The sequence below is a fragment of the Wolffia australiana genome, chromosome 10 (genome assembly GCF_029677425.1).
Source record: "Wolffia australiana isolate 7733 chromosome 10, ASM2967742v1".
Taxonomy (NCBI): domain Eukaryota; kingdom Viridiplantae; phylum Streptophyta; class Magnoliopsida; order Alismatales; family Araceae; genus Wolffia; species Wolffia australiana.
In genome coordinates this window covers 94,213-164,492 of record NC_135844.1, presented here as the reverse complement: position 1 = coordinate 164,492, position 70,280 = coordinate 94,213, and the positions used below count along the sequence as shown (strand labels likewise).

Here is a 70,280-nt window from a genome sequence, read left to right as displayed (position 1 = left end):
ATACTCTAACCGCTGAGTCAAGTAGGTCAAGCTGAGTCAAGTCAGATGAAATAGACCTATAAGAGAAAGCCAACCAAAGCGCAACCAGAGTTCAGAGCGGGGCGGAACGCGAAGAAAGAGAAAGCGTTATCGCTATACGAAATGAAGCAGCGGCTAGCACGCTAAGATCAACCACTTGGATGGAGAAGGCGTCGCCTTTCTTTCTCGGTTGTCTGTCTTAATAAATAAGTGTTGTTGATGGAGATTCATGCGGTCGTTCTCTACTGCATTCACTCCCCACAACCATAACATAATTCTTATCCAATATAAGAGGCGCGGAAGCGGTGAATATATGAGGCACGAGGAGCGTGAAGATGAAGACGAGCGGAGCAGAAGCGACGGAGCGGGAGCGGGTTCCGATTTAAGGAACGATGAAGAAACTAAGAAGCATACAATAATGGATCAATGAATTCAACAAGATGAAGATGCTATATTTATGCATCCAACCATATGCATGGAAGGAAGTGGGAAAAATAAAGCTACGCTCAAAATTACAGCCCGAAAATTGTTTTGTATTATTAGATATGGAGATTTGAATTTGGATCATTCTAAGCCCTCTGATTTTCTCTCTCCTCCAATTTCAAAACACCAGAAATTCAAAGAATGATTAAATAATTCCAAAATTAGATATTAATTCATTAAATTTTTATAAATACATATTTTGAATTTAAAAATTTTAATTTCTTCAAATTTAAAAATCTTATTCACATTATTAATTTGTTCCCTATTTTCAGGGAATGCTTGATGTTTGGGATTTCCTGTCTCTTTATTTGGAAGTTTTGTTATATTTATCTTTTCTAATGGCAGGGAATGATGATTTTGTCCTCAGTATAGGGTTTTAGCAAAAATCCAAACCTATACGTAAACTTCAGTATGCTCTCGTTTTGGCCAAATATCAGTTCTGATGTAGTAAAACCTATCAGTTTGTTCACACGTATAAGTAAAAATCGAAGTCAAACTTTAGCTAAAATATTAATTTTAAGCAGTAAAGAAACAACTTTAGTACAAAAGAAAATCCATTTTTGTCATGGATTCAACACATAATCAAAGACAAATATATAGTTACCCATATTTTATTTTTTAATACACAATTATTTTTTTCCTACTAAAGTTGACATAGTTTTACTTTTTTATAAGTATATTCTTTATTTACGTCCATATTTACCTATTTGTGAGTTTAAATATTTATATAGGTAATTATGCAATTACATACTTATGTATTTAGTTATTTACAAAAATAAAATTTTATGTATGTACATGTTTACATATTTAGAAATTTATGTATTTAGATAATTCAGTATGTAGGTGTTTACACATTCAAGTATTTAGATACTTACATGTTTAGGTGCTTAGTTATTTACATTATGTATTTAGGTATTTCATGCATATGTATTTAGGTATACGCATATTTATTTATTTCAGCATTTAAAATTTTATGTACTTACACATCTCCATATTAGACTTTAACAAATTCATTTCTACACTATGCATTTACATATTCATTTCAGTACCTAGTACCTGTGCATTTACACATTCATTATTTGTTACACATTTACATACACATTACACATTTACATATTTATGAACTTACACATTTTGTATTTGATAATTAAGTTTTCGCTTTTATATTGCACATTTACTTATTCATTTACCTAGTTATGTACTTATCAACTTACATATTTATTTACACATTACACATTTACATATTCATTTATGTACCATGCATTTGCATATTTCGGTCTGTGTTTTACTTTGGTTTGCTCAGGGAACTGAATCTGATACCTGAATTTCTGTATAACTATGATTCTTGAACCAATGGTATTGGTTCAATCCGATTTGAAAAAAGTTATGGAAAAAAGATGAACCCTATCTAAGAGTCTATTTCGCCAGGATGATAGTGAAAAGCCTGATAAACAGGTATATATTTTATACATATCAACACAATATGTCAATCCTTTTTTTTAAATGTTTACAAGACAATATTAGAGAAAATAATAATAACAATACCGAAAATAATGAAAATGATGAAATGATTTTTTTGCTCCATTAGGATGAAACTGACAACTTGCAAATTATCAAGTTTAATTGATGAATATTACATTATCTTTATGTGTTTTAATGACTATATTTGCATATTATCATATATAAATGGAGATAAATGATATACATTTAATTTTACTGATTGTTTCTAAATTTTTAGTAATTTTTACATGATATTTGACCTCTTCGTATTGAATAAATATTTTTCACAATGCCTAAAACACTTGGCAAAAGATTAGTAAGCATATTGCTATTTTTCTATAATTTTTCCATATTTTTATATAATTTTATGACCATTCTATATAGCCAAGAAATGATTTTACGAATTTAAGGAATATACATTATTATTTATCTAGTGTTTAAAATATTTTTTTATAATTATGGCATCCACGTCATTCGCCGGAAAATTTGAGCCAATGATTGGAAGTGCCATAATGAACAAATCATTAGCTCAAAAGGATTAATGTGGCGCGGTCGGCGAGAAAATGTATGTTTTCTCCGCATGCATTTAAGACGTACTTCCTCGTACGTGCAGTCGGTTAGCCGCGTGCATTGATTGCACACGGCAACCGACCCACATGCATTTATAAAGAAATAAACCTCGTGCGCGTTATTTAATGCACGCAGAAGTCGATTCGCCACGAAATGCATGCAAAAATCAACCTGCGTGTATTAAAATAATTGCGGTAAGCTCACTGCTTTACTATTTTTTTATTTTAAAGGGCACTAACGAGGATGACGTGGCGCTTTGCTAGCCATTTAAATGAAGCATCAGTTCTCCAATGATTGCGCGCTGCGGACGCAGACAACGACGCGTCAGAACGTGATCTGAGAAGGGGGAAAATGAGAAAATAAGCACCAACCAATCAGAAAATGCCATTTATGAGATTTTTTGAAGAGAGATAAAAGATCCAACATTTGAGATTAAATGCCAGAAAAATGGCGATATCTTGAGATCTAGACGTTCGATTGAGCTGAAATTTTCAGGGCATGTTTGTCTTTTACCCTCTACGATCCATACGGTTGGATCTTTAAATAGAGGTTTGGAAAAAGGAGAAATTCACTTTTTGAAACTCTCCCCAAGGATTTGGCTAAGAAGGACACAAGAATTGCTTTGAAAGTCGACAGATCTTAATTCTGCATACAATGTTGTAAGTTTCTGATTTCTATTTCGAACTTCTTCTTGAGAGATTCTAAAACGCCTTGGCATGGGCAAAATGTACATGCCCTAGAAGTTGTTTTGAATGAAGTTAGCATTACAATTCGAGTCTAATTCAAGATCTGATTTTTAATCTTTAGTTTTTAATAGATTTGGAACAATTCTGAAATTTTATATTTTTAAATTAGGGTCGGATTTCACTTTTTCCCCAAATTCTTCATTTTCTCTTTCTAGGTTAATTCGTCTATTTCTCTCTCTATATTTCAAAATTGCTTGTTTGGAAATTTAATTCAATATATAAAAAACCTAAATATAAAAGTTCATCCAAAATTTCGTCCATCTTGAAGTCCAATTTCAAAAACCCCTTCTTGATTATTAATTCCCAATTTTAATTCATAAAAATTGTCTTAAAATTTTATAATAATTGGGAAATTAGTGATGCGAAACGCTATCGGCCGGGATCGAACGGCGCGTTTCACGTCACAGGAGATGATGATGTCGTGTTGTGAGATGATATTCAAAAATAATGCACGTATGGACGAGCGATACAAGACCTCAAAAGATAACGACGTAGATCGGGACGATCACCCAAGAAGAATGATCCGAGGATCAAACTCCCGATGACCCTCGGAATCTACTAGATGTCTAGGCGAGAGGGGCGTCCAACGGCCCTGTCAAGCTCGGAATTTAAGTGGTCAGAGGACAGTCCGTTTACCTCAAGAAAGCTCCTATTCTCGTCAATGGTGGTTAATCCTATTTTTGGCGATTTTTGAGGCACCGGGGCAGAGGACGCGATAGCGGAAGACGGCACTGCAGGTAGTAATAATACTGGTTTAAGATGGAGAGGAGAAGAGCTGACCTGAGAGCGCGTAGTCCACGGCGTGTTTCGGCAGGCGAGGCGTCGGCGAGCCGGGCGGGGGCGGGAGATCGGACAAAACGTGATGACGGACGAGTCGTCGGTAGGTTCACGGCGCTGTGAGGACGGACGATCACCGAGGGACGCTGAATCATAGGCGAGTACCGAGCGGTGGGGCGGGATCGTGGCACACTCGGCGGGGTAGCGCCGGTCGTAGTCGGCGATGGAGGTGGCGCAGGACCAGCCCGTGGCGCGGAGACAGAGCTGCGACGGGGTTGAGTCCGCGGCGTGCGGCAGGATCGCCGAGCGGCGCAAGTCTGCGTCACGAGCGGATTCGCGGCGTGAGCGAGGCCTGGGCACGACGGAGCTGGAACGTGGCGCGGGGCAATACCGCTGGACGGTATGGGCGGCGGCGCGGGGCAGACCAGCGGCGCGGGCGTCGTTCTTGACGCGGCGGGCGGAGTCGCACCGCGGGGCTTGCGACGTCCGGTGAGACTGCCGCGCGGGTGGTGCCGCGGTGCAACGCGGGCGGATGCGCGGGACGGAGCCGCGACCGGGAAGGGTTGGGCGGCGAGGTGGATGCCAAGAAGCGGGTGGGGGCAGCGGTGATCAAGGTCAGGGGAAAGATGGGGCGGTGATCAAGAAGGGTGGAATATGACCAGGGCGAAGGAGACGAGAGGGGGGAAAGGTAGCGGAGGGATGTGGGTGGTCAAGAACGGTGGAAGGATCAAGATGGGTGGCGAGGGAAGGAGAATGGATGGGGAAATGGACAATGATGTCAAGAATTCGGTTGAGGGATCAAGAATCGATGAGGAATGGATGGAGATGGTCAAGAACGGGGAGGAATGCGGGCGAGGCGAGGGTAGAGAAGGATGAAGGTGGAGGGAGAAATCAAGAACCTTTGCGGAGATGGTTCTTGATCGGTCGCGGGCGTTCCTCCTCGCTGGAGGTAGATGTCCCGATGCAGCACGGCGCCGTAGTCGTCACGAACCTTGAGGACGCCCAGAGTGATCTCGATGGGAATCCTCTCAATTCTTGATTCAACGGCTTCTTGGAAATCTTGAACGTGCCAGAGTGATCTCGATGGCACGGTTGAACACGTCCCGCCCGGAGTGATCTCGACGGACAAGACGTGGGCTCTACCCTCTCCGGAGTGATCTCGACGAAGAGACGGGGCTAGCCAAACCCCCTACGCTACAGCTACGATAAGGGGGAAGATTTCTGAAAATACTTTTCAATTCAAAAACTTCCAAGTAGTCCCTTGGGCATGCCCTCCCCTTATATAGGGAGGAGGGGTGCCAAGGAGACGTGGGGAGAGGTGGAACCGTCATGAGACGTGGTTCGACCTCTCCTTACAAAATCAAAATACAATCTTTAAAATAAAAGAAAGACGAGGATGGGCCCTACGATACTGGCCCAATCCATAATTCGGAATGCAAAGAAAATACACATAGAAAAACATAAATTGTTCGAACCTACCCGGAGTACTTAAACCCTGGGTTGCGGACGTCGGCACGAGCTGTCCGACGTGGCTGCTGGCGGGTCGTCGTCGGTTGTCCGGCAGATGTCATCGTCGTCGTCAGGTCATCGTCGGCACGATGGTCCTCCATCAATTAGTAATTCAAATTAATCTGATCTTATAATTAAAATTATTCTATCTTGAGTGTTTTGACCGAAAATATTTAAAATCAAAATTAAGTTTTACTTAATTTTGATTAATTAAAAACATAACTAAGTATAATTAAGGTTTATTAATTGCAGAATTAATTCATTCTTGAATTAATTTATTAAAGATCGGATAAAAATTGTTGCTTATTGCCTCCCTGTGGTTTGACCCCTTGCTTGCTCTATACACTGTATTTGGTGATTAAGGGTGTTTATAAATTTTATTGCATTGGTCTAAAAGCCCAATCAACGGAGTATTTATACATCATTTATAGGCTTATCAAAAACCTCTAACTAAAACTAATGAACCACTTGAGGGAGGATAAAAAAATAAAAATCATCATCATATGATGCAATCTCTTCCTAAATTTCACCTTAGTTATAGTAAAATTCAAAAGATCATTTTAATATTTAAATTATAATAAAATTCAAAAGATCATTTTAAATTGTTTAAATTCTTTTTTATTGATTTATGTAACATGACTTTCATGTCACAAATTTGGTAATCATCCTATGTAATTAAATTTTACTCTTTACTGGATCTGTTTATTTGATTTATAATTTAGAATATTTTGTTTCAGAATGTTGGAGGGAATGAGAACCTAGAAAAATATAGATGGACCTGTGGAAGGATCCCTAGGACATGGTGGACCAATATAGATTGCTATTGGGTTTAGACTTTTGACTAAGAGTGATAGTCAGTACACACCTTTTTACACCACACATGAGCCATATGTAATGTTTATATTCCCTTAGATGAAGACACAAGTAATATGATAAATTACATAGGGATATTCATGAAAATAGAGAGCAAAGTCGAAACCTCAAATTAAAATCTGAAACATAGTGCAAGAGAAACAAACTGAATCATGACCCTCCTTCATTATAGTCTTATGATTCAAGTTTCTTTAATTTGGGACAGTGGAGTCCACTCCATGCTCTCTTATTTGTGAGATGCAACTAAGTATTAATATATGATTGACGAAACATAAATTAGGGTTAAATATATATTTTAAGGCTTCTGATTTATAAAAAAAATCTATAATTTTACTCACGAGCATAGAGGAAGAAAGGGTTGAATCCATAAAGAGAAGGTATGAAACAACTGTATTTTAACTTTCAGTTTAAGCATTTAATCTTTCTGTTTATTTTATGAATTAAATATAATTCACTATCACCAACGTAATGAAATCATATTTAAAAATAATTTTTGGAAGCTCCAAAAATATTAATTTCATTTAGCTGATTTCTTTAAATTTTACAAATAATTTTCAGAAAGTTATGGAAATGTATAATTGGAAACACTAACTAATTCTAACTAAAATACCTTAGATGATGCTTTGGAATTATTGGGGAACAGATGATAGTTGTGGCTTGAGGGTGAGTAGAAAAGAAGAAAGAAATATGTTGGCCGATATGCACTGGGAAGAGACACAACATCAATACGAGGACAAATGATACTGATTTACCATTGTTGGTTCGAGGAGACAGTTCATATGTTCAAAAAATATCTGGCATTTACTTTGGCATTAATTACTTTAACTTTTCAATTATTCAACTACAATAATGGGAAATCTATATGTATGAATTATATATATTATGCATTTGATGCAAAATGTTTAAATTTAAATTAATTATGTCAAGAGATCATTATCATAATTTTCCTAATTTCGCCAGAGTTTTTGGAACTTATTTCATGTCCAAAATTATTTATTTCTAATTATTCGAGTCATATAAATGTTGTGCTTTGATATGGAATATATCAAATATTTGAACTGATAAATATTAAGTCGTCGACAAGCCAATCACAATGAGATGATTTATTTCAGTTCATTGAAATAAAATTGTATTCCGTTATTATTATCATGTGATGGTTATAATGAAGTTCCTGGATATTTTCATACTGAAATAAATATTTCTATTGTTGGATACTTGAGAGAGACATCGAGATATGTGGATATATTTTCATTATTTGGTACCATTTATAAGATAAGTTTGGCTGATCGTGTGGCCATTAGTGTGTAGATGCTATAGATGATGGAAATATATGTAGTCGACAAGCTAATCACAAATTCCATATCTAGTTTCATGTTCATTAATAGAACATATTCATTACAGTGCACGTGTTATGCTTAAATGAAGTCCATGAATACATGATCAGACTTGGTGAATTATGATGAGATTGTAGAACGGAAATCACTAGTTTTTAAGCATGTGTTCTAAATATTCCTATTTGAATGATACTTGAGAAGGACATCAAAATATCTGGATAGACTAGCACTATCTAGCCTCACTCATATGATGAGTATGGTCGTTTCCATAGCTATTAGTGTGGAGACACTAAGGATAGATAAGGGGTGCTCTTTAGTGGAAAGAGTTCACTGAATTGATCTGTACGAATTCCTGAATGGTATTAGACTGAACTATCAATCTGATTTGCGCCACAGTTGTAAGTGGTCCTTATACTTGAGACACCAACGACATCTTGTGGATGGACAAATGTACTTTGACTATGACCCATGTGTCCCTAATCATGGGATTCTCAGTCTTAGTGTGGGTTCATCAAGAATTCCATGAAGACAATTGAGTGGTCAAGATGGGATCGTCCACCCTCAGTATCAGAGGTGACAACTCAAGGAAGATGATGTGATGAAGTTCTTGGCCAAGCCAATGAATTATCAAAGAAGAGTTCTCCCATGATTTCCTAACGCATCACTACTAACTCGGATGACTGATTAGGGTTTGACAGTTGGCCATACCCTAAGTCTTCCCCGGAGTGTCAGTGGATGAGGGGCTATACATACATGATAACCGATGATGAACAAGTTTCATGAGTGAGTTGATACACACTCATTTGTATCTTCTAGAGCACGAGGTGTAGCTTGGCAACCCAAATGTTTGAGACTCAACCTATTGATTGGGTTAAACAATCCAATGTTAATTAATCTATGTGATGATATAATTGATTAATTTGGAAGGCCAATAAAGGTTAGTGAGCCCCTCGAGTTGTTAACTGGACTTATACGCGGGCCTAGAGGGTCACACGCAAACGTCCTTTTGGACATTAGAAGTTATACTTAAGTTTTGGGGTTTTTATAAAAATTACTCACTTATTATAAATAGGGGAAGGCCCTAAACAAAATTCACCCAGGCTAGAATTGTTCATGGGCCTTTTACTTCTTTCCCATATCCCCATGACTCCTCTCCATTCTTGATGCGATTGGGACATCATAAAGACGACAACGAAGATTGAACTAGACTTGTCAACGCAAAGGAGATCTAATGTGCTGAGGATCGCGTGGATACATCTAGAGGCTGCACACATGAGCAGCCCGACTCATCTCACTCCGAGATCAAAGGAATCACAGACACATTTGATGTTTTTAATGATGTCGTTATGATTATGTTTAAGTCTTATGTTTTGGATCATTTTGATTTCTTCTAACATATCAACACTTGTAGAACCCAAAAATAGACAAGTAGTTTGTGCGCTTTTGAAGAAAAATTCATGAAGTGATCCGTAGGAATCCCAGAATGGTATGCATATAAGCGTTAATGAGGTCGATTGATGACATGGTTGTCTGGTGGTCTGTTGACTCAAGAGACTGATGACATATTGTGTATGGGTGACCATGCTTTCACTAAGTCATTAGAGTCCCTAACCATGGTATTCAAACATTTGTTTCTTGAATATAATAAGAAATTAAAAAAAAGGCGATTGAGTGGTCGAGACTGGATCATCCACTCTTATAAGATGATACATCTAAATTAAGACAATGTGATGGAGTCAAGTTAAATCAAACAAACAAATAAATCAAACATATTTGACTGAGTTTGTATTATTATAATACTATTTTATTAGGGAAAATTAAATGTAGAACATCATTAATAACTGAATGATATTATACCAAACTATTACTCAGGTTGATTCACATCGCAAATGTGTAATTGGCTCTTACACCTGAGACTCCAATGACATCTTGTGGACATATGATTATAATTTGACTGGGACCTATTAGTTCCTAAATATGGAATTTGAAAATGATCTTAGTTCAAGTGCATGAAGAAGTTTATGAAGAGGATTGAGTGGTCAAGATGGGAGTGTATGTCCTCAATTTAAGATGAGACAACTCAAGGAAGATGATGAGATGAATTCTTACACCAAGGTAGTGGAATATTAGAGATGAACTCTCCAATGAATTTCAAATGCATTATTGCGAATACAATTGCCTGATTAGGGCTCGAAAATTAACTATACCCTAAGTCATCTAAGTGAAGGAGTTAACTGATGATATACTCTGCTTTATCTTTTAGATCTGGTGTATCATGGCAACAAACTGGTTGGAAACTCAACCTATTGATTGGGTCAAATAAAATTTTCAATAGAAAATCTTAATATTGATATAGTTAATAAATTTAAAAAGTCAAAGAACGTTATTGGACCCTATGAGTGATTAACCAGAATAAGACATGGACCAAGAGGGTCACACACAAATGGTCTTTTGGACGTCAAAAGGTATAGTTAAAGTTTATGAGGTTTATTACAAATTGTCTTACTATGAATAGCTGAAGGCCATAAAAAAATTCACCCAAGCCATAATTGTTCGGGTCCTCACCCTTCTTTTCTCCTTCTACCTTTTTTTCCTCTCCATTCACGACGTGACCTAGATGACATAACAAGGATGGTAGAGTAAGGACAGGGACTGTCATAATTGGGAATTGCTATTTATTGATAAAGTATTTTTTAGCATAACTTTGATATTATAGTTAGGAGAGTATTCATTATATTTTGGATACTTGATTTTTCCGAAATGGTTTTTCGATGCTTTGGATATTTTAAGAGTTTTTAAATTAAAACTTTTAAAATGCCCATTAAAAAATCTGGCCTTAGAGTCAATCTTGAGAAACTTGATAAGTTTAATCATATGGATATTGGCATGGAAATGGGATTCATAAATGATTGTAAAAATGTACATATAGTTCAATTTTTTATATTTTATATTATATTAAATTATTTTTATGGGACTGTTTTGTTATTTATAAGAGAATATGTATTCTCATATCATATCTACTTAATATGTTCTCAATCAAAAGATATGGCATGATTTTGATTATTTCAATGTAGTATAGCAATGGGTTAATTCCTCTCTATTTTGTTTTCTTACTAGGAAAAAATGTGACTAGGATGATCAAGGTAGCTTTAAAGTTTTTCTAATTTAATTAGATATGCATATCCAACAAGTACAACCCCATATTGAGAATATAGGTTGATGATATAAAAATCTGAAAGAAGTTAACAAGGATGAAAAATCAAATAAACTTTTATGAATTATAATTGGGAAATGTTTTTCCCAATCTCCATTTTATTTTCACAAATTTAGCTGCATATTTATGTACATAAACCCAAATTTTCGTTTCATTATTTCTTAACTGGCCTATTTTCATACCATTTTAAAATATAATTTAATTAATTAAAGATGATTATTCAGTAGTTCCATCTACAAAGACATCATTTGTCAGACATATATCCAGATAAAGTGTAAAATATTTAAAATATATTGTTAGGAGTTTAATAATACTATCAAAATATTATAGATAAATTACAACTAATATTTTTAATTCTGAAACATTAGGCTGATCAAATGAGAAATCTACACACCAACTTATAAGAAAAGTCAAATTATTTTATAATTTTTTATTATTTCTTTCTCAAAATATAGTAAATGAAATACTCTTGAATGTTATATTAATATCAGGTGATAATAAATAAAATATGTTAAAATTTTTATAATAGTTTATATAATATTTAATGAAATACAATTTGAAAAGTGTGAGGTCTAAGATCAAAGATAATTTCAATAAGTTCAACAACTTGAGAAAGCGGGGCGTAGAAATTCATTCAAGGAACCAAAAGTAATAGCAGATTTGATTTTGTCCAAGATGATTAGTTTACCATGTTTTTAATATACTGTTAAAGGTCTGTCGCTAATCCTTTTATTTTCGTTGTGTAATCTTGTTTAAATTGTGGATTACCGCCCTACAACCTTGCATGTCATGTGCAAAAAAATGCAGTAGGCCCAATAAGTGTTTCTAAATGCAGAATTTAAGGATGTTTTGGAGAACATTAGCAACAAATTTATTCCAAACAATTGTTTTTAAATGATGTTAAAATAGATTGAACCCAGACATAAAATACCTTAGAAGAATGAAGCACTGACTTCTCTTGTATTTTCTTATATTTTTATTACTGACTTTTCAAAATTTTGAGATCACTATGAACCTTAAGCATATGCACACAGCACACTACTATCAATGCAAATATGATTATCACACTGGTGCCTAACTTGGGAGGGCAGGATAACATTGATAGGGCGAGAGAAGAGAAATGTACACAATTGAGAGGAATATAATTAGAGAGAGAATCCCAAATATCTGTTAACGTCCATGTGCATGTAGGAGTGCAATTGGGGAAAAGTGTCAACTATGTTGCCGTGTGCCTCTCGATTAGAGAGAGAGAGAGAGGAGAGAGAAGAGACAGAAGAGAGAGAGAGGAGAGAGAAGAGACAGAAGAGAGAGAGAGAGAGGAGAGAGAAAGAGAGAAGAGGGAGATGGGAGAGAGACAAGAGTAGAGAGAGATAAGAGAGTAAGTAGAGAGAAAGACGAGAGAGGAGAAGAGAGGGAACAGAGAGAGAGGGAATAGAAGGAATAGAGAGAATAGGGAGAATATATGGAGAAGAGAGAGACAAGAGTAGAGAGAGAGGAGAGATAATAGAGTGAGAAGAGAGGGAATAGAGGGAGAAGAGAGGGAATAGAGGGAGAAGAGGGGGAGAGAGAAGAGGAAATAGAGAGAGGGAGAAGTGAGAGAATAGAGAGAGAAGGGAGAGACACAAGAGTAGAGAGAGGGGGAGAGAAGAGAGGAAATAGAGAGACGGAAAAGAGAGAGAATAGAGAGAGACACAAGAGTAGAGAGAGAGGGGAGAGGAAGAGGAAATAGAGAGAGGGAGAAGAGAGAGAATAGAGAGAGAAGGGAGAGACACAAGAGTAGAGAGAGAGGGGGAGAGCAGAGAGGAAATAGAGAGAGGGAGAAGAGAGAGAATAGAGAGAGAAGAGAGAGACATTAGAGTAGAGAGAGACATTAGAGTAGAGAGAGACATTAGAGTAGAGAGAGAGGGAATAGAGAGAGAAGAGGGGAAATAGACAGAGGAGAAGAGAGAGACATAAGAGTAGAGAGAAGGGGAGAGAGGAGAGTGAATAGAGAGAGAAGTGAGAAGAGAGGGAATAGAGAGAGAAGAGAGAGGAGGAGAGAGAGAACAAGAGAAAGAGGAGGAGAGAGAGAAAAAAGGGAACGGCGAGAGAGGAAGTGGAAGACTGTTCAGAAACTCGTCAAGGTTTGATCTTGGAACTCGTATCAGCGGAGAAGTTTTGCGGCGAGATCAGCATTCAGCGCCGCTCGTTCGCTAAAATTTCGGTCTCCGTTGCACCCGCGCCGATCTGTTCCCTCCAACGTTGTGGGGACTGCCTCGCCCGTCGACCAACCCAATTCTCCGATCGACGACGAGCACTCAAAATTCAACAAAAGGGTATCAATTGGCATCTCCCGCGTAGTCGTTAATATTCCTGCCAACCCTTCATTCCCTCTCTCGAGTTGATCTTCCGCTCTCTTCAGGTGCGATCTCGCATTCCCCTGTTTATTGCTTGCCCTCTTGGTTAATCTGCCCGAATCAATTTCCTCAAGGGTGATGTGGTGGGTTCTCTCGGCCATTTTAGCGCCTTGCTGTAACTCCCATTCTTGAATCAGTGGGGAAACCGAAAATTTTCCTTCGTAGATGCCCTTGTGTCTCCTTTCCCGTTGTTGGGTTTTGGATCGCGGATCTTCTTCCTCTCTTTTTCCATTTCTCATGCACTAAATTCTCATTTTTTTTCAATTTTTCGCGGGAATGGATGATCCATTTCCGATACAGTCGTCGCGATCTTCGACCTTTCAATGTCTCTGAATTGTGCTTTCTCCCCAGGCCCGTCACAGAACAAAAACAAGGCGATGTTTTTCCTAGAAATGGACATTCTTTCAAAGAGATCATCTTATGTCTTCGGATGAAACATTTTGGGAATGGGATCATGCCGCTGTAGAGTAGTTCCCAAATTTCCCAGGAAAATCTCAAGCAAGCAGGCCTTTCCCTGATGAATCGTATCTGCACTGTCATGAATCCTCCAGATCAACTCTGTTCGTTTGTTTATAAACATATGGGGAAGCCAAACCTGTCATGAAGACGGCGCAACTCGGTCTCAACCTCATGAGCGATACGATTAAAGGCGGTATAATGGCCTGCCAAGTTTCAGGATGGAGTTTGAAAGATTGAGAAGAATGAACTTGCAAGCTCAGATGTCGGGTCAGATACCCAGTCAAACTGGGTCGCAGCTACCTGGCATATCGCAGCCGAATGTGAACACTATGCCCGTCCAAATGCAAGGATTTGGGACGGTCAGCAATATGAACCTAGACGTTGCCATGCAGCGCAAGCTGATGCGTGAAAAAATGTAAGATGCTTTCATCACCTCTGATTTTTTTTTATTAGCATTTAAGAAAATTATTAGCATCTAAGTACCAAGCACTAGTGGCACTTTGCAGTCCATTGGGGGAGACGACTGCTAAGGGAATCTACAGAATTTTCTCTTTTGAATTCCGAAACATTTCTTGATATTTTTTTCATAAAAAAACATTTCTTGATATTTGTAATGTAATTAAAAGTTAGGTCATTTTATTTTGAAACTGTTTTTCTTAATTTGCCATGTCCAATTTTGCATGATATCTCTTCAAAATACAAGATGTACTGTCTGGTATGTTTGAGGGTTTTCTATTGAATACGTTTGTGTTTATTTTTCATGTCTATGTTCTTTATCTCTGAAACCTCTGTTAGATTCAAAAAGTTTAAAAATTGCGACATATGGACCCTGTGCGATGGGGCAACGCTCCATTGCTCCCCTTTTGACTCATCTTTAGTGTTTGAAATTGACCCCATCCGGCAGTCTTCTAGATTACCTGATTGAAGGGATCCGTCTCAGAAAATTGATCTCATTTAATATGAACGAAAAAAATCTTGATCTTGTTCAATCAGTTAATTACTTTGTTACTTCATGACATTTGGTTGGAAAAACAATTGGATGTCTCTGGAAGAAGAATCTGCCATTGTCATTGTTGAAAACACATCGAGGGCTCAATTATATTACGAAACACCAACAGCTGCAACTGTTCTTTTGAAAGAATGTAGTTTCTTGATTGATAAATTCATCCCTCTTCTGAAGTATAATTCTAAAATTTCAGCGCACAAATATTCCTCCAAAGACGTCCCAGCTCCAGTGCGGAGCATTTACAAAGTTTGCCTGATATTGTGAGGCGCTTGGAAGACGGGCTTTTCAAGACTGCGCCTTCAACGGTGAACACTTTATCAATACATTTTATTCAACTCCAGTGCCCTTATTACGTCTTCCTTTAGCTTCATACAGCCGATGAATATCATCTAAAATCCTCTGCATAAGAATTATCGTTTTACTATAAAGTCCGAAATCTCTCGATCCTTGTTTTGACATTTCTCTCTTAAAAAAACAGGAAGATTACTTGAACATGGAGACCTTGGAGAGTCGCCTGCATTCCATTCTCAGACTATATTCCAATCACAACCAGTCAATGGCCCGAAACATGTCAACTCCTGCTCCTGGCAGTACAATGATACCAACTCCGGGCATGCCCCTGAGCAATAATTCAAGCTTACCTCTGCGTAGTTCCAATGGAATAACTGGAAATTTCTTATCATCTTCAAGTGGCGGTAATTCTACTTTCGGAGGCCTCTTATGAAGTTGATTCTTTTTTCGAGCTCTTACTTTTTCATTTACAGGTATGCCAACAAACATAGGGTACCAACACCCTGTTGGATCAAGCGGAAACGGTATCATGTCAGCCATGCCAGGCCACTCGAGCCAGATGATGCCAACTCCAGGCTTAAACATTTCGAAATCAATCACTACAAACTCTGGAAATAGCAGCGGATCCAGTATTTCTAATATTGAACCAAAAATCATTCAACAGCAGCAAGAACAACATCAACAGTTGCAGCAACAGCTTTTGCAACAACAGCAGCAACAACAACTTCAGCAGCAACAGCAGCAACAACAACTTCAGCAGCAACAACAGCTTCAGCAGCAACAGCAGCAACAACAACAGCTTCAGCAGCAACAACAGCAACATCAACAGCTTCAGCAGCAACTGCAACAACAACAACATCAGCTACGGCAACAGCTGCATCAACAGCAATTTCTGCAGCAACCGCAGCAGCATCTGCAGCAGCAGCCAAAACAATATTTTGGAATGCAGATGGGTTCAAGCCTGAGGTCCAATGTACAAGCGAGGCAGTCAAATTACAGTCTCTCAAATATGGTTTCCGATGAATATGGTTTAATTGGTAACAATGCACAGCTAATGAATATGGCTGCAGCTTCTGAAGGCCCCTCGACTTCGACAATTTATGGCAATTCATCACTGGTTCCACTGAACCAACCAATCACGACAAGTAAAATATTTTTTATTTTTGCTTATATTCCTAGGCCTCGGGTTCCTTATTCTTGATAAAAACTAAAGATGTGGGCTTTGTCCATGCAGCGTCATTATCCCATGCAAGTAGTCCTGCAATTGGGGATGGATACGGTCGTAGCGGATCCGATTTATCTGGACATGGAGCATCTATGGCATCTACGCTTGGCAATCAAAGCATGAACTCTATGAACTTCCAGCCGGTGTCAAAGTTAAATCCTTCAATGTCGCATCAGGATGGTCTGCACATCACAAAAGATGCCTCGTCAAAGCCTCCAATACCTTTTGATCAGATACAGACGAGTATGCAGCCAGTTCATTCCTCACTAGAGCACTTCCAGTCCAGACGGCAAATGCAAGCATTTCAGCAGCAGCACCAGCAGCAGCAGCAGCAGCAGCAGCAGCAACAACAACAACCTATCCAAACATTTGGAGAATATCCAAATCAGTATCAGGATGCCTACCACTCTACTATTTCCAGAGACAGTAATGAGGGAAACCCAATCCCTGGTCAATTTCATCTGTCACAGGATTTCCAGCGACAACCGGGAGATGAATTCAACAGTGTTCCCGTGCCAAGCCAGTGGCATTCTCATCCGGTACAGAAACCACCGCTCAATGAATGTTTGCTCGAATCTTTTCAGGATGATTTTCACCGGAGAGTTGTCAAACAGGAAGAGGCTCAGCGTCCTCAATTCTCCATAGAAGGCGATGCTGCTGCACTTAGACAAGAAGAGCCTCCGTTGAATATCCATGCATCAACTACTGCTGCAGACGGACTTGGATGCATGCGGGAAAGGCAGTATCATAATCAACGGAGGTGGCTCTTGTTTTTGCATCATGCCCGTTGGTGTCTTTCGCCCAGTGGTCAATGTCAAGAAGTCAATTGCATGACAGTCCGGCAATTACTGACTCATATGAAAGTTTGTAAAGAGATCCAGTGCAGATATCCTCGTTGCCATCAGTCAAAAATACTCGTCAAGCATTACCGTGGATGCAAAGTCATAGCTTGTCCTGTCTGCATCCCTGTTCATGCTTATGTGACATCCCATCGTAAAACATCCACTCGCCCAGAAGCTGACCAGGTTTGTCACCAAGGAGGCTCCTCAGTGAAAATAAACACCACGAATCAAAATGATGAAGATATTACAGACATTCAAAGTCCTCAATCCAAACGCAGGAAGTCGGATTCGTCCACATGCGTCGTGACAATGGGTGAGTCAACATCAGATCTCTCTGATCTGAAACCTGAAAAACCACAAGTTGTTATTCCGACGGTGATCAATGTAAAGATTGAATCAGCGTCAGTTCCAGCGAGACAGGAAAATGATGAGAAATCCACTGATGTTAATGAAAAAAATGAGGATTTTGAGGACATGTACTCCCCAAAGCCGCCATCAGATGGACATGATGATAGCTCCCTAAAACCAGAGGACATGCAGATTGATAGAGACGCTGAGCGGCCTACATCGGAGCCAAAGCAGGAACCGGGCGGGGCCAGCGGAGTTACATCTGAAACCGTTTCAACTGTAAGTAAGTCGGGGAAGCCAAAGATAAAGGGTGTATCATTGACTGAACTGTTCACTCCTGAGCAAATTCGGGAGCATATTACTAGTCTAAGGCAATGGGTTGGTCAGGTGAACTTTGTTTTTCATTATTTTTTGCTTATTTCAAGTCATTAATCATTGCCAGTTTTCTCTAATTTCAGTCTTCTCCATTGTTTCTCCAGAGCAAAGCAAAGGCAGAGAAAAATCAGGCTATGGAACGGACGATGAATGAGAACTCGTGCCAGCTGTGTGCAGTAGAGAAGCTCACGTTTGAACCACCTCCGATATATTGCTCACTCTGCGGTGGCCGCATCAAGCGGAATGCACAGTATTACACAGTTGTCTCTGGGGAGACAAGACATTATCTTTGTGTTCCATGCTACAACGACTCTCGTGGTGACTCTGTTGAGATTGAGGGGTCTCCCTTTATAAAAGCAAGGTTTGAGAGGAAGAAGAACGATGAAGAAACTGAAGAATGGGTAAGTACATTAGATGATGCTTTCTCTTATTATATCATTCACAAGTACCCTTCATTTTTTTATATTTTATTTTTACCTTTTTTTGGCATGCAGTGGGTTCAATGTGATAAATGCGAAGCATGGCAACATCAAATTTGTGCACTATTCAATGGGCGGCGAAATGATGGGGGTCAAGCCGAGTACACGTGTCCTAATTGCTACATAGAAGAGATTCAAAGAGGAGAACGTACTCCTTTGCCGCAAAATGCTGTTCTTGGTGCCAAAGATTTACCCAGGACAGTTCTGAGCGACCACATTGAGCAGCGGCTTTTTAAACGTCTAAAGCACGAAAAAATGGAGAGAGCCAGACATTTGGGGAAGTCCGTCGATGAGGTAACTTTTGTGAATTGAACTATTCGCCCTTTTTTGCAGTTTATCTCCAATAAAAGAGTTATTTTTGATCTGGCTAATATTTTATGGTCTAAATTTTCAAGCTACCGGGGGCTGAAGCACTTGTTGTGAGAGTTGTATCATCTGTGGACAAGAAATTGGAGGTCAAGCAAAGGTTCTTGGAAATATTTCAGGAAGAGAATTATCCAAAAGAGTTTCCGTACAAATCCAAGGTACATCACTCTTCAAATCAATCTCCTACTTCAGTCAGACATAATTGTTCTTTGACGTCTTATTGCTAACCTTAATGCAGGTGGTGTTGTTGTTCCAAAAGATTGAGGGCGTGGAAGTTTGCCTCTTTGGGATGTATGTTCAGGAATTTGGCTCGGAATGTCATTTTCCGAACCAACGGCGGGTTTATCTTTCTTACTTGGACTCCGTCAAGTACTTCAGGCCTGACATAAAGACAGTCACTGGAGAAGCTCTGCGCACATTTGTCTACCATGAAATTCTGGTACTGGGGGGACATTCCTATACTCGCGCAGCTCTCTTTCCTTAGACGAATTATTATCATCATTATGATTGATTTCTTCTTCTGGTGGTCCCATGTTTTCAGATTGGATATCTCGAGTACTGTAAACTGCGTGGCTTCACAAGCTGCTACATCTGGGCCTGTCCTCCACTGAAAGGCGAAGACTATATATTATATTGTCATCCCGAAATTCAGAAGACCCCGAAATCTGACAAGCTTCGAGAATGGTATTCCTATCCTTCTTGCACCTACTCCAATTTTTTCTCCTTTCATAAAAAAGAGAAAAAATTTGCGTCCTTCTCCAGTGACAGTTATGCCTTTTTAGGTACCTGGCGATGTTGCGAAAAGCTTCCAAGGAGAACATTGTCGTTGACCTCACTAATTTATACGACCAGTTCTTCATACAAAGTGACGAATCCAAGGCCAAAGTGACTGCAGCTCGTGTGCCATATTTTGACGGTGATTACTGGCCCGGTGCTGCTGAAGATTTGATTGGACAGCTTCAGCAGGAAGAGGATGATCGGAAACAACAGAAAAAAGGGAACACTAGAAAGACAATCACAAAGAGGGCTCTCAAAGCCGCTGGCCACACTGATCTCTCAGCAAATGCTTCCAAGGATGTCTTGCTGATGCAGAAGGTTCGAGCTTCTCTGTTATTTTCTCGGGCATTCTTTTCTTTTTCTAAAAAAATTCTTAAATATGGGCATCCTTTAGAGATTCAAGATCAAATATCATCTGCTTTTAATTTCCGAAATAAGGTTGACCAAAAACTGATGGTCTCTTAGTCCCGTAAAGTTGTTCTCATGATCATTTGCATAAACTCTCTTTCTCATATTATTGAACCTGCAACAAGGATATGTCTTAATCTCCTGTGGTAACATTTCCAAATGTGTTTCCCTTTTAATCTCCACTTTGGCAGCTTGGGGAGACGATATTCCCGATGAAGGAAGACTTCATCATGGTCCATCTGCAACACTCTTGCACACATTGTTGCCTTATGATGACTAGCGGAGTGCGGTGGGTTTGTAAGCAGTGCAAGAGTTTTCAACTCTGCAACAAGTAAGTGGTTCCTTATGATCATTTTTTGACATTCTGCCATAAGAACAGCCTCCTTGACATTTATGGAATTTGAAACTATTACTACGTTTTTCATCGTGTATTCAATTGGCGATCAAGCTAAAAGAAAAAAAAACTCTATTTTCCAGGTGCCATGCTGCAGAGCAAAAGCTTGATGAAAGAGAGAGGCATCCAGTTCACGCGAGGGAAAAGCACGCTCTTTCTCCTGTAAGTATAATATTTTGTTCTATGAAAAGCTATTTCAACTCTCTTGCAATTTTCCAGAATGAGAATATTCTCTGCCTCTGTCAAGGTTGAAATCATAGGCGTGCCTGCGGATACCAAAGACAAGGACGACATACTGGAGAGTGAATTTTTCGACACGAGGCAGGCGTTTCTGAGCCTTTGCCAAGGAAATCACTACCAGTACGACACGCTACGCCGCGCAAAGCACTCGTCAATGATGGTCCTCTACCACCTTCACAATCCCACGGCACCGGCCTTCGTTATCACCTGCAACACCTGCCACCGCGACATTGAAACTGGCCAAGGCTGGCGCTGCGAAGTCTGCCCGGACTTTGACATCTGCAATGATTGTTACAAGAGAGGAGGCGCTGCCAGCCACCCTCACCCTCTGACAAATCATCCCTCTGTCGCGGAACGCAATGCTCAGAACAAGGAGGCCCGTCAGAAGAGAGTCTTGCAGGTAAACAACAAGAACCATAAGAAAGATTGGTGGTTAATGCTTTGTTGGGTGACCGCCTTAAACCATTTTTCAAAAAAAGAAAACCATAAGAAAGATCCTCTTTTTTCCTTAGAAAAGGGTAATAATTTGTTGGTGACCTTATACCGATTTGGGATGCAGCTTCGGAAGATGCTCGATCTGCTGGTGCACTCATCGCAATGCAGATTGCAGCACTGCCAGTACCCGAATTGCCGCAAGGTGAAGGGGCTCTTCCGCCATGGAATCACCTGTAAGACGCGCGCTTCAAGGGGCTGTGTTCTTTGCAAGAAAATGTGGTACCTTCTCCATCTCCATGCCAGGGCATGCAAAGAATCTGGCTGCCAGGTTCCTCGATGCAGGTAAATTGGTTAACTCAACTGAGAAGATCATTCTCTTGTCTCGTTTTGGGTTCTGCCTTGTCACAAAGTTGGAGTGTTTGAAATTTTCAGGGATTTGAGGGAGCATCTGAGGAGGGCGCAGCAGCAATCGGATTCCAGGAGAAGGGCGGCAGTCATGGAGATGATGAGAATGAGATCTGCAGAGGTTGCGGGTGGGACCTCAAATCAGCCTGCCTGATCGACCGCCTTTGACTTTGGCAAGCCACCTGTCATTCGTTGATTCTTCAATCGTGCATAAGATATATAGCATAGCATAACGTAGCAGTTACCCATACACCAATCCATTGTGTCTTCTCGATGGCTCTTGTTGTAACATAAGACACTGCTCTGGTTTGTGTTCACCATTTATATGAGAAAAGAAATGGGAGTTGGTTCTGGTTTTATCTGAGGTGAAGGGAAATCAAAGATCGAAAGAGAAAATGTTCCACAAAGAGTATACTCTCTCTCTCTCTCTCTCTCTCTCTCTCTCTCTCTCTCTCTCTCTCTCTCTCTCTCTCTCTCTCTCTCTCTCTCTCTCTCTCTCTCTCTCTCTCTCTCTCTCTCTCTCTCTCTCTCTCTCTCTCTCTCTCTCTCTCTCTCTCTCTCTCTCTCTCTCTCTCTCTCTCTCTCTACGAGTTACAGAAACAGCCATAATCCCAAAGGCAAGAGAATGACCCGATCATTCATGAATTTTTGTTGGTGGTGCTAAGTTCGAATTCCATACCCATCAATCCATTGGTGGTGCATTTTTGTTGTATTCAGATGCAATAGCGTCTTTCTCGCATAATTTCTTGCTGTCATCAATATTTCATTTCAGCAAATTAGTTAAGAGATATTTATCAACTAAGAACATTTCCTGGAATCTTCTCATTTATGCATCATTCTAGCAATCATTTAATTTATTCACCCAGTAGCACACGGGACGTTAACAAATGTTTGCTCTCGTTTTTTTGACTTTATGGACCATCCCTGTTATGATTTAGAAAGCCATGCAAAATATTTATAAAGAATAATTTTAATGATAAATGCTTAAAGGACTGTTAATTGAGGATGCGATGAACCTTGCTTTTGGCTGAAATGGGCCGATCGTTTCATGAGATTGATACGATACTGTATCGAATGGTAATATTCTAGTAAGAAGATACTCACAATTTGTCTCCACGCTCCTTGCTTCCGTCGTATAGAATACCCACGGGGCCTCCGATCTCCTCTGCACCCACGATCCTGGAAGAGCCTCTCGCTGAATGCAGCTCCCGCTCCCCCCAGAATAGCCAGCTCCAGAAGTCCCAAAAGCCCCCCCCCCCTTTCCCTTGCCACCTCCTTTATTTATAACCCCTACTTCCTTTATTTCCTTTCTAAGCTAATTCAAGAATCTGTTAGTCAGTTGGCCAGCTCAGTGCCAGCTGGCCCACTAACATCCCCCCCTTTCCTTCTTCTCCTTTCATACATTCTTATAGGAACCGTAACAGAGATATACACTTGAACGTTGACCTCAGCCCAATCAGCAAGACGACGGACTGGCTCACAACCAGGCCCTCTTAAATTGTTTAACACATGAGAGAAAGCAGCTTTGACACATCATAAGTGATTCCGTATGTCTACTGCCCTTGGTTCGATGTTCACAAGTCTCTTTTGCAGACATCCATCCCAGCAAAATATATCTTCTCTACAGGAAAGTGGCAAAGTCCACTACGCTCGCCCGCTGACGTCGTCCCCTCTGCCAGGTATTTCATCCCCCTCTCTCTTTTCCTTCTGCCTCTCCTCTTGGAATGAATACATGAATTGGAATGATACTCAGTTGGAATTAGTTTGGAAGATACACAAAGCAATATCAGAGTTGAGGTGGACAATGGGCTGAAGGGTATCTGGAGCTGAACAGGCCAAGGATGGGTTTAGGGCTGGAGCAGAGAATGTAGGCCAGAAGGTATAAATGTAATTACCTTTCCTGGATGCTGATTGTTAGAAAAGAAACACCCAGCAGGTGGTCTGAGACATGGAGGATCCAAGTACTCTCATCCGAATCTCCCCAGATACATCCCATAGACAGGAATGGCTGGTAAGAGATCCGCTGCAACAGGATGATCTGTTAGCCTGGAAAAGAAAGCGAACAGAAAGAAAAGGGCTAGAGGAATTTAGGGAGATTCCTTTGTGTTAAAACAAAATTTCTCCACCCTCTCTATCTCTCTCTCTGTTTTGCTGACTTCTGTTGCTCTCTCTATCTCATTGTCTGTCAGTGCTCCAACCCTGAATTTGGCCGAATGAAATAACACCTTGAACCTGTTTTTATCTCTGTTGATTTTTGAATGAAATTTGATTTTTATTCCCTTCAATCTTCAAGAGATAGAGAGTGGAATTCATGTGACTTGTGTGGCCCTACCAAGTGTCTATCTGTCACAGAATCATTATATGATCCACATCCCAGAAAGGTCTAAGAGAGGAATCCCTGTGGTACAGCTTATTAAAGATAAATAGAAGGGTAAGAAACACTGGATCAAGAACTCACTGGGTTTGTTCCTGTCATCTGGTTCTCTATCTCTCTCTCTCTCTCTCTCCTGCTCAACCATTTATGAATTAATATATACTCCCAGTTTACTGGTTGCTGTGACATTACGGTTCAGATTTTTTACCAGAGACATAGTTAGGGGGTTACCTTTGAGATTATGGCCTGACTTGGGACTCTGCAAAGCCACAGGGACTCCGGTTCTATTAAAAAATTGGAAGGCCTTGCTTGTCTCTGGTTGGCATCCTTTCCCAATCATGTAATAAACGCAAAACATTGACCAATTTGAAAAGCCAAACTGATGATAATACCTCCACAGAATTCCATATGGCCTTGATTTGTGGCAGAATTTAAGGCTTTTAAAACAAAATATCCAAAGCTTGAACTCCACTGAGCAGTAACCATTCATTTGAATGTGATGCAACAGGAGAAATAGAAAACAATTCTGGATCCACCAAGTTTATAGATAATAAAAACAAAATTGTGGACATCTTACACCATTGGCGGAAACATATTGGCGCCATTTTAAGCTCTAGCGGCAAAACTGAGCTGGAGGTTCCTCCTCGGGAATCTGGGGCAAAAAGAACACAAATAATTCTCCACAATGAGCCACTGGGATTCAACTAAACAGGAAACTGAGATAGAAACAGATAACTAATTATGAGAAGATATGAAGTGCAAGTTTAATACATCACAGTAGCTACAATATTTGGTCAGTGCTATGGTGTCATCCAGCTCTTAAAAACTATACAGTCATGCATCAAATATCTTTTATGGAATTGTCTCTTGACTTTAAGCCCATTGTTAAACTCCTCTTGTTGAGACAGGATCCTCATCCCCAATCAGCGTACTTAGGGTTTTGTGTTTGTACATCCCTTTAAATAGCCCTGCTCTTCTTTTAAAAGGGGATGAGTAGAAGTAGAACAGAGGAAGTAGGGATCAGCAGAGGCCAGTGAAGAAGAAGCTGAAGTGAAGTCATTTTCCTGCCTTGCCTTTCCTCTCGGACTCGTTCTCTCCCCCTCACTATGATCGCCGTCCTTCACAATCATTTCTCTACCTCGTCACATTGCCAGGCAGTTTGCCTCCGCCGATCCATTCCTCTGTCCGTCTTCTCCTCCTACCCTGATATGAACTGTAGGCGAAGAATAGTAATATGATACGTTCTTGAACGTATCTTTGCAATGGTGCGAATTGAAAGAGATCTTGAACGTTTCTTGATACTTCTTGAATATGTAACTGTCTCCAAGAATTTTTTGATATGATCGGACTGGAAGAGGGAAGGCAGAGAGGGGTATGAGCTCACAACTCCGACGTGGTTGACCGCTCCCCTTGGAGCAATAGCTTCGATTCCATGGGATAGAATTGCGATGCCTGGGAAGATGTGAAGGAACAGGGAACAAGAGGAGGTAGGGTTAGAACAAGAGAGGGCAGGGAGGAGGAAGTAAGAGAGAATCCAGAGGAAGGTAGAATGGCTTACAATTGGTTTCTTGATGCCTCTTCTTTCTTTTCCGTATGTATATATACATACGGGGAGGAAGCCCATCGGTTTGGGCCTAACTGGGGCGATAGAAGGGCTTGGATTCCATACCGGGCTGCCTTTTAGCATAACACCAGCCTGGTATCATATCAATACTCCCCCCCAATTTTACCAGCTTGTCCTCAAGCTGGAAAGACGGAAACTGACGGCATAGAGTAGAGGCTAACTCCCAAGTTACTTCGAAGTCCGGTAGGCCCTTCCAATGCGTGAGGACTTGCAGACCTTCTGGGTAGGGACGAAAGGAAGTGATCTTATCTAGAGTCACGTACCATTCCATGTCTTCAGAGAGTGACACGGGCAACGGTTGCAGCTGGGTGGCGGAGCCCATCACTTTGCAAAGTTGTGACACATGAAAGACAGAATGAATACGTACACCTGGAGGGAGTTGTGGGCGGTAAGCAACCAGTCCAATGCGTCTTTCCACAGTGTAGGGGCCGAAAAATTTTGGGCCCAGTTTCTCATTGGGCCTTCTGGCGAGTGTTTTCATGCGATAGGGCCGAAGTTTGACGTATACCTCATCCCCCACCTGAAATTCCATGTCGGTGATGCTTATCGGTTTGTTGCTTCAAATATGTTTGAGCTTTTTCCAAATTTGTCTTCCAAATATTGAGCATCTGATCTCTTTCCTTCAGCAATGTATCAAGGTTGTCAAGGGCAGATGTGGCGGATCCATAGCGAACAATAGATGGGGGTTCACGACCATAGACGACTCGAAACGGAGACGTACGGAGGCCAGAGTGAAAAGAATTATTATAACTGAGTTCTCCCCAGTGTAGCCACTCGCTCCAATGATGGGATTGGTCGCTCGCAAAACATCGTAAGTATGTTTCCATGCTGCGGTTGACGACCTCTGTTTGTCCATCCGTTTCTGGGTGATATGCCGAGCTTCGTTTGAGGACCATGCCTTGAAGACTGTGTAGTTCGGTCCAAAAGTTGCTCATAAAGACACTTCCTCGATCAGACACAATAGAGTGGGGAATACCATGGAGCCTTACAATTTCCTTGGTGAAGATGATTGCAACTTCCTTGGCCGTGAATGGGTGGCGCATCCCAATGAAGTGGCCATACTTGCTAAAGCAATCGACCACTACCATATGGAGTCAATTCCTTTTGACTTGGGAAGGCCTTCAACAAAGTCGATCGAGATATCTTCCCATATTTGCTGCAGAATGGGTAGGGTTGTAACAAACCTGCTGGCGCCAATGCTGAAGATTTGTATTGCTGACATTTAACACAGGCATTGACGTGTATTTTCATATCTTTCTTCATTCCTCTCCAATAGAAATGTTGTTTTATCCTTTGATATGTCTTGGAAAACCCTCCGCGACCTCGTAAAACGCTGTCATGGAATTCTTCCAATACTCGTTTGATGTGTGTTGACGCCTTAGGTAAAACAATGCGGCCTTGGTGAAGCAACTGACCTCCCATTACTGAGTACTTAGGTGATGGTGATTCTCCTCGTAAGACCTGTTGCTTGAGTTGATGGAGTAATGGGTCCTGCTCCACTTCCCTTTTTACCTCTTCAGAGTCTGCCCACATCTCTATGGTTACAGCGCCAAGTTTTGACTCGGAACCTGGTGGTAGACGAGATAGTGCGACCGCGACCTTGTTATGACGACCTTCTTTGTAGTGTATCACAAAATGAAACCCCATTAGCTTGGAAAGGAGCCGATGGTACTCGCCTTGAACTTCATGCTGCTCGAGGAGGTGCTTGAGGCTACGTTGGTCTGTCCGAATCACAAATAATTGGAACATCAGATAATGACACCATTTTCGTACTGCTAAGATGATTGCCAACAACTCTCTTTCATAGACGGAGCTCGTGCGTTTGGAGGATGGGAGAGCTTGACTGAAGTAAGCTATGGGTCGTTCCTGCTGCATGAGAACAGCTCCAACACCCATTCCGGAAGCATCTGTTTTGAGAACAAACTCTCGGTTGAAATCTGGAAGAATAAGCACTGGAGCGGTAGAAAGCGCTTGCTTAAGGGCATCAAAGGCACTTTGAGCTTCAACTGTCCACGAGAAAGCCCCCTTTTTAAGCAATTGAGTCAGGGGCCAGGCGATGGACGCATATCCAGCCACAAAGCGGCAACAATACCCTGCCAGCCCCAAAAATCCTCGGAGCTCACGTACGCGCTGTGGAATTGGCCAATTACGGACAGAAGAAACTTTGGCCTCATCAGTGGCCACTCCAGCTGAAGAGATCCAATGGCCTAGGTACTCCAACTGCCTTTGGAAGAAAAAACATTTCTTGGTATTGACTTGGAGGTCGTGCTCTTGGAGAGCTTGTAAGACTGTTTTAAGATGGTCCTCATGCTCCTGTCTTGCAAAAAATCAGGAGATCATAAAAAAAAACAAGCACGGATTTCCTCAGGAGTGGCTGAAAGATCAAGTTCATTAGGCTTGAAACGTGGCAGGTGCATTTGATAGCCCGAAGGGCATTACCAGATACTCATAATGACCCTGGTGCGTGCGAAACGCTGTCTTCTCAATATCGGATTCGTCATACGAATCTGATGTTAGCCCGATTTCAAATCTAGCTTGGAGGAGATGTTCATCCTGTGAAGTTCCTCCAGCAACTCGTCAACAACGGGTATTGGAAACGGTTAGGTATGGTAATTTTGTTCAATGCCCTGTAATCAACACAAAATCTCCATCCTCCGGCCTTTTTCTTGACTAGTAGTGCTGGGCTTGAATGTGGACTTCGAGAGCGGCGAATGATTCCCGCCTCTAACTGCTCTGCCACAAGTTTCTCCAACTCGTTCTTCTGCAAATATGAGTAACAATATGGTCTGCAATGCACCAGTCCCGAATCGGGTAGTAGAGTAATTTGGTGGTCCAAAGCACGAGCGGGGGGAAGAGACGTTCTTTGCGTAAAGACTGAGGGGTAGCTCTGCTGTAACTGGAGGAGGATGACCATGTCCTTGTTGCTGATTCCTCCATGGAGCTTGGGCCGCGGGGACAAGAGCGAGTCCGAGGTAATGAACCCCATCTGCAGTGCTGTCTTTGCTTGCTTCAATGTACCATGTCGTGATAGCAGCCGACTGACGCCTGATTCATCCTCCAAGGTGTGCCAGATGCCATCCACTTGAAATCGAAACAGGAGTAGACCCCAATGAGCCTGTGTCCATTCAAGGTGCTTAGCCACACAAGCCCCAAAATGACATCAATGCATAACTCCCGCACCGGTAGGAAATCTGTTGTGACGATATAATCCTGGAGTAGGATCCTCACAGCCCGGCAACGATGGTCTCCTCGAATCGTTCGCCCGTCTCCCAGTCGGATGTCGTATGGGTCCCCTTTCTCGGTTTGAAATCCTAATTCCTCCACAATACTGGTCTTGATGAAGTTATCTGTTGCTCCAGTGTCGATCAAGATATCCACTTCATGCTGCATAATCCACCCCTTTACTCGTAAAGAGCGCCTATACAATTTCGATCCTATACGAATCTCGATCCCATCGTCTTGTTTACAGATGGCAATATGGAATTGGCCCGAGCTATTAATGACATTTGGCCCAATGCAATCCATCTACTGTGCAGATTCCACATTTCCCAGAATATCACTCGTGCTCTAGCTAGCTCTTTGAGGGCCAATCTCAACGAATTCATGACTGAATTCTGGAGGGTCGGCTCCATTGAAGATGTTGATGAATTCGAGATGGAATTTTCGACATTGAAGTCAAAATGGCAAGCGGCAGAATCGTATCTTTGAGTTCTCGAGGGAAAAAAGAAGCAGTGGGCATTCGCCTACACCCATAACAACTTCGTCGCAGGTGTGTCTTCTACGCAACGCCAGGAGATGGTCAACTGTCAGATCAAATCCGCGTTATTGTCGAATTCGTCTCTATTGCGCATTATTGATGGTTTTGATGCAGTCGAAACACGATCGCAAGAGAAATTGTCCCAAGCTAGGCTTTCCACCAAGTTCGCCCCAGCATCAATGGATACTCTAATTAATGACGCTCTTCATATACTGACAAATTATGCCCATGTTCTTCTCAAAGCTGAATCAGGAATGTCGCTTTCATATACCTGTGTTGCAGATGATTCCAAAGATGAGGGATATTTCCTGATCAGTTACAAAGATTTTCCAAGTAAATTTCGTGTTGTGAGGATATCCATTGGCTCCGTTGAGCAAAGTACGTGCTCCTGTAGGAAGGTGATTTGGCTCGGTATTGTATGCAGAAACATGCTGTGTTGTTTTCGCCACAATAACATATTATCATGCCCTGTCTCAATGTTTAATCGTCGCTGGAAAAAGGTCTGTGAAACTGTGGATATTCAGTCTATCTTCATCGATACTGCACTGGCTATGCGACCCAACTCTGAATTCAGGGCTACACAAGGTATGACCAAAGATCAACGTCTGCCTGAACTAACGGCTCTAACGAAGCCTATTTTACACCGTTCAATTGGAACCGAGAGCACATTTCAGTTGTACAAGGCATCACTGATTGTTTTAGGTGAAACTATTGAAATAAACCTACAGACATTGCACCGTGCGTTATCTGATTTAGAGGAAGATATTGTTAGAAATCCGTTGACAACTCGCTGCAAAGGACGGCCCAAAATAGGGAACAAGCGCTACATAAGCATGGCCGAGCAGCTGCAAAGTAAAAAGAAGCAAAGGGGTGTCACTTGCTCTAGCTGCGGGCAGCAAGGGCACAACGCCAGAACGTGTAAAACAGTTTGAGTGTCTCCTGGTCAACTCTGTCGACACCTATTATGTAGGTAGTTCAAGAGCAGTCTCGCCTTTCTCAGGATAGACACGAAGTCTTGAAGTTGCGGGCCCATGATAGTGATTACTGGAAAGATGAAATCGAAAAGCTATTTTAAAGCCAAATAGAGCAAGGTAATGTTTGCTATTTTTCTATTTCTTCATCCATCTTATTGCATCCATGCATCTTTGAAACTATCCATCCATGTTGGGTTTCGCAGATTCTGGTGTTGGGCATCTGCACAGACATTTGCGTGCTGGATTTCGTCGCGACGACACTGGCAGCGCGCAACGTCGGCCTGGCGGCGCCGCTCGAGGACATCGTCGTCTACTCCAGAGGTTGCGCCACCTTCGGCCTCCCCGGCCATCCCCAGGTCTATTCTAATGATCTCTCTCTACCCTAATCCTGTTTATTAACCCCAAGTTTAGATATATAAACACGCAACAGCATGGTTAACGGGTAGTAGTTTTTGGAATGTGCAGGATCTAATGCACCATGTGGGTCTCTACATCGCCGAAGGAAGAGGAGCCAAGATAGCACACCGAGTCTCCTTCTCCCACTAGCTCTACCACCATCGTCGTAATAATTGTATGTTCTGTATGTTTGCCTGTTGATAAGCTCAAATATTGCTTTATCTTTCTCTTTTTGAGTGGGACTAGTTGAGGGGAGAACGGAGACTTGTATAAAGAACAAATATTTACAGAGATAACAAGATTAGCCCCACAGGCCGGCATCGATTTACAAAAAGAATTTGAGCCTTCAACAGCGTAAGGGACAATGATCGGAGAGGAGATGCTCAACATAGAGGTTAGTGATCTCAAAATTCCAATCCCTTCAACAGCGTAAGGGACAATGCTGGTGGCGACAACGAAGAAGATGACTCTTCCCACTGAGCGAGCCCAAAATCCGCCAGCTGAACAATAATAATACTCATCTTTATCTTCAATTATCATGACCAGCATCATCATCAGATGAATTGATACCCGAGGTTCATAGTCGTCGACTTGCATGATCATCGTCTTGAAAGGAACTTTATTCCTAAATTACGTAGTCAACTTTTTTCGTCGGAATCATTCTTATTTCTTACTTGTAATCATTATTTATAATTTTGAATCTCAATAAACATCTACGAGGCAGCTGGCCAGATTTATGAACCCGCCAAATAGATTTATCTTTTTGGAGCCGCAATAATTTTTTAACGTTACAGAATTGCAGAATAAATTGGACAACTCCAGGAATTGTAGTTTCCATACTTTTCTCAGTTCCCACGCCACCTGAGTCGCATTGTTTCTGTCTTCTTGACCCAGGCTACTAACTCTTTCAGTCGATGCAGGACAATGGAATCAGCGAGAGACATACGCTCGGAAGTTGCAATTAGAGGCTAAACAGCATCGCAAGATGGTGATGATGAATTATGAAGATAAGGGGAAAAATCAGGTAAGCAAATGTATACAACGATAAATCAGGAAAGCAATGGCTCTTCAAAAGAGAAAAACAGAATACATATTTCATTCTGGTGAATGTTTAACTGCTTCCGAGAAAAAGGCTGTCCGCCGTGCGCCATCCCAGCTTCAGCTCCAGCTCTATTTCTCTCTGCCCTTCCGTCGCCGAATATCTCATGGAATCAGATGCGATCTCGCTATTCCCCGGATTCTCTTTGCCGCGGACGGGCTCTCTACTCGGCCTTCTCCAATGCTCATCCCCATCCTCGTCGACAGAAGACTGTAACGCGGATAGCTCTGTGTTAACCCTAGGAGGGGGAAGTGGATCAAGAGAGATGGAGTGAGAAGGAAAATGGAATAATGTACCAAAGATGTTACAAGAAGAGGGTATATATATACCCTAAGTGAGAGAAGAGAGATAAAGGGCTAATGGGCTTATAGAACAGGGCCCATTAGCCCGATATAGGAATATATCACTAACACCCCCCCGCAAGCGAAGTATGGATGTCTTCCATACCGAGCTTGGACACCGCACGTTGGAGAAGTGGACGAGAAAGTCCCTTGGTGAGGACGTCCGCCGCCTGATCAGCGGATGCAACGAAGTCAAGATCAAAAATCCCTTCGTCAACACGCTCCTTAAAGAAGTAGCGATCACGCTCCATGTGCTTTATCCGTCCCTGCTGGCCCGGATTTAAGGCCAGTGCAATCGCTGACTTGTTGTCACAGTAAAAATGGATGGGACGGGAATACTCCACCCGAAGATCGTGAAGGATCCCGTAAATCCACTGACCTTCGGATGCCCCATCGCAGCGCCGCTGAACTCAGCTTCCGCGCTTGAGCGGGATACCTTGTCTTGCTTGCTGCTCTTCCAGCTGACTAGGCTGCCAAAGATGAACGTGCAGTACCCGGTGGTGGATCGGCAATCCACAATCGAGCCGGCGAAATCTGCATCAGTGTACACTTTCACTTTTCTGTCCGAACTCCGAGGGAAGAGCAGTCCCTTCCCGGGGCAACCTTTTAGGTATGCAAGTACCCGGTGGGCGGCCTGGCGATGAACCTCTCGAGGCGAGTGCATAAACTGACTAAGTAAGTTGACTGCAAAGCTGAGGTCGGGCCAAGTGTGTGTCAAATAGAGCAATTTCCCACCAGCTGCTGATACTGATAAGGATTCACCAGTGGAGAGTCCTCCCTTTGCCCAATTTGACGTTGGGATCAATGGGAGTGCTCACCGGAGCACACTCAGTCATACCAGTCAGGGTGAGCAGGTCAACGGCATACTTCTGCTGCGACGAAGATCCCCGGGGAATAAGCCACCTCAAGGCCAAGGAAATATCTGAGGAGGCCGAGTCTTAATCTCAAACTCCTTGGCCAGGGCAGCACTGAGACGGACAGCTTCGCAGCATCGGAACCCGTGAGCAAAATATCATCGACGACACTGCCAGGATAGATACACCGGTCGGCTGATGACGGAAGAACAATGAGGCATCACCGTTGCTCTGAGTATACCCTTCGCTTTCAGAACGGAGTAGAAACGGCCGAACCACATCCGAGGTGACTGCTTCAGTCCATAGAGGGACTTCCGCAATCGACAGACGGTGCCGGGAGGACCAAGGGTGTACCCCTCGGGCTGCTTCATATACACCTCCTCCTTCAGATCGCCATGTAGGAAGGCGTTCTTCACATCAAACTGCCGAATCCCCCAATGGAAGTGAGCTGCCAATGCCAAGAGAAGACGAACCGTTTCCATCTTCGCCACCGGGGAAAAGGTCTCGAAATAATCCACTCCATATGATTGGGTGAACCCCCGAGCGACGAGGCGAGACTTGTACCGCTCCAGGGTGCCATCCGCATGATGTTTCTTGGTGTGGATCCACTTGCAATCCACCACCCTCTTGCCAGGAGGAAGGGGGACCACATCCCACGTGTGGTTCTTGAGCAAAGATTGCATCTCCTCGTCCATCGCCGCTTTCCAATGAGGAGAAGCTATAGCATCGGCTACACGGCGAGGAATGGGATCCGACTCGATGCGAGTGAGAAACAGCCGGTAGGGAGTACTCAGCCGGTCGAATGAGAGAAAATGAGATAGAGGATAGCGGGGTGTGCGAGTGCACTGACGAACCCCCTTCCGAAGGGCGATAGGCCAACCCAGCTGTTCCTCATCATCGATAGAGGGCTGAGCGGAATCGTCCGACGGAGGATGAGCGGAAGCGAGAGGTGGGGGAGACAAAGGTGCGGGAAGGGAAGTGGAGTCACCCGCACAAGGGAGGATAGGATCATCCTCGGATGGGAAGAAAGAAGCCAACTCACCGGGAGGAGAGGAAGAGGACTCACCCAAGAGGGAGATCCTGTGAGGACGGAGCTGGAGAATCCGGGCCAGTGAGAATGCCCGGGGGAGGAGGCGGCAAGGGTGCCGGAAGCGAAGGAGGAGTGGACAGCACGTCCAAGGACCCCTCAGGTGTCACCGACGGAGAAGAAAGGACATCAACGGGAAAAGGATCATGGAGAGACGAGGGTGGCGTTGGAGCAGTGGGCTCCACACTCGGAACAGGCCCCAAGTGGGGAGCCGAAGGAGCCTCATCCAACGGGAGGCGGGATGAGGAAGAGTAGTCCCCGAAATAGGGTTCATGCTCGGCAAAGGTGACATTTGCCGAGATGAAGAAACGCCTTGTGGGCGGATGGTAGCACCTGTATCCCTTCTGGAGGGATGCGTAGCGAAGATGCACCTCAGAGCACGAGCATCGAACTTCGTCCGTGATGGAGAGGTATCGTGGACGTAGGCGGTGCAGCCGAAGACCCGAGGAAGGAGACCCGTCCGCAGAGAAATATCCGAAAAAGTCGCATTCATCCGGTCCAGGGGGCAGGAGAACTCCAATGTAGGGGAAGGAAGACGATTGATGAGGTGGGTACTCGTCAAAATCGCCTCACCCCAATACTGCCAAGGCACCTGGTAGTTCACCAACAGCGTCCGGGCGGTGGAAGTGACATACCCAATGCGGCGTTCTGCCATACCGTTCTGCTCCGGCGTAGCTACACATGAAGTTTCGTGGAGGATTCCACGATCCGCAAAAAATGAGGCAAGTGCGGTATTGTCGAAGTCGCGGGCATTGTCCGACCGGAACCGCTGGATACCACGACCAAACTGAGTCTGGACCATGGCGCAGAAATGTCGGACGGTGGATGTGACCTCTGACTTCGTGGTCAGCAAATAGACCCACGTATACCGGGTGGCCTCATCCACAAAAATCACGAAGTAGCGGTGCCCCCTCAGACTAGGCTGCGGGGCCGGTCCCCAAACATCACTGTGAACCCGATACAGCGGACTCTTCGTATGCATTTCAGAGGGAGTAAAGGAAGATCGACGATGCTTGGCCAACTGACAGGCTTCGCAAACAACACTCGATAAGTCGAGTCCAGTACATAAAGAAGGGAAAACTCGCTGCATAGTAGAAAAAGGAGGGTGGCCAAGCCGCTGGTGAGCCAACTGGAGACGTCCTCTACACTGCTCGTCGGCTGGTCGTGCCCGGTGCACCAAGAAAGTAGAAGAGCGCCCCCCGTCGTCCAACAGTAGCAGTCCATGTTCCCGCCTAATCGGTGTAGTCCTTCCCACCTTGTCAGACAGAAACATGCCATCAGGTTGGAGGTGAAAGGAGCACATAAGGGCATCAACAAGACGTTGCGGAGACATGAGAATGGCCCGCAAATCAGGCACATGGAGGACGTTGTTGACCACACCGAGGCCATCCACAAAAACTGCCCCGATTCCGGCCACCCGGAGACGTCCACCGCCCGCCGTAAGAACGGTACGGCTCTCACGATGCCTCTCGTACGATACAAACCGGTCATTGAAGGGGGTCATATGCTCGGTGGCCCCCGAATCAAGAACCCACGTAGTATCAGAGACGAGAGGTGAGTGAAGAGCCGTATGACCACAGTACCACTCAGAGGAAGGAGAGGGCTGAAACGCACCAAAACCGCCGAAGTAGGACGTGGACTGGGTCTGGGTCTGAGTCTGAAGGGCAGCCATCTGGGACTCCATTTGGTCACGGAGACGAGTGAAGTCAGCCTGGAGTTGATCGATGGTGGAAGCGGAACTGCTCGTGCTGGTGGACGTGGCGGCAACCAGGGCCTGTCCGTCGGCGACTTCCTTCTTCTTCTGCTTGTGCTGGAACTTCGGGGGAACACCATGGAGTTTCCAGCAGCGGTCACGAGTATGCCCCACCTTCTTGCAGTAGGTACAACTGGGGCGAGTCGTGGAGTCGGAAGGTGTCGCCAAGAGGGCCGCCGAGTCAAGGGCCGGCGCCGACGGAGTCCCATGGAGTGCAAAATGACTTTCCTCCTCTAGGAGTTCCGGGAGGAGCTCGTCGATGGTCGGGAAGCCTTCTTTGCGATGTAGGGCGTTGCGGCGAATGTCATGATACTCGCGGTTGAGGCCATTGAGGAACCCCATGAGTCGCAAAAGAAGAACATCTTTCCAAATTTTGCACGTCACATCGTCAGGCGGTAAGTAGTGATCCACTTCGTCCCACAATTTCTTGTGGGCTAAGGCATAGTCGGTGATGCTCATTGTGCCTTGACGAAGGTTGTACGCCTGTCCCACTAACGCAAACAGTCGCCAGGAGTCGTTGGCCCGACCACATTACGTCTTCGCGTGATCCCAGAGCCCCTTCACCGTCGTCGGGTAAGGAAAACGCTGCCGAAAATCATGGGACAGCGTATGCGCAGAGCCACCCTAGGACAAACTTCTCTTCCGCATTCCACGTGGCGTAGTGGACATGCGTCGGTTGGAGCGGAGCCTCGGTGCAGTGCTTGAACAGGAAACGTGATTCCAGGGTGGTTTGGACGTAGCGGGTCCATTCCAGTAGATTCGGGCCCCGAAGAAGAGTAGATTCGGGGACCGCTGGGAGGGGACTCACAATTTTGTAGGAGAGAGGCTTCTCGAGGAAATCGGCATCTTCGAACGGCATGATGTCAAGTTTTGGGTGCGGGACGGCAACCGGTTAGAGGGGCGACCGGCGTCGGAGAGGCAGACGGCCAGAACAGGGCCTGGAGGACGTAATGGGGCCGTCCAGGGGGCGGATGACGGAATGGATGACGAAAAACAGTCTCGGGATGACGCACAGATGAAGAGGATGACGGAAAAATCGTCCGGATGACGGTTCGGACGGGTCGGTTGACGGTTCGGACGGTGATCGATCGGATCGGATCGAATGACGGGTCGGACGGGATCGGATGACGGTTCGGACGGGATCGGTTGACGGATCGACTCGGGATGACGCGCCGGGATGACGGTTCGGCGCTTGCTGCGGCTGCTTCGGCTGCGGGCTCCGGAACGGCCGTCAGACGCCAGAAATCGAAGGAGGAAGACGGTATGGAAGATTTTGAGGATGAAAATCGGAAGAGGAACGATTTTAAACCGAAAAAATGACTGGAATGAAGAAGAAATTGCGGAAGCGGAAGGGGAAGTTCCGCAAGAGAATGGAGACGAAGTTCCGCGTGACGAAGATAGTCTGCGCGGGGAATGTTCGTCCGGTAGAGGGATCTCACTCCTTAGAGAGCCATTGGCTCTGATACCATGTTAACCCTAGGAGGGGGAAGTGGATCAAGAGAGATGGAGTGAGAAGGAAAATGGAATAATGTACCAAAGATGTTACAAGAAGAGGGTATATATATACCCTAAGTGAGAGAAGAGAGATAAAGGGCTAATGGGCTTATAGAACAGGGCCCATTAGCCCGATATAGGAATATATCACTAACACTCTGTGTTAACATGTTTCCCTGACCTGTGAAAACGACCTCTTCTCGAACTCTTGCGCCTGTCGAAGACGTGCCGGATGTCGTAGCACAGTGCTTTGTGGGCTGAACCAGGCCTCGGGTTTTTGCTATCGTCTGAGAGAGAGCGCGCGATTGGTCTGCCGCTGAGGATTGCTTCTACAGCTTCTTGGCCGAGATGCCACTTCCCCGAAGAGAACAGTCCCACAGAGCCGTAAATTGGGTTGACGATCCTCCCGCACGCCTCGTACAGCAGCGATCGAAAAATTGCTGCATCGAAATTATCGGCAAAAACAGGGAGCATCTTCCGTCCTTAGAACGAGCCGAAGATCGTAGAAGACCTCGTGGGAGAAGACGAATTTAGGGTCTGTCTTACCTGGGCGGATATGGGCGTCGCCGGCGGAGACCAGATTGAGCAGGCCGGCTCGGCCATAGAATTTGGCGAGGAAAAGGGTGGCGTGAGCTTGGGAATCTGCACACGCTATCCATGCATCTTTGAAACTATCCATCCATGATGATCATGCAAGCAAGAACAAGAACAAGAACAAGAACAACCATGTGTTTGGTACGGCAAACTTCACCCTCTTCATGATACATCCCAACGGGACGGGGCTGAGAAAGGTGGCGCAGAGCGGGCATGGGGGGAGGGTGAACTACGCCGCCTTCTGTGTTGGAGAGTGTTCTTGAGCTGGACGAGAGATGGCGGCTCTTGTGTTCTTGAGCTGGAAGAGTGTTCTTGAGCTGGAAGAGTGTTCTTGAGCTGGAAGATCCGCCGTAGAAAGATCAGCCGAACGCGAGCCGCCCAGTCTGGGAACACACGTAGAAAGCTCCGCCGAGCGCCGCCGCCGAGCAGGAGAAGAAACCTCGCCTCGGCGGTCTCCAGCACGTAGAGCACACGCTCCGCCCTCGGGATTCTCAGCGGCGGAGCTCTCCGCCATCGCCCGACCAAGGGGCTGAATACCACCACGCCTCTCCGCCCCCCCCCAACCCGCTGCCGCCACCGAGTACAGAGAGAGAGAGAGCGTCCAATGAGGGCAAGCCATGTGTTTTTTTTCCAACGTGTACCGGTTGCCCAAGATTCCTTTGGGGCAACCGGTTGCCCGCGTAGCAGGGTCCTAACATAAATGCTAAACTGATTACAATAAGTGAGTTCCCTAGCCTTGTATTGGCAGAGGGAGCCTGATAAGCAGGAATCTTGTGATGCTCATGTTATCCAAAATTAGTGGAGCACCATTTGAGAATGAGTTGCCCCAAACCCCTGGTTTTCAAATTTTGGGCATGACTTTGAACCAAACATCAGCCAAATTGGCCCTTGCCAAAATATTACATGAAGGGTCCCTATTTATGAATAAAAATTGAATTATGGGTATAAATTGTATCGATAAGTGCTGGCTAGGAGGCAATAGTCTCGCAGAAAAACCTGGCGGTAACAGCTGTCTCATGGCAGTAACGGTAGCAAAGAAGGGACTGCCGCTGGCCGGGGACACGATGGTTGGTAGTGGGGCACTTTCCAGCTAAAATAATTTTATAGACTTCGGAGAGATTCAAACTTGGGCACTAAAGATGAAAGTAAATCCACCTGCCACCTGCCAACTTAACCACTAGAATCTGTTATGTCATAAATTTTCTTCAAAAAAATATATATTATGTCATAAAAATTTGACCCATGGCGAACAATTGCCCACAGACCCCCTGGAATGAAAGGGGATGCATCTAGAGAGAAGGGGGCTGATGAGTGGTTGGAAAAACTCTAATCAAACTGAACTGAACAGCCCCATCACCAGAGGGACACGTTCTAGATTATCCCTAGTCTCTCTCCAAATGTGCCAAAATAAGAGTACTCATTGGTCAAAAAAAGGGAATGACGGGAGGTGGACGTGATAGTGTGGGAGAGAGAGAGAGTGTGCAGCGGACATGGATGAACAGGTGAGATTGACGGCTGTGCTCAGACGACTGTCACAAAAAGGATGGGGGGAAGAGGGGAGGTGGGCATGGTGGAGCAGGAGAGAGGGAGGGAGAGAGAGAGAGTGCAGCGGAGATGGATGAACCTGCGGAGTTGAGGGCTGTGCTCAGACGATTATCAGACTGCTGGATTGAGAACCTACAGCCACACTCCTGAGATCATAACTTGCTGATCCCATTCCTGCTCATGTTCTTCCCCTTTTGCCACACCCTAAGGACTCACCTTGGTAGCTCCCTTGGTTGCTCCTGCATGGGCTAGTTGCTCTTGGGTTAGTCATGTTATGATCCTCAGCTCAGAATTTCCCTTCTGGGCTACCAGTACTGGTCTTTCGGGATTTTAGGCTCTCTTTGGTGTCAATGCTAGAAAAACCAAGGTGGAATCTTATCAGAACCCTTAAAGACATTATTAGATAAACCCCAGAGTGCTAAGGGGTTTTTGTCATTTCCTCTCTTATAATCTTCCTTCAAATGGTATAGCCCCCTCCTCGTTAGAAGGCAGGAAGTAACTTTTGTGGTAATCAGAATCTTGCATGATGATGTCTGATCTGTCATAGTCTTGCAGACAATGTCTACTCCAGCCTCTCCCCTTTGCCTTGGCAACATACATCCCTTTCATACTTCTTTCCCTATCTCCCTTGCACGATGCAAACCATGTAGCTTCGTATCATATATATGATCAATACTGACCCCCAATCCAATCCAGAAAGCCTTTACAACTCAAGCTAGTATCGAGTTAGATTCTCACTTTATTGCCGATAAGTTAGATATATGCTTCATTTGTGACCCTACATCAACTCAATCAAACAATGTACAAATTTGTTGGCATAAGGTTGTATCTTGTTGCAACTATTGAAACTCCCAACAAAAACTAGGAGTGAGTATTGTATATCAGCTTGATAGGAGGCTGATATATATAAATATCATCCAAGGAAACGTATCCCTTAGCATACGCTGGGTTACATTTACATTTGCACATACAAAACTATTCAACTTATTGGGGTATGTTTGAAGGAAAAGGGAAGATTACGTGAGATTGGTAATCAATCAACTTATTGGGGGTAATTATACATAAATCGGGGGGCTGTAAATAAATACTTGATAAGTCATCTACAGATGCCTCACTTAAAAATCGATATCCCAATACACTTTTTACGACTTCTCCTCCAATGGTACCACTCCTTGCACCTTGCAAGTGTCACATGCGCTCCCCTTAGTTTATCCTTTTTCTTAAAGCACACATTTCTCCTCTTATTGTATAAATGCCTTCGTGAAATCAGTTTAGATCCGATCCATCATCTTGGATCTTCTAAGACCCCAACCAAAGTAAAACAGTATAAGTATTGGGTAACCCTAGTTTAATGGCAACGAGATATCGTTGTTTACTGTTCCTCTTCGGTTGGCGGGTGGGGTTTCAACAGTCTGAGAAAGGGAAGCAGAAAGAAGAAGAAGATTAAGAGCAAGCCAGGGCTCAAACTCGACAAAAGATTAAAATTTGTGGATTCTGAAATAAATTAAAGGAAAGAATGAATGCCCTAACAAGGCATGATGAAATGAAAAATGACAGTAGATGTTTACCTCTCCAATTTCCCACTCCCCTTTCAACCAAATAGCGGGGTCTTCAGCACTAATATTTGATTTGCTCTCACTGCATTTGAGAAACTTTAATCATACACTAGGAAAAATAACGAGATGTCAGTTGTGATAAAAAACACATTTCTGCAGAATAGCCACATTCTGCACAGAAATTGAACTTCTAAATGGGAATAGAAGTCTTCTCATCCAGATGGAACATTGATTTCTTCAGTTGAATGAGGAGATTTTTCAGGGAAATAAAAAGACATGATACAACATTGTCATAAAAAGACATATGCTTCATCCAACACATAGTAACAGATTCAAAGGAGAAAGTTCACATCGATTAATGATATCGGGTTCGAGATGAGTTTTGTTGATTTAATAAATATTTTAAGTTATCATTCATTATATTTGTCTCGTCCAGATCAATTTTTTCTGTTGATAAACACTGGATCTCACCTGGGCATCAACAGACTTGAGAATGCTGACATATATTATCTGTGTCCTCTATATCATATTTCTTTGTTGCTAAAATATTGGATTTTCATTGTGCATAATCAGACCTATCGCCAGAGTCTGATATTATTTTATATTGAAGCTTATTAAAGTTTTGTAGGCCTTGGGAACACAATTTATGCTTTTTCAAATCTTCAACACTTCCCCGTGAGCTGAATAATTAATTTTCCATTCAAAGGTTCTAGATGAGCCAGAAATAGATACAGATGGTAAGAAAAAAGAAACATTGACTCTCCACAAATGCAACAGAAAGTTGTCCATGAAGAGTGAATGCCGCTGGATGATCACCAGAGGATGGAGGGGGCAATGAATAGCAGATGCCATCAGATGCACAGGAATCCACCAAGGTCAAAACCCTACAAGGATGCAATAGAGGTCTAAACTGCTGATGGAAACCCAAAGCTAATTTACTAGCAAGAGACAGAGTGGCTGAAGACGTTGGTTTGCAGATGAAATCTAACGCAGATCACCACATGGTGGTGACTATAAAGAAAGAGACTGATCGCAAAGGCAGTGACTTCAGAAAACATTTTCCTGCCAAGGGGAAGCTACAGTAATTAGTGGAAGCAACAAGAAGACAGAAATACCCCTGACAGGCCAAAATGACAAAATAACGAAAAGGAACTGCTGAGGGGTCATACTGTAGGGCTTTGAAGTTTCAAATTGAAGCAGAAACCACACCAGCTTTGCAATACAATACACTGTTGAGCATACAAAATGAGGAATATGCGATCGACCTAGGAGTAAAAGGTTGACTTGTCCCAGGAGGACATAATGTTACATCTTATACCCTGGGAACTCTCTATTGTCTCCCTCTCGACACCATGTTTGTGAGGTTACACTAATACCACCGCCTGACTGGTTGATCACCAATTTGGGTGGTCTTCATTCTATCTTCAAAAAAATACCACTGTGTGATATGTGCAGTTGCCACTTGGGAAACGCCAGACCTGTACCATGTCAACCAATCCCTGTTGACCAGTCCAGGCCTATCCAAAGCACATCCAAACCTAATGAAAAGGGTAGGCAAGGGATACATTCTTCACTGGACATATCAATTTGGGTGAAATTTTGATGATGAAATGCACCAATTCTGAAGAGATGGAATGGATTCAAGGGGGAAATGAGCAAGAGAGAATACTCCAGATGAAGAGTTGAACAGGTATGGTCAGGGAGGAGGTCAGTGGAAGAGGTAGGGAATTGACCAGGAACAAACCACTTGCAGAAGCGTTGATCATGGAGGGAGAGAGAAAAGACTCAGAAGTTGAGGGTAGAAGAAACAGCTTCCAACTGCAAAATACTTTCTGCCTACCTCTAGTGGAATAGGCAGTTTTAGCCTCAAGCAGGCTTGGGGGTAGTATCAGCGAGATAAATCAAGAATCAAATTATCCACTGTGAGACATCCCTCTCTCCACCCTTTCTCTATCCCTATCTCTCTGTCTCTAACACTCTCTCTCCGTCGCCTCCAGAGACGCCTCATCCTGCCATACATGATAGCCTCCTCGACATCAGAGTTGGTGGGACCTTTCTCTCTTCTCTTCTTAAATTCCTCAGACTATCTCTCTCCCTCTCTCTTCGGCACTGTTCTGAACATTCTCATTATCGTAGAATTAAGGTTTCTCATTGGAATTTCCCTAACATCATGTCCATAGAACAGTACATTTACGAGAATGCATTAAATCATTGATTACAAGAGGGTTTTGCTTCTCCATCAGTCAAGGATCAAATCAGTTTGTAGGGGCTTCATGTCGATAATGCTAGTTAGATTTCCATCCAGTTTAACGAAAAGAACCAAAATTACAATTTAGAGGATAATACAGAAGAATAGAAGTGGTGTTAAAAAGTCACTCCCCGATTTATGTTAAAGTATATGTGTCTATCTACCTCTTTAAGGCAGAAAGAGTGAAGTAAAACAAGAGGCATTCTACTATTCATCAGGGTTAAAATATGACTCCCCAATTTATTGGGAGGTTTTATGTAAAAGTGTATGACTCAATCTGCTTGTCAAAGGCAGAAAGAGTGATGTAAAACAAAAGTTATTCTACTATTTATCGGTATTGAAATATCACTCCCAACTTATTGGGGTTTTTTTTTTCTAAGTGTATGTCTCTATCTGTCTATTTAAGATAAAGTGAAGTAAAACAAGAGCTATTGTACTGTTTTTCTAGGGTTTTATCCCTCGTTCCCAGGGCGAGGGGCTCCTTCATTGGCCTGCCACCTCTCTCATCTCTGATCATCCTCCAAAAGTTGACATCCACCTAGATGGTAGGATCATCCCTCCCGTTTAAGGAGAACATACGAAAATTATAACTTAGCGGATAATACAGAGGATAGCAAAAGTCTTCCAAACACGTGTAAAAGGTTAAAGTGCAGGAACTTACGCCTGAAGACCTGATGTCAATTGTTGACTAGAAAAACTTTGAGAAACCATTTGAGAATCTGTGCGAGCATCAAAATGGAAAGCTGAGACATTTGAGTACTGTGATGGCATAGCTGGATCAGAGACTTTGTTTGCTTGACTGACTGATGGAATCCCGAAACTCATACCTAAGAAGAACAAGGAAACGCAACAATGACTAAATGATACTTACAAGTGATAAAAAGAAACATGAAAAACACCAAAACCTATCGCCTCAGACTTCATTCCAGACGTGCTGGCCTGACTGAAAAAATTATTTTCCGGTGAGGGGGTCCTGTAAGAGTGTCATAAAAATGACTTGCAAGCCCAGAAACAAAAGAAAAAAATTGCTTTTACATTTTTGCTAAGTATTTCCCAAGTGAAAATATGCAGTCTCGGTCACTTGATAAGAAATATGATAATCAATGCAAACAACATAAAATTTTGACTAAAAGTAAAGCCTACCTAGCCATTGGACCAAAATTAGCAGATGGCCCAGGTCGGCTAAAACCGAAGGTAACAGGGGCTACATCTCTTTGGGGAAAAACAGATGACGTGCTGTCATTTACTGCCGATAGAAAGCTTGACCCGGCAGAAACGGGGCTTTGCAAGATTGTTTTTGGTTTCTGCTGCAAATGATCAAACTCCACGAGTTTTGCATTTATCATATTTCTCTCTCTTTCGACCTGCATCAAAAATTAGAAGGAATTTTTATTTTTCTACAGAAAATAATCATTGTTCCAACCTCAATGAGCAAACAAAACGTTGTTTTATTGCAACACACTTCAAACTCAAAAACACAGCTTTTGCCAGAAACACAAACTTAAAACCAAGCCTTAATAAAAGAAAAACAATCGGCTATTTTTTTTTTAACAATAACAGTCGATTATTGTATTTAACAAAGCCTCAAAGATAAAACTGAACAAAGTATACTGATACTAACGATCGTCTGCAAGCTCAATCCTTTTCTTGCATCTTCATAGGCTGCCGCCCGTAATTCTTCGTAACTGACATCACCCATTATATCACAGCGCATTCTGAAAAAAGTGAAGATTTTAAAATGAGATGGGTTTCTTTTGGCTTATGGCAATCCTCAGATCTCACGAACCAGCTGAAGAGGAAAGCTACGTTTTGCACGATAAATCTGATAGCTCAATAGATCTTGCAAACCATGAATATAGAAATGATTTTTGAGCGAGAAACATATTATTGAAATTAGATTAGGAGGCATAAAGTTTACCCCCTGTTGTGGCCATAGCACGTCAGTTTCCACAATGGCCTTTCATGATCAAAATCTTCTCTTATTTGGCGTCTACAGGACTCAGGGTCCGTGCACCTAATCAAAAACCAAATCTTTGTAACTCTTCTATGATTACTTTCAGACATCAAAACCAATGGGAGTTAAACAAACCGATGGGCCCCTTGCGCTTGAGCATCTCCCTGTTTAGAGAATGGTTTGTTACTAGCAGATACAGTGGAGGAGCGAGTCCATTTATTTATGAATGGCTGTTCCAAGAAGAAGTAAAATTTAGAGAAAAAAATATAAAGCCGCTGATTTGGTGTCAAGTATGATGAAAATACAAGGAAAGTTAAACCTGAGCTTGTTGGGAGGAAGGATGAGACGATGTCTGCAATCCAAACCCAAAAGGATTGGGCTTTTCGTTCTGATTCTGCTGGCTTGCACTGAAGAAGGGTGAAGTACTTTGAACACCAAACCCAAAAGCGCTAGTTTTTGGTTGCTGCTGAGTTGCGTGGATGAATTTGCACCGATCACCATATTGGCAGCTGCAATTGGTAAAGTAACGAGCAAAACATCGGGGAAAATTCAATCGCAGAAACAAAATAATGAGATGGGAGATCAGGATTTTCACCCGTGGCATTTGGCCTAATTAGGATTTTCATCGGGAAAAAAACGAAGGATTTTCACCTGTCGCGTTTGGCCTAAGTAGGATTTTCAAACGAAGGATTTTCAGCGTTCTAGTTCGATCAAGTTCAAGTGTTACCGGAGCCTGGTTCATACAAATTTTCAAAGCAAGGCGGAAGGATCACGAACAAAGGAACATAATAAACGAAATGGGCTCTAGGGCTTTCGAGGAAATCCGACAAGAATCGAAGAAACGAGAAAAAGTACAAACCGGTGAGACGCGATCCTACGATGGAACGAAGATCCAAGGAGAGAATTTACCTCCCTCGCTGGAAGTTCCTGCAGAGCTCCTTGCGATTCATCCGCGTTTCCTTTCAATGAATTTTCCACTCGCTAATCGCCGTCGAAATGGCAGGAAGCTCCAACTTCACCTTCACTCCTCGCCGACAGAATCATACGAAGCGGGATTGATTTGACGTCAAAATATAGTCCTCGATTCCGACAGTATCAAACTAGGTCAACGAGCTCGCAGGCGGCCAAGAACTTCAAGAACTTGGGCCTATTCGGGGGAATTTCTGCTGCATCGCGGACTGACAGACTGACAATGAGCATAATTCAAACTATATCATAGTCAGGATTGTAGAAGAAATCGGAAAATTCAGAAAGAGAGAGGGAGAGAGTCAGCTGCCGAACCGTGCGGTTATCGGACGGTTGATGTCGCCGCGATCCGCAAAACTAGCATTCCCTTTCTCTCTCCCCCTCGCGCGGCCTCCTCGATCCGTCGTCTCCTCTTCTTCGATCGTCGCAGTGAAGAAACCTGTCGGATTTCCGGCTATGGAGACGCTGCAGAGGAAACAGCGCTCACGTTGCACCCGCGAATCCGCTCCGCCTCTTCCGTTTTCTCCTTGCAGCAGTTTTTCAATCAATCAATGACTCGATCGTCGCTGTTGAGATCGAGGCTCGCAGTCTAACAACTAAACAGAAGCTTCTTCCGCGCTCCTGATCCAAGCATGGATTTTTGCAAGGTTCCGCGTCGATCCAACTGTTTCCGCTATAGATTTCAGAAAATTCTGACCATTCTGGTTTTCGCAGCCGTAGTGCAAACCCTTGAATCGTTTGAGAGCAGCCGCATTCGCTAGAAATGGGCGATGACACGAAGAAGAATTCGAAGGTCGTCGCCGCCGTCCAAGTGAGCAAATATTGATTCTCCTCAATTTCTCGGATCAATTACCTTCTAAGAAACCATCGCCTTTCGAACAAATCGCGCAAGAGTAAACATCTGATGAATGCGCAACAATTCGATTGTATTCATAGATGGGATTCATGCGGGATAGATCGGAGAACGAGTTCGAGGAGGACGGAGGCCACTTGAGCCCCATCTCTCTCGTCCGCAGACAGCACGCTTCAGACCAACAATCCGGCGAAGAATCCTTCTCGGAATCGCTTCAGAACGAGCGGCCCGCCTTCAGCTTGAAGAACACCGTGCTCAAGAGCATCACGAACGTGATTCTCAAGGCGAAGATCAATCTCTTGCTGCCCTTCGGCCCCGCCGCGATCCTCGTGCATAAATTCTACGATCATCAAGTATATATGCGATCTTCTTCCCGGTGAGGTGATTGATGCGATTATACACTCTTTGATCGGATCTCCACGGGTGGAATGCTTGCAGGGGCTGGTATTCTTCTTGAGCATGCTCGGCATAGTCCCCCTGGCCGAGCGTTTGGGTTACGCAACAGAGTAAGAACAAATTAACAGTAGAGTTGAATTTCGGTTGTAAGACGGCGAACCTGATCTTCTGCTTTGCTTATTTCCTCAGGCAATTAACTTTCTTCACCGGACCGACGGGTAAACATGCTTCTTTTTCTTCATTGTTATTCTTCTTCGTGTTTCTTCATCTTCCTCTTCATGGTTCTTCATATTCTTCTTCATAGTTCATCTTCTTCTTCATGGTTCTTCATATTCTTCTTCATAGTTCATCTTCTTCTTCATGGTTCGTCATATTCTTCTTCATAGTTCATCTTCTTCTTCATGGTTCTTCATATTCTTCTTCATAGTTCATCTTCTTCTTCATGGTTCCTCATATTCTTCTTCATAGTTCATCTTCTTCTTCATGGTTCCTCATATTCTTCTTCATAGTTCATCTTCTTCTTCATGGTTCTTCATATTCTTCTTCATGGTTCATCTTATTATTTATTGTTCATATTCTTCATGGTTCTTCTTCTCCATGGTTCTTCTTCATGGTTCTTCTCCATGGCTCTTCTCCATGGTTCTTCTTCATGATTCTTCTTAATGGTTCTTCAAGGTTCTTCATCTTCTTCTTCTTCATATTTCTTCTTTGTGGTTCTTCATCTTCTTCTTCTTCATGGTGCTTCATCTTGTTCTTGTTCTTCTTATTCTTCTTGTTCTTCTAGTTCTCTTCTTCTCCAGTGGTTCTTCATCTTCTTCTTCTCCATTGGTTCGTCTTCTTCTTCTTCTTCTTCATATTTCTTCTTTGTGGTTCTTCATCTTCCTCTTCTTCATGATCCTTCATCTTGTTCTTGTTCTTATTCTTCTAGTTCTCTTCTTCTCCATTGGTTCTTCATCTTCTTATTCTCCATCGGTTCGTCTTCTTCTTCATATTTCTTCTTTGTGGTTCTTCATCTTCTTCATTTTCATGGTCCTTCATCTTGTTCTTGTTCTTCTTATTCTTCTAGTTCTTCTAGTTCTCTTCTTCTTCATTGGTTCTTCATCTTCTTCATCTCCATTGGTTCTTCATCGTTCGGGTTCTTCATGGTTCTTCATCAGAGTTCTTTGTTCATAGTTGCGGCATTTTAGTTGGATCATTCTTCTCCAACTGACTGGAAAATGCAGTTGGGGGGCTTCTGAACGCGACATTTGGAAACGCAACCGAGCTGATTATCTCAATATTTGCTCTGAAATCCGGCATGATTCGCGTCGTTCAACAGTCCCTGTTGGGATCCATACTGTCGAACATGCTGCTGGTTCTCGGCTGCGCCTTCTTCTGCGGAGGGATCGTCTTCCTCAAGAAAGAGCAGACTTTCAACAAGGCGAGATCCCGAGCCACAAAATAACTCATTTAATTAATTCAGAAAAAAAGAAAAAAAAACCAAGATCGTTCCTACTTTTGATCGGTGGTATTCAAACTCTTCCCGTTTACACAATACCCATGCAGGCGGCGGCAGCGGTGAATTCTGGGTTGCTGCTGATGGCCGTAATGGGGCTGCTTTTCCCTGCTGTTCTTCACTACACTCACACAGAAGCCCAGCTCGGAAAATCAGAGTTGGCTCTTTCTAGATTTAGCAGCTGCGTTATGCTCCTGGCCTACGCCTGCTTCCTTGTTTTCCAGCTGAAGAGCCACAAATATCTCTACGATCCCGTTCGCGAGGTTGCAACTCCATTTTCAATCCTGGGTTTCTTAATAAATCCCCACCATACATATATTTTTTTTTTTTGAAATAATAATCCCCACCATATTTCATTACGTGGGCTGTTAATTTTCTTATTATTTGCATTTCAGGGTGGAAGCCTGAGCCAAACCCAGAGCGAAGCAGAAGAAGTGCCGGAGCTTTCTAAATGGGAGGCGATTGTTTGGCTTGCCATCTTCACCGCTTGCGTCTCCGTCCTCTCCGAATACCTCGTCGATGCTATTCAGGTGATTCTGAACAAAGTCATTAAACTATACTTCTTTTGTCACATATAAATCATATTTCATCTAGGTTAAGATCATCGTATAACCAAAATCTGCTGAAATTATGACAGGGGGCATCGGTTTCGTGGAAGATTCCCCTACCGTTTATCAGCGTTATTCTTCTTCCCATCGTCGGTAACGCCGCCGAGCACGCCAGCGCTATCATGTTCGCCATGAAAGACAAGCTGGTCAGTTCTTTCTTGATCCACAAATCTAACTTCTTCGGATAGATCGCTCATCTGTCTCGAACGTTGTCTCAACAAAAAAAATATAAAAAAAAGGAAGAAAAAACTGACGTGATCTCGCTGTTCATCCAGGACATATCTCTCGGAGTCGCCATCGGATCGTCTACCCAGATTTCCATGTTCGGGGTACTTGAATTCTCAAGATTAATGGGATCGAGTTTTAATCTTTTTATGATTATTATTATTGGCAACTTAAAAAAACCTGTTTTCCTGCGGCAGATCCCGTTTTGCGTGGTCGTAGGATGGATCTTGGGCCGTCCGATGGATCTAAACTTTCAACTCTTCGAGACAGCAGCGCTCTTCTCCACTGTATTAGTCGTAGCCTTCCTAGTGCAGGTCAGTCTCATTTGGTCAGCAGTTAATTATACAGTGCAGATCAGCATTTCTTTGAAAATATTTAAACGTTTTTTGAGTTTTATCTTTTTCCATCAATGTCTGGATATAGGTCCAGATATCCAATATCCAGGTAGATATTTGATATCTGTTCGATACCCAATATCCGGTTTCTGAAACCATCTTGATGTTACCTGGATATTCGATATCGAACATGTGGACACTACTGTTAATGCACACCCACGAACTGTCTTTCTACCTCTCACTCTCTTAAATATTTGCAGGAGGGAACCTCCAACTATTTCAAAGGGCTGATGCTCATCTTGTGCTACTTGATCGTGGCGGCTAGCTTCTTTGTGCATGTGGACCCTGTGTCGGGCGATTGATCATCTCCTATTTCTATTTAAGTTTCCTACATGCAAATGAATATAATATCCTGGTGTTTACCCCCCAATCTGGTTGGAGTAAATATAATTCAATCTCCAAAGTTTTCATCCGCGCACAGGAACAGACCAAACTGGGAGAAAATCTACTTGTATGATAGGTCAATAAAAAAACGTGGAATACGTTTATGGAAAAAAAAGGAAACATGCAACATTTGAAGCAAGTTCATAGAATAGAGAGCATGGATTCATCATGCCTGCTCACTGATCCTTGGTGATGGGCTCGGCCGAGGGGGATTTTTCAGTGGCAGGCTCGTTCTCCACTCCCATCTCAGCCTTCAGATTGTTGATGCTCTGTTCCAGTTCATCGATCCTGCTCCCCATTTCGTCTAGTGGACAGAGGTCAAGGCCATATAAACCAGAAAAAAGGATCCAACTTAAACTGAAAGACAGAGAATTCAAAAAGCGAAGCCCAGAAACTGGATAAGAAAATGTTGAAAATCATCTATAGCAAAATCGATACATGAATTATGATTCTTCAAAAAAAATGTGAATTATGAGGATTGAGAGTAGAAGGATATTCTTCTGCACGATGGAATCGGACATCGTCTGAAACCTGCTTTGCTGAATCCCAAGCGAAAGTCTCCCCATCCATAAACATAGAATTCACTGAAACCGGATGATTTAAAATTTTAGTACAACTCACCATCTGGCCAAGTAGATTCTGAACCTGCAAGGATAGAAAAGAAAGGAACGTGTTATAAGTCTGTAGAAATCATGGAGATGGACTCCTAGAGCGATGAATAGTGTTCGTCTTACAAAGACGGTCATGTCGGCTGCGCTTTGCCTCTGCTCGCCAGGTTCCTGCCCATCCTGCGGAATATATTTTAAAAAAAAAATTGTTGCCGCAGACGATTTTGAGAAATTCATGTTCTCATTTCTTAATGAAAAGACAACAAACGATAAGACATTTTGCGAGAAGAATGGCCGAATGATCGAATGCAAAACGTATTCACAAGTCTGGGTGTGGATCCACAATGAAAATGAGAATACTTCAGAGCGAAGAAAACAACCGATCATGAGCAAGGTCCGAAGGGAACCTTCATTCAACCGGCAAAAGACAATCTACTCATCCGAGGGCAAGATTTCCAGGCTGATACCGGAGCGAACGAGGATAATAGGAATCGGAAGAGACAATGACGGAAATCGAGTCAAGGGGCGGAAAACAAAACAACAGAAAATGATTTCGAGCAGAAAGAACCATGGCCACAGATCGTTTCTCAATTCCAAGATCCTCCTCCCGCCCACCGCGTCGAACACCTTCAAACCCTCGGGCACGGTCTACAATTTCGCACTCGATTTCCGGCAAAATCCCACCTTTTTGAACGATGCCCAAATTTTGAAGCAGATTATTTACTCGGAGAATAGTATATATTTACTGAACTAGACAATTACAATCTATCTCGTATGTTATACATTTCCTGCATTTTCTGACTGTCATGGTGGTGTTTCTTATACACTTCATTCTATGCATATTTCTATGGGTTTAATCGTTTATATAAGCTACAAGTTGATCGAAATATAGTTTGTAAAAAAAAATGATTGTCTTGAGATGGTTGATTTTTTTGACTTTCTCTGCAATTTTAGATTTGGCGTCGTATATTTGTAATCTAATACTTTGCTTCAACTTTCAAGGAAGGTCCCTTTGGCTATAACATATTATTTCCCAAACGTCTACCTAATCACTTTCTTTTAAACGTTTAGTCATCACCTGAATTGTTTGGAGCATCAAAACTTTCACTTTATTTCAAAAGGAGGAAGTGAGCTTAAAGATTTTTCTTGAAACTAAGGCTCACTTCTTAAATCCAACTATATGGATGGATAGATGAAAAAAAGATGAAGCTACCCTCAAAATTTTAGCTCAATCAAACTTTTAGATTATTAGATGAAAAAAGATACCGGACGTCAGCGGTGATGTCATCTGATGGTATTGAGAGGATGCTCTGATGATGTTGGATGTCGTCGGAGATGTCGTCCAATGGGTAATTCCCTAAGGGGAATGTAACTACGCGATGAGGTGTCCTAAGTGGGGAGTACATGCAGGCCCCATGATGGCACACGCCATCAAGGATCATCGACGACGTCATCTGCGCTGCCCCCCTTCGTCATCAACATCCGGGTGAAGATGCCAACTTATCGCTTTTGATTTTCACTATTTCTTTCTCGTATTTTGTGGTTTCTTTTGCACGTCATTTTGTTTTTGTCGCACAGCGACGCGTCCTGTCTACACCGTGTGTCGATGTCGATGTGTGGAGGGGTCCTTAGCAATTTGGACTCCCTTCCCTTGGTCCCCTTTGTCTTTTTATTTATGTTTTAAATTTTCCCTTTTTTACTTTGTAATGGGGGGCCCATTATATAAGGGCCCCCTAATTGACCTGAGTCCCCCTTGTTGACGCACTTATGGGGCCCATTTGATCTCTTCCCCTTTTATAATGGAAGAGGGGGGCGCCCTAGGTCCACAAACCAGGAAAATTTATCGAAGAAGAGTTGTTGTCTATTGTTCTTGGTCTCACCCCTTTAAGAGAAAGAAAGGGGGTTCAAGAGAGAGAGGAGGAAGCTGAAGAACGAAGGAGGGTGGAAGAAACCTATGAAACAGAATGCTTGGTGCCTCGTTCGATTTATTCTTCTCCCCTCCTCCCCCCCAAATTGTGAATGTCACCGCTAAGGTATTGGGATACGTCGCATGGTGCAATACCATCTGCGGCGGTTTTGCAAGGCACGGACGCTCCGCAAATGCAGTTGCTAGAACAGCCGACATCGCAATGCGAGTTGAATGATCGTTGACTGCTCTATTTCGCAGTGAACGTGAACCTGCCTGAGAATGCAAGAATCCTGCGGCCTATTGATAACACCCTAAATTCGGTCTTTATTTCATGCTATTAGCACAATTTTATGCATTTATAGAGTTTAAAATGGGGTTGTTATCATATATTATTTTGTAATTAATGTTTCCAAGTGATTTCTGGTTTTTCCCTAATTTTCTGTTAATTTTATGAATTTTCTGGGATTTATTTAAGATTTAAATCATTATTTTCAAATGAAAATGGCAGGTTTAAAATTTAATTTTGAGGTTAATTAGTGTGGGCATGTATTACCGATTTTCCTAATTTTTTTTGGAATTTTCTACGATTTTTTAGGATTTTATTGGATTTTTTGGGTTTTATTTGAGGAAGAAATGAATTTAAAAAGTCAAAAAGGATATAATTATAAGGCAAAAATGAGTGTTAAAGCCATTTTACTACTTTGAGGGCCTTTTTCTAAAGTCGCGTTGTAATTATATCCCCAAAACAGCTCTCGGTAGTGGCATAGACACAATTATGTAAATTTGGCAGGGACTTAATTGAAAATATGCATGGTATTTTTTGTGATTTCAGGAAAAATCAGAGGAGTGAGAATGCGCAAGGGCCATATACACAATTACTTTGTGTGGCGTCAAGCGGCAATTTTCCATTTTAAGGACTTTATAGCAAAACCATCGGAGAGACTTTCGGGCCATCGACATGGCTTCATCTCGGCCATCGGATGGGAATCCGACGCTGCTTGATGAGGGAGGCCATCCGCGCGGCGCATACAACGCACACACACGGGGCGGTGACGTGGGGTGTGTTGAATCGTCCGTGCGCTGAAGAACACACGTTTAGATTCGTAGCATACATACCGCTTGCATTTTTTAAAATCTTTTCGTTTGTTTTTATTTTTCGGCAGGGGGTACGTGGCGCTCCGAGATCTAACCGGAAAAAAGGAATTGAAAATGTGTCCGCCAATGAGAAGATGACACATCATGGAGTGTTTAAAAAGAAATTAATAAATAAATGAATTTAAATTCAATAGGAGTCAATTTTACCAAATTTAATACTGTCGTTGTCAATTTAGGCTTAAACAATAAAATTTATAAAGCCTTAACTTAAGATGTATAGTGATAAGTAAAGGTACCGTCCAAGGGAAGCTAGTAAGGAATCCAACTTGATGCTTTGCTTGAGTAACTCAACCCTAATTAGAGTTAATTTGATCTTCAATGAAGATCAAATCAACCTAATTAGACAAGGAAGCTAGTTAGGGGGGTAGAATAGATGAGAGGAATAGAAGAAATAGGGGGCTCTAAATTGAATTCTTTGATCCAAAGAAAAGGATCAAAGGGGTCAATTAGAAAGGTTAAATTTCTAGGAGATTAAATTTCCCTTTTTATTAACTATAAGATGATGCCAAAATATATAGAAAGTATTTGCATATAAGAGCCTTCGAGATTATAAAATTTCAAATTATGGAAAATGGAAATTGAAAGAAAAATAAATTTTATTTCGATTTAAATTATAAGGAGAATATGATGGTCAAAATTAAAATTATAAACATTGTAAAAATATTTGTGAATACACTATAATGTGTGTGAATACCAAGACAGAGAGAGAATGGGAGAACTAGAGAGAGAGGATAATAGGAAGACTGAGAGAGGGAGTCTAGAGCAAGAGAGGAATATTTAGAGAGGGATGGAGAATGGGAAAATGAGAGATAGAGAAAGAGAGAGGGAGAGAGAGAGAGACAGAGAGAGAGAGAGAGAGAGAGAGAGAGAGAGAGAGAGAGAGAGAGAGAGAGGGAGAGAGAGAGAGAGAGAGAGAGAGAGAGAGAGAGAGAGAGAGAGAGAGAGAGAGAGAGAGAGAGAGAGAGAGAGAGAGAGAGAGAGAGAGAGAGAGAGAGAGAGAAGCCAGAGAGAGAGATGCCAGCGAGAGACACTTAAGAGAGACCAGCTAGAGAGAAAAAAATAATGAATAGTAGGGTTGAGTAGGGTTCGTTTCTGGTTTTTAACAAAGTCCTTAACCGTACCCAAACTTGGGTCTGGTTGCCGTCCTTGTTCCATCCAGACTCAGTCCAGGTCCAGTCCCTATCCGGTTACGAGACTAGAACAATGTCAATCTCAAAGTCGGAAAATCATGTTAATGGTAATCTTGACTATCAAGAAAACTAGCTTTAGAACCATTGGTGACGAATGCTCCTTTGCCTCCCTTATCTTCTTTCCCCCCTCTCCCTCTATCTCCCCCTCACTCTTGTTAAGAAGAAACTTTCAATAGCGGAACCATTGCAATGTATTGCAATGGATCAAAAGAAACTTTCAATAGCGGAATAGATTCCAATGGATTCTTGCAGCCTGCCTGCACGGAAGAGATCTTCATCTAGTGGGTGCACATTGAGTTCAATAGAGACCTCTCCCTCGAGTTGGGTGAACATTTTTTATAATTTTACTAAAGTAGCATTGAATAAATACGAAATCATTGATTTCCAAGGTCTGATCGGAGTTGACCATTGAATCTAAACCTACCCAACATTCGGTCAGGCCCAAAATTGAGGACCTGCCGTCTGACTAGGGATGGACACGGTCCGGTTTTACGGAAAAACTAAACCTAGACCTGAAGTTAGGTCCGGTCCGGTTTTCAGTTGGTCATGTTAACTAGTCAAGATTAAGTTGACTAGATCTTCTCACTGCATCTAATGTCACTTCTAGTGCTGAAGCAGTGTTGAATGAGAACGAGAGTGAGAGCGAGAGAGTGAAACTGAGAGAGTGCAAAGGCAGAGAGAATACCATAGGGAGAGAGTGAGAGAGTGAGAGGGCGAGACGGAGAGCGAGAATGCCAGAGGGAGAGAGGGAGAGAGGGAGAGAGGGAGAGAGTGAGAGATGGACAGAGGGGGAACGAGAGGGGGAGAGCCATTGAGGGAAGTGAGGGGGAAGAATAAGAGGGATCAGGCGAGAGGGAGAGAGTTCAATAGAGAGAGATTGCGAGAGGGAGAGAGTGTGTGTGAGAGAATGAGAGAGGGAGAGAGGGAGAGCAAAAGAGAGGACTAGAGGGAGAGGCGGAGAGCGAGAGCAGGAGATAGGGGGACAGAGAGCGGGAGAGAGATGGAGAGGGAGAGAGAGAGAGGGAGAGAGGAGGAGAGGGAGAGCAGGAGAGAGTTTGAGAGAGAGAGGGAGAGGGAGAGGGAGAGAGGGAGAGAGGAGGAGAGGGAGAGAAGGAGAGAGAGTGAGAGAGAGGGGGGGAGGGAGAGAGGGCGAGAGGGAGAGGGAGAGAGGGCTTGAGAGAGAGGGAGAGCAGGAGAGAGTTTGAGAGAGAGGGGGAGAGGGAGAGAGGGCGAGAGAGAGAGGAAGAGAGGAGAAGAGGGAGTGGGAGAGATGGCGAGAGAGAGGAAGAGAGGGCGAGAGAGAGGGAGAGAGGAGAGGGAGAGCGGGAGAGAGGGTGAGAGAGAGAGGGAGGCAGGAGGAGAGGGAGAGAGGGTGAGAGTGTACGAGAGAGAGAGAGGAGAGGGAGAGAGGGTGAGAGTGTACGAGAGAGAGAGAGGAGAGGGAGAGAGGGTGAGAGAGAGAGGGAGAGAACGAGATAGAGAGAGGAGGAGAGGGAGATCGGGAAAGAACGAGATAGAGAGAGGAAGAGAGGGAAGATCGAGAGAGAAGGTGGGAGAGAGGGGGAGAGAACGAGATAGATAAAGGGATAAAGGGAAAGAAAATGAGTGGGAGAGAGTGAGAACGGGAGCAGTGGAAAGAGGGAGCGAGGAATGGAGAGCGCATGAGAGAGAGAGAGAGAGAGAGAGAGAGAGAGAGAGAGAGAGAGAGAGAGAGAGAGAGAGAGAGAGAGAGAGAGAGAGAGAGAGAGAGAGAGAGAGAGAGAGAGAGAGAGAGAGAGAGAGAGAGGAGTGAAGAGAGGAGGGAGAGCGGGAGAGAGAGCGAGAGAAAGAGAGGGAGCGAACGCGATAGGAAGACGGATAGAGGGAAAGAATGAGAGGGAGAGAGTGAGAACGGAACAGAGAGCGAAATGGTGGGAGGGGGGAAGAGCGAACGAGAGGGAGAGTGAGATAGGAACAGAGGGAGAGAAAGAGAGGGAGAGAGAACGCACGGGAGAGTGAGAGAGAACGAGCGCGAGAGAGAACAAACAGGAGAGTGAGAGAGCGAGCAGGAGAGAGGGAGAGACAACTAGAGAAGGAGAGAGAGAGAACGAACAGGAGAGTGAGAGAGAACGAGAAGGAGAGAAGGAGAGGCAACGAGAGAAGAGAGAGAGAGAACGCGGAGGCGAGAGGGAAAGAGGACAGCGGAGAGAGAGAGAACGAGCGGACGAGAGGGAGAGAGGACGAAAGAGAGAGAGGGAGAGAGGGAGCAGGTGACAGAGAGAGTTACGGTCTTCGGTCCGGTTCGATGTACGAACCGGACCCGGACCGGAAGGTTCGGTCAGCCATAAAAAGGCTGACCGACGGTTCGGTTCGGTCCGGTCTGACCGAACTTCGGTCAGACCGTGTCCTTCCCTACGTGTGACTGATCCTCCTTCCTAAATGTCCAAACCTACGAGTCACGACTCGAGAGTATCGTGACAGAGAAGCGGAGAGAAGGGAAGAGAATGGGAAGAAAACGTTGATAAATAAAGATGGGCCAAACAGGAAATGAACATCAAAAGGAAGATAAGATCCCGTCCCCCTCCACCCGATGTCCTTTTATAACTGTGGAATCAGATCTGGGCAGGGTTTCTTAACCTCCGACTCGTCTTAGGGTGTCCGAGACTTCGGTTGGATCCGCAATCCAAGTCGGCATTACCCGTAACCCACGTCCGTTATTGGCATTTACCGGGTCTTCCTCCGTGAAGGGCTGACACAACGGATGAGAGTGAGGGAGAGAGAGTATCCGAGTATCCAAGTATTTGGAGAAATATCTGCCCGGTATTGGATATGCAGCCTCCTCTTCTTTCGCAACGCCGACGCCCAAATCTCATATCGCTCGTTCCTTTCCTCTCCAACTTAAACACCCACGCTGATCGTCGCTAATGCCCGGAGTACACTTCGCGTTAGAGGAGGCGGAGCGCGCGCTCATGGCCAGCACCGGCGGCGACGGCGATGAGACTGAAGAGCGCGCAGGCGGAGGGTACTGGCGTTGGCAGAAGGCCGACTTCTTCCCGGGCGGATCATTCTCTTCCTGGCGCTCATACAGCGCCGCCGTGGCGGCGACGGGGCCCCGCCTCCGCTGCCGGGTGCTTCGACGGTCCACCTCTGAGGAGGAGCTCCGCCTGTTGCCGCAGCGCAGCGAGCACGGGCTCCGCCGCTGCCTCACGGCCTGGGATCTCGCCTGGCTCGGCTTCGGCGCCGTCGTCGGCTCCGGCATCTTCGTCCTCACCGGCCTCGAGGCCCGTCAGGACGCCGGCCCCGCCATCGTCATCTCCTACGCCGCGGCCGGCGGCGCCGCCCTCCTCTCCGCCTTCTGCTACGCCGAGTTCGCGGTCGAGATCCCCTCCGCCGGCGGCTCCTTCTCCTACCTCCGCGTCGAGCTCGGCGACTTCGCCGCGTTTCTCGCCGCCGCCAACCTCCTACTCGAGGCCCTCGTCGGCGCCGCCGGCGTCGCCCGCTCCTGGACGTCCTACTTAGCGGCCCTGCTCGGCAAGGACCCCGACTCGCTCCGCATCCTCGCCCCACGCCTCGCGCAGGGCTACAACCTCCTCGACCCCATCGCGGTCGCGGCGCTCGTCCTTTGCTCCGCCACAGCCGCTACCGGCACGAGAGTCGCCTCCCGCCTCAACTGGATCGCCTCCCTCGCCGGCGTTGCCGTCATCGCCTTCATCCTCGTCGCCGGGTCCGTGAAGGGGACGCCGGCCAACCTCTCCCCTTTCCTCCCCTTCGGCCCGCAGGGCGCGCTTCGGGCTGCCGGCGTGGTCTTCTGGTCCTACACGGGCTTCGACATGGTGGCGACCATGGCGGAGGAGACGAAGAACCCGGCCCGCGACATCCCGCTGGGCCTGATCGGGTCCATGTCCGCCATCACCGTCGTCTACTGCGCCATGGCGCTGGTGCTCTGCATGATGCAGCGCTACGACCAGCTGGACCCCAACGCGGCCTTCGCCACCGCCTTCGCCGCCGTGGGCATGGACTGGGCGGGCCGGCTCGTCGCCCTAGGCGCGCTCAAGGGGATGACGACGGGGCTCCTCGCCGGGGCGCTGGGCCAGGCCCGCTACACCACGCAGATCTCGCGGGCGCACATGATCCCGGCCGGCCTGGCGCTCGTCCACCCGCGGAGCGGCACGCCGGTCCGCGCCACCATCGTTGTGACCGCCTGCGCCGCCGTGATCGCGGTCTTCTCCAGCCTCGAGGTCCTCGCCTCGGTCTCGGCGATCAGCACGCTCTTCGTCTTCATGCTCACCGCCCTGGCCCTGCTCGTGCGCCGCTACCACGAGCGAGGGGGCGCCGACGCCGCCGCGCGGCTGAAGCTCACGTTCGTGCTGGGGCTTCTCTTGGGCGGTGCCGTCGGGGTCGCTGCATGCTGGGGCTCGGGCCGGGGGGGCTGGCCCGGGTACGCCGCGAGCGGAGCGGCGTGGCTAGGCGGGACGGCCGCTCTGGCTTTCTGGCTACCGCAGAAGAGAGCGCCCAAGGTCTGGGGGGCGCCGCTCGTCCCCTGGCTGCCGTCCATCTCCATCGCCGCCAATCTCTTCCTCATGGCCTCGCTCGGGACCTCCGCCTTTGTGAGGTTCGGCGTCTGCACTGCCGTCATGCTCGTCTACTACCTCCTCGTCGCCCTTCACGCCACTCACGACGCCGACGAAGAATTCCGTAGGGAAACATCGAAAATGGCCAGCAGCGCCGGTGACGAGATCCCATGATATCAAAGCTTTAATTTTGCAAAGAAATTATTTTTATTTCTGCATAATAAAAGAAGATGTAAAAATTGCAGCAATAATTTTTTGTCTAAATTATTATCTTTGGTTTCGTCTTCCGTACGGTATGCGGTTATCCATCATAGCGGAGGTCTAAATTATCGTCTTTCCTGCTGCATGGTTTGACGAAGGGAAGGAGAGGTGCGATGAAGAAGAGGCTGAAGAAGCTGGCGGAGAAAGGTGAAAGATGATAAGACGGATCGAGAGCAGGTGGAAAAGATGGAAAGTGGAAGACGGCTCTAGAGAAAGGGTAAGAGAGAAGGAACCCGAGTAGGAACATTCGTTGTAGAGAGGTAATAACATTCAATTCAAATGATAATTTGATAGTAATCTTCAAGTTTCTGATAACATCGTCCATTCACCATAATAAAGACTATAAGAATGTCTGTCACGAATTGGTCGTGCCAAACAAGTTTCTCAGAGCGAGACACTTGGGGAGCGGGGAGAAATCAATAATGGTGCAGCCCCTTTCTTCATTCGAGGGCGAGATGACTGTCTTACAACCACCGTGACGAAAAAAAAGCTGCAAATTCAAAATCCCAATTGGTCTCCCTAAACAAGTCTACTAACTCTGACGTCAGAGAAAAACTTCCAGGAAAAAACTAGATGACCTAACATGATTCACCAGGAGGGGACAAATGGACTTTTGGCACTAGCGTAACGTGAGAAGGTAATGCGGCAGTGTTGGTATTGTTGTGGGGGGGGGGGGAACGGATGCAGATTGGGTCGAAGGTGGTATGACTTGCAGCGGTGTGGGTGGTGATGGTGCAGACGGATGTGGCAAGGATGGTTGTGGTGTGAGGACGAGCATGGGATGGGAGTGGTGATCATGACACGAGCGCAGCGAGGGTGATTAGAGTGTGGCAGTGGCAATGGTGACACAAGCGTACGGTGGTGGCTAGGGCGCGGGCGTGTCAGTGATTGTGTTGACGCAAGCATGGCGGTAGCAATGTGGCGTGGTGCCACGGATGGGCTGTGTCATGGGCACAGTGGTGGTACTGCGGTGGCGCTGGCACGGCGACACTAGTGGTGGCGTGACAGCAGATGCGGCGGCGACGACCCATTAGAGTGATGGCAATGCCAGTGGGAGGTGGCAGCAGCTCGAGTGCAGCGGCAGTAGTGGCGGTAGCAATGATGGTGCAGATACGACGGTATTTGGGCAGCACTATGGAGCAACAGCACGAGTTACCAAATCAAAATTTTATACCACTCTATTCTTGACCAAAGAAACATGATTACGCGCTCAATCAGTCAAAGATTTCTCAGGTATCTCTGAGGTGAAAGAGAAAAATCTCAAATAGATTTGTATGATGTGAGAGATCACGACCTTCCATTTATTTAATAAAATCCTGTGTGTCATGATGATAAACCAGAAATAGGCATGAAATTCTATATATTGTACGGACATTATGGCATCCTTTAACTAATACTAGCTTTACTTTGTTATTAATTTTCATTTATTGCATTAATATGGCCGCAATGCTAAAACAATACGTTTTAATATATCTTTTACATAATTTACAAGGCCATGCATTCTTATTCAAAAGGTAATTTAAGATTATTACTTTCAATGGATTTATTTCTCTCTAGAATTGGTTATTATAAATTTTATAGGGATGAATTGAAATAAAGCGAAACAAAAAATATTTATTTTAGCCAAGCGCCAACGAATGAATCAAGCATAAGAACTCTCAAGCCAGCCGCAAGCAAGCAAGCGCAAGGTGCTCAAGACTGCCTAGAGCTGGCAAGCAGCAGTACTTAAGTAACAATCGATCAACATCAACACATGGAGCCCACAAGGTGAGCCCATAAAGAGCCAACATAGGCCCACATTAGAGAGGCCCAGAACTAACATCATGACCGTTCATGTGTGGAGAGAGAGGAAGTGTTTTACTTATTCAATCCATATCCTCACTCATCATTAATGTTCTTATCTTTCTTTCTGAAATTTAGGAGGTGGGACATCATCTAATCAACTTTTTTAAGACCAGAATAGGCCCGATCGATAAGGGGAGAGAAGGAGCATTGCCTAATGAACGAGGATCTTAATAAACATTGAAGAACGCAATGACCGAGCTGTGAACCGAACCTCAGTTAATAAAAGTTTAACAAGGATCTTAATTTTTTATAGGCTCAAAAATTAGTATTTTGATATGTTGTGGGTTTTTTTTTGAGTTTAATCAATATGATATAAACCTTTAACCACTTAAGTGAATGAAGCTAGTGATGATTATGGATCAACTCCAGAGAGAACAGTTATTAAGGATATATTATTCTTTAGATTTTAATTAGTGAGATGAAATGAGACAATAAAACTAGCGAATAGTAGCTAGGTATATTTTAATTTTAGAAGAATGAGTTAGAACAAGAATGGAGTCACGATAATGAGAAAATACATGGGAGTAACATGGTGAAAAGACTGAATTGTGTAAAGGGGATGATAGATGAAATGTTGATGAGACGATGCCAAGTGAGAGATGATTATTTTACAATGATAAAATGTTATGATGGAATGAGATAGTGAAATAGCTGTTACATAATGATGATGCAAGTATACTCATAACAGATCCATACATTCCACTAAATCACGGTGATTTGAGATTGCAATTCAGCTCACCCTCTTCTCTACTACATCTTCTCACTCACCCAAGACACTAAGAACAAGCCTAATGGATCTCAGAAACTCATGAGATTTCAATCAGCCTATAAGTATAAGAAGCATGTATAACAATGAATTTTACAAGGTTGGATGCATTGGAAAGCTAATTATCTTGGCTATCTATTAAGACGATAATAATAAAGAATCTAATTAGTAATGATTAGCCATTGTGGGATCATGATTTGCAATGTCATAATGATCCTTTTCGTTGTGAATAGTTGAACTAACTAATGTGAAAATGAGTGATTGGTTGCCACTTGACGATTCTTAAGGTGATAAGTGGCATCTTAAAATATTAAATCCCCTGAAAATACTTTTTTAATCCATAGTGAATCAAATCTATGCAAGAAAATGTAAAATATATAATCTCACTTGGAAAAATAACTCCTAAAATTTTATATCTCAAAATTAAGGAAAATGATATTTTGACTAAAAATATTTTGTTCTGAATATGATACCAGAAAAATGTATAAAGTACTCAAAAAAAAAATATCATTCTAAGAAAACATTATAACCATTTAGCCTAATGGATCTTATATGGCCGTGAAGCCAATCACACCACCATATTTTATTTCATTATTATTCCTGTGCAATGTTTATAGTGAAGTCCATGAATACATGCAATCACCAAGTGAATTGTGATGATATCATAATACAATGTTCATTTGTCTCTAAACATGCGTTCCAAATATTTCTAGTTGATGGATATTAGAGATGTACATCAAAATATCTAGATATAGTATCATCTGACCTTTCTTACTCGCTAAGTATGGTTCATCGAGTGGCCATTAGTGTTGAGACACTAAGGACAAGATCTTACTAAATTGATCCTTAAGAATATGTGAATGGTATAGTTCCTAAATGTGAATAAGGCTGAATCATGTCATAGTTTTATACAAGATCCATTGATCTGAGACACTAAAAGCATCTCATGGATGGAAATTTTTTCTTACCATGGGATTTAGACAAGTCATAACTCAGATATGGTGAGAAGCCTATAGAGATTGAGTTCTCAAGAGGGTATCATCTGCCCTCAATACAAGTGGAGGTTAACTCAAGGACGACGATGCAGCTATATCCCTGGTCAGTGATAAGCCGAAAATAGGGGTAAAAACTATGCAATTTTTAGCCGTTGTTGTTGTGTATTTTGGCTTATGCAATAAAATTTATAAGAACTCTACTTAAGACGTATAGTGATAAGTACGAATGTCGTCCAAGGGAAGCTAGTAAGGAATTCGATTTGGTGATTGTATTGGTCGTTTCACTCTGATTAAACTGAATTTGATCTTCAATGAGGATCAAGTCACCCTAATTAGATGAGAATTTAGAAAGGGGGGTAGAAGAGTTGAGATGAATAGAAGAAATATGGAGCTCTAAATTGGCTTCTTTGATCCTAATAAAAGGATCCAAGAGGTCAATTAGAGAGGTTAAAAGGGAATTTTTAATTTGAGTTTGGTTTGTTTTTGCAACTTTGATAATTCAGAACTAAAATGGGGGTAATTTAATTTCCTAAGAATTAAAACTAATTTTTTTTAGAGTTTTTCTTTGGAATGCAGTTGAATGCTTAGTTGAATCCCTCAAATTCTCCTCTCAATCCTAATCAGGGCTTGTACATGCCGCTCAAGCGAAGCGATTTAGAATTTCAGATCAAAACCAAGAAGAAGAAACAAGAAATTGAACAAATCTCATTCAAAATGCACAAATTCAAATACAATCAAGGAAAAAGTACCAGATAACTTGATCCAGGGTGGGACTTATCTCTGTCTTGTAGCTGTGATAGAGAACCATCAAGAATCAACTCCCCCTCTCGAAATTTAGCTTTTATACTTAGGTTATATGGTAAAAATCACCATTTTACCCCCATTTAGTACTTAATATTTATCTATCAATGTAGGCTGGATCTGAATGATACAACCATACAGATAGAAAGAAGGGATCAAGACGAACAAGTCCATAAAACAATTATCTAAATCAGACTTCAGGATCAAAAGTTATTAATAAATCAATTTTAAACCAATTTAATCCATTGGATTTAAAATTGATTTCTTTATAAGTTTCGTTTTTAAACACGCAATGACGTGTCGCTCTCTCATTGGCTGGCGCATTTTGAATCCTCGTTTTTGCAGAAAAGTCCTTAAAAAGCCTGGAATTGCTTTTGGACGCCGCCCAAAAGTAATTGCGTATATGCCCCTGGCGCACTCTCTCTCCTCCGATTTCTCCTAAAAAATTAAAAATATATATTAAAAAGTGCAATAAAACCCTGTAAAATTTTAAATTGGATCTTTACGCCTGCAGTGGCGACCGAGAGCTGTTTTCAGGGTCTTTTTGCAACGAAAGTTCGCAAAAAGGCCCTTGAAAGTTTGAAAATAATAAAAATACTTCTTTTTCTATTGTAAATATACTTTTTTTCCTTGAAATAAATACATTTCCTCTTCAGATAAATCTCAGAAAAATCCTAAAAATTCTATAAAATTCACTGATTCATTCCCATGTTGATAAATGTCAAAATAAAATATTAAATATGCCATTTTCATTCAAGAATAATTATTTCAAGCTTCAATAAATCCTTTAAAATTCATAGAATTAACAGAAAATTAGGGAAAAATCAGAAATTACTAGAAAACACTATTTTCATGTAAATATATGATAACAACCCCATTTTAAGCTCTTTAAATGCATAAAATCATGCTAATAACATGAAATAAAGACAGAAATTAGGGTGTTATCAGTCGGGGAGTGAGAGTTTTGGAGAAGGCATTCTCCTGTGGTCCCCATTAAGCATAAATACTAATCGAATGATAAACTAGGCTTTGGTGATTACCCATATCCTAAATTTCTTGGAAGTCTTGAGAAGATGAAAGAATATACATATACCATAACTGGTGACACTAAAGGTTCCATGAGAGTTTTCAAACACCACTTGGTATCTTCAATTGTAGTTGTAGCTTGGCACCTGGACTGGAAGCTTAACATATCGATTAGGTCAAATCGATCCTTAATTAATCTATACATTGATGTAGTTATTTAATAAGGTTGACCAGCAATTGTTATTGGGCCAATAAAGTTATTAACTAGAATGATACATGGGCCTAGAGGGTCACACACGTAAGATCATTGGGATATTGGTGAATATATTTTAGTCTATAGGATTTTTGAGAAAAACTTAAGTAAAATATACATAAGGGAAGTGCCACCGTTTTAAGCACCTAGGCCAGCCAAAATTGGGAACCACCAAACCCTCCACCCCTTTTATTCTGTCTTCATAGTAAGAAGATCTTCAAGATTTGCAAGAAGAGATGAAGAAGAAGTGGATATCTGAGAGCAACATTATCTTCTGGATACTTCTATAGACTGGGCATGTGACATGCTTCAAAATGATCTCAAAGTGGGCATGTCAAGGTTGGAAAAAGTTTCCTATAAGGTACATATGATGTGTGAATTTAAAGATTGATTTGGAATTTGATTTAGCACTTAACTTTCCATGATTGAGCCAAGGCACATAATCCAACATATCTAAAATCAAACTTTTTCCAATATCCTAAAGCGTTACATATTTATTTTTTCAAGTAGGTAGTAGGATGGGATTTTGCAAGGTTTTTATAGAGGGCATACATTTTACTAGTGGTGGCACTTGAGAATCAAGTATTGCAACTCAGAGCTTGGTGTATTGACTTTATAATTGCTTTCCCTCATACTGCATACAGTTGAAAAAATTAGAAACTCATAAAGGGGAGAAATTATTGTTTCTAACTTAGATATGATGGTGCTGAAATAGAGAACCACATGAGTACCTTATGTATTTAAGTACCTCCAAAGAAACAAATAAATAAAACCAACGAATCTATATATGTTATTACGTTTTGTACTGAGAGCCATCTTTTTAAGATATACTGCAGCCCATATGTCTTGGCTGCCGAAATAGCCAAATTATAAGAAAGAAAATTGGTTATATCCATTACAGCCTATATTCATGATGTTGGATTTATGCTTGCGTTATAGTCAATCATATGTTGTTATTATTAATACATCGACATTTTGTTGATTACATATATCCGTAATTTTAATTACAAATCGAAGTGAAGTATCTCAGTCTGAGAAGGATGTTACACCTAGGAATATAAGTATATGAGTCTATACCCAGCTGTTAGGCCCCTAACTAGGTGGCATTCCCTGCCTAGAAGCCTGCGTGCTTATTGGGAGGACGTGTTTGGTTTTTGGCTCACGACATTAAAGGACTGAGTCATTATGGTTAGCGATGCCCAAATACCTGATCTTTCAGGCCATTGCCCTGTATGTGGTGATACAATGCAGACGGTGCACGTGCCCATCCACACCCAAGGCGGAACGGATCAGTTACGATCTGCGCGTGCTGGGCACGCGGGCTGGCTAGTGTGCGTGCGCATGCGCCAAGCGCCGTGCGCCAACGCCAAGCGCCACGTGCGGGGGCCAATGCTACGCGCAAGCACCAAGCGCTGCGCGGGAGCGTGAAGCACTACGCGTGGTGCGGGACGCGCAAGCCGGGCGGCGTGCCGCGGGTGCAGTGCGCAGAGTTGTGCAGGGTGCCGCGCAACGGCCGCGTGGGCAGTGCGCGCATTGCATGTGCGGGGCGCGGGGCCAGGAGACATCTCATCAGGAGACTAAGGCATGTGGCACACCGAGAGTGATGAGACGACACAGAGGGCACATAGCGCTCTCGCGGGTAGTGCTGGGCACGCAGCGCCCATCTTGAGGCGTCGAATGCGGCGGCGCTGCGCAGACTGCGTGCGAGGGTGTAGACACGGGTGCTGGTGGCGTGTGTGATCGCCAAGGCAGGGGTGGCGTGTGTGATCGCCATGCCCGTGGGCGCACGACGCCCGGCCTGGCGCAATTGTGTAGCGGCAAAGCAGGCGCGCGCGCGGAGCGGCGGCTTGAGGCAGTCTTCCTTGTATCCCAATGACGATGTACTCTTTTCTGATATTAATGCAATGAATCTATTCCATGACGCGGCTGCATCCCCACCATCTCCTCTAACCCCTTCTATGCGATCTTAAGCATTTGCAAAGCTTTCGCTGCAAGAGATCAAGGCTACTCAGTGTTTTGCCCTGAACATTGAGGCCGGCACACACCATATTCAAGCAGGAAACCTGGCTCGAGATTTGACCGTGTGACACCAGCATAGACCACTGGATTACTGAGATATGATATTAATGCGGTCACCCACTAACGGGAAATTATGATAATATAGGATCCATATGCAGGCTATAAGTATAATATGTATAATTTCACTGTTAAGGTACTAAAATTGATTCAAATATGTGGTTATGAGAACACAAATTGATATAAAACATTCAAAACTTATTTAACGTCATCATATGCTTTAAGCTATTTGAAATGTTCCATGTTGTTTTTAATTAAGTTACACTATTTTTGTAGCAAAAGATAATTTCTATTTTTTTCATTTTTGATATTAGTAATTCACGAATGTGGCATCTAACCCATACCAATTTTTTGTAATTTTCAAGAGTTATTTTTATTTTATTAATTTAAAATTTTCAAAATTTGCATTTATATATTAAATAAAATTCTTAATTTGGGCAGAAAATACAATATTGAGATTTATTTAGGAATAGATATGTTATTAGATTTGTATGTCAAGTTGTATCCAAACATAAAAAGGCCAAATGAGTGGAGGAATTTGTGCTCCCAGATCGGGCTATCGATCCTAGAGTATTCCACGTTGACTCATGGCTTAGGATTTATTCGTGATTTGAATATATCATGGATAAATCATTAAATTACTAACATTTTGATACTTCAAAAAATACATGCTGAATAACTATGGTCAGACAACATGCTTTATGAGTTTATTTATGAATAATGTCTCCCATTTTAATTGTCCACATGATTGACTCACAAAGAACTAGATAGTGTGAAAAAATATGCGATTACTAATAATGCTCCTGAAGTCATTGGAAATCGGATATCGTGAATAAATGAATGGATGAATGCCACATGAGTTAATCAAGAGTGAAGGAAGATGACTTTCCTAATTTGAGGGCTCTACCACTTCAGTTTTGGCATAGAGACTTTTGATTTTTCGAGACAAAATGGAAATGTCTGTGGTTAATGATTGATGTAAACATATTAGTTTATCATAAAAACCTTAAATTTATAACTAAAAAATCATTAAAATACATCACTTGAAGTTAGTTTTTTTGTTTGATTCTTGTCCTTATTCAAGTTTTCTCTTAAAAATGGAAGGAAAGAATGATTAAATTTGGTCATGTCTCTGTAAATATAGGAACCTAACCATTTAAATATTTTTTTTGATCATTACACTTCAAGTATAAATGATGAATCATTGGTTTTATTTTGTCTCCCAGACGTTTAAAATGATTTGAACCTCAATGATGGGGAACATCTAGCACCGAAGATCGATCACAGATAGCTTGTGGAGTGTGGGCTGAAGGAGAGACCCTACCTTCACATATTTGGCCTAGTCAACAGGCTTGGAGATGTTGACGTAATCTCCATTCGTCCTTTTACAGCTTCTTTTGTTTTGACGTCCTTGTATGCAGGTGTTTATAAGTTTAGGCCTGTGTATTGGCCCATGTATTTGTGTTTGTGTGTGGGTATATGTGGGCCTATGTGTGGGTCAGGTGGGCCTATGTGTGGGTCAGGTGGGCCTATGTGTGGGTCAAGTGGGCCTATGTGTGGGTTGATAACATGATAAATGCATGTATATTTTCACAGATTTTAGATTTTTTGGTATTATTAATTTAGAATTTATCATGTTATCACTCTAATTAACTAAATATTTATGCACTAGCTATAAATTCTAATTTTTGCACATTATGGTTATTTTTTACTAAACTCCTTGATTTCTTTGAAGCCAAGCAATTATAGTACTGATGAGTATTCTATAGTTTCACATGTGCACAAATTTACAGAAATGAGAAGATGATAACTCTTAAAGAGTCGGAGAATTTATGTGAGCTTAGTGATTCTTCAAAGAGGCTTGAAAGGATCAAGTGGAGTTGTGGACCTTCAAAATAGAAATTTGAAGAAGAAGGGCCACTTCCTGACCCGTCCATTCAGCTCTTAAAAGCCTTACAAAGAAAGAAGCTAAATATTACAAAGGGAAGCTCCCAACCAATGGAGAAAAAGAGGCAAAATGGCAAGAAAAGATAACAGAAAATGCCCAAAAGGGTATTTTAGTAATTCTCCCAATGTATAAATAGACTTTTTCTCCCTCATTTCCCCTCATTCTGGACGTGCTCTATCAATTAGCTGTCCAGAAGGACAAGGCATTTTTTAGAATCCAGGTTGTTCAACCTGCTTAATGTAAGTTTATTGAAGTTTTCTCTTAATCTCGTCTCTTGTTTTGCATTGAAAAATGCCTGATCCTGGAAAAATATAAGGATCCTTACTTGAGAGGAAGCATTGAGGGCTCAGTAAAATTGCATTGAGGCTTTAGGATCTTAGATTTCTGCTTTCTCCATCATTTCCCATCCATGTACCCTTAAAATCCACCACTTTCCCACTCTAAACACTCATTTT

At 43.2% G+C, this 70,280-nt stretch overlaps 4 protein-coding genes and 1 pseudogene across 9 annotated transcripts; 3 read left to right on the top strand and 2 right to left on the bottom strand.

Moving 5' to 3' along the window:
* Window positions 1-13,002: 13,002 nt before the first annotated feature.
* LOC144708239 (histone acetyltransferase HAC1-like) lies at window positions 13,003-21,827 on the top strand. Of its 3 annotated transcripts, XM_078581470.1 has the most exons (18): window positions 13,003-13,425; window positions 13,772-14,294; window positions 15,079-15,190; window positions 15,364-15,580; window positions 15,650-16,321; window positions 16,411-16,940; window positions 17,016-17,978; window positions 18,071-18,367; window positions 18,461-18,739; window positions 18,841-18,969; window positions 19,050-19,250; window positions 19,353-19,495; window positions 19,594-19,906; window positions 20,188-20,327; window positions 20,474-20,552; window positions 20,638-21,030; window positions 21,190-21,407; window positions 21,498-21,827. In XM_078581470.1, the coding sequence occupies exons 2-18, from the start codon at window positions 14,098-14,100 to the stop codon at window positions 21,622-21,624; spliced, it is 5,010 nt and encodes a 1,669-aa protein (XP_078437596.1). In that variant the 5' UTR covers window positions 13,003-13,425; window positions 13,772-14,097; the 3' UTR covers window positions 21,625-21,827. The 3 variants fall into 3 exon arrangements, with proteins under 3 accessions (XP_078437596.1, XP_078437595.1, XP_078437594.1); XM_078581469.1 differs by having other exon boundaries at window positions 13,003-13,339; window positions 16,411-17,978; XM_078581468.1 differs by having other exon boundaries at window positions 16,411-17,978.
* A 2,455-nt stretch (window positions 21,828-24,282) lies between these two features.
* On the bottom strand, window positions 24,283-46,542 carry LOC144708241 (Zinc finger C-x8-C-x5-C-x3-H type family protein). 4 transcript variants are annotated; one of them, XM_078581475.1, is made up of 11 exons: window positions 46,402-46,542; window positions 46,030-46,306; window positions 45,440-45,629; window positions 45,256-45,350; window positions 45,085-45,180; window positions 44,788-44,881; window positions 44,310-44,530; window positions 44,072-44,139; window positions 43,828-43,993; window positions 40,931-41,000; window positions 24,283-24,496 (listed from the first exon to the last, which is right to left on the bottom strand). In XM_078581475.1, the coding sequence occupies exons 2-11, from the start codon at window positions 46,068-46,070 to the stop codon at window positions 24,458-24,460; spliced, it is 1,080 nt and encodes a 359-aa protein (XP_078437601.1). In that variant the 5' UTR covers window positions 46,071-46,306; window positions 46,402-46,542; the 3' UTR covers window positions 24,283-24,457. The 4 variants fall into 4 exon arrangements, with proteins under 4 accessions (XP_078437601.1, XP_078437599.1, XP_078437598.1 ...); XM_078581473.1 differs by lacking the exon at window positions 24,283-24,496 and adding an exon at window positions 31,426-31,563; XM_078581472.1 differs by lacking the exon at window positions 24,283-24,496 and adding an exon at window positions 31,643-31,904.
* A 49-nt stretch (window positions 46,543-46,591) lies between these two features.
* Window positions 46,592-50,468, top strand: LOC144708240 (vacuolar cation/proton exchanger 3-like). Its single transcript, XM_078581471.1, has 12 exons — window positions 46,592-46,733; window positions 46,801-46,897; window positions 47,023-47,292; window positions 47,378-47,445; window positions 47,525-47,553; window positions 48,559-48,755; window positions 48,881-49,093; window positions 49,226-49,360; window positions 49,468-49,584; window positions 49,714-49,767; window positions 49,861-49,977; window positions 50,259-50,468. The coding sequence occupies exons 2-12, from the start codon at window positions 46,850-46,852 to the stop codon at window positions 50,358-50,360; spliced, it is 1,350 nt and encodes a 449-aa protein (XP_078437597.1). The 5' UTR covers window positions 46,592-46,733; window positions 46,801-46,849; the 3' UTR covers window positions 50,361-50,468.
* Window positions 50,469-50,492: 24 nt separating this feature from the next.
* On the bottom strand, window positions 50,493-51,769 carry HSBP (heat shock factor binding protein). The gene is made up of 5 exons (XM_078581477.1): window positions 51,619-51,769; window positions 51,177-51,230; window positions 51,064-51,087; window positions 50,939-50,981; window positions 50,493-50,749 (listed from the first exon to the last, which is right to left on the bottom strand). The coding sequence occupies exons 1-5, from the start codon at window positions 51,619-51,621 to the stop codon at window positions 50,619-50,621; spliced, it is 255 nt and encodes an 84-aa protein (XP_078437603.1). The 5' UTR covers window positions 51,622-51,769; the 3' UTR covers window positions 50,493-50,618.
* A 6,326-nt stretch (window positions 51,770-58,095) lies between these two features.
* On the top strand, window positions 58,096-60,118 carry LOC144708537 (cationic amino acid transporter 5 pseudogene; annotated as a pseudogene).
* The last annotated feature ends 10,162 nt before the right edge of the window (window positions 60,119-70,280 follow it).

What these genes read in the sequence shown, in the direction of transcription:
- HSBP (XM_078581477.1), bottom strand. An exon ending in CAGCCGACATGACCGTCTTT is followed by an intron (nt 51,088 to 51,176) that starts GTAAGACGAACA and finishes CTATCCTTGCAG; the next exon opens with GTTCAGAATCTACTTGGCCA. An exon ending in CGATTCCATCGTGCAGAAGA is followed by an intron (nt 50,750 to 50,938) that starts ATATCCTTCTAC and finishes ACCTCTGTCCAC; the next exon opens with TAGACGAAATGGGGAGCAGG.
- LOC144708239 (XM_078581469.1), top strand. Translation starts at nt 14,098, where the DNA reads ATGGAGTTTGAAAGATTGAGAAGAATGAACTTGCAAGCTCAGATGTCG. An exon ending in AAGCTGATGCGTGAAAAAAT is followed by an intron (nt 14,295 to 15,078) that starts GTAAGATGCTTT and finishes CTAAAATTTCAG; the next exon opens with CGCACAAATATTCCTCCAAA. An exon ending in GAACCAACCAATCACGACAA is followed by an intron (nt 16,322 to 16,410) that starts GTAAAATATTTT and finishes TTGTCCATGCAG; the next exon opens with CGTCATTATCCCATGCAAGT.
- LOC144708241 (XM_078581472.1), bottom strand. Translation starts at nt 46,070, where the DNA reads ATGAATCGCAAGGAGCTCTGCAGGAACTTCCAGCGAGGGAG. An exon ending in CTTCCTCCCAACAAGCTCAG is followed by an intron (nt 45,351 to 45,439) that starts GTTTAACTTTCC and finishes TTCTTGGAACAG; the next exon opens with CCATTCATAAATAAATGGAC. An exon ending in TTGACATCAGGTCTTCAGGC is followed by an intron (nt 41,001 to 43,827) that starts GTAAGTTCCTGC and finishes TCTCAAATGCAG; the next exon opens with TGAGAGCAAATCAAATATTA.
- LOC144708240 (XM_078581471.1), top strand. Translation starts at nt 46,850, where the DNA reads ATGGGCGATGACACGAAGAAGAATTCGAAGGTCGTCGCCGCCGTCCAA. An exon ending in AAGAGCAGACTTTCAACAAG is followed by an intron (nt 48,756 to 48,880) that starts GCGAGATCCCGA and finishes ATACCCATGCAG; the next exon opens with GCGGCGGCAGCGGTGAATTC. An exon ending in ACCTCGTCGATGCTATTCAG is followed by an intron (nt 49,361 to 49,467) that starts GTGATTCTGAAC and finishes AAATTATGACAG; the next exon opens with GGGGCATCGGTTTCGTGGAA.